Here is a 72,089-nt window from a genome sequence, read left to right as displayed (position 1 = left end):
GAAGGTCTCAAACGGATCCAAATATCTTCCTCCAAACTTAACAAACAGAGTGTTTCCAAACTGCTCTATGAAAAGAAAGGTAAAACTCTGTGAGTTGAATGCACACACCACAGAGTAGTTTCTGAGAATGATTCTGTCTAGTTTTTAAACGAAGATATCTCCTTTACTACAATTGGCCTCAAATCGCTTGAAATCTCCACTTGTAAAATCCACAAAAAGAGTGTTTCAAATCTGCTCTGTCTAAAGAAAGGTTCAACTCTGTGAGTTGAATACACACAACACAAAGAACTTACTGAGAATTCATCTGTCTAGCTTTATATGAACAAATCCCGTTTCCAACGAAGGCCTCAAATAGGTCTAAATATCCCTTTGCAGACTAAACAAACAGTGTTTCCAAACTGCTCTATGAAAAGAAAGGTTAAACTCTGTGAGTTGAACGCACACATCACAAAGTAGTTTCTGAGAATGATTCTGTCTAGTTTTTATACAAAGATGGTTCGATTTCTAAGATTGGCCCCAAATCGCTTGAAATCTCCACCTGCAAATTCCACAAAAAGAGTGTTTCCAAACTGCTGTGTCTAAAAGATGTTTCAACTCTGTGAGTTGAATACACACAACACAAAGAAGTTACTGGGAATTTATGTGTCTAGCAGTATACTGAGAAATCCCTTTTCCAACGAAGGTCTCAAAGGGATCCAAATAACCTCTTCCAAACTTAACAAACAGAGTGTTTCCAAACTGCTCTATGAAAAGAAAGGTGAAACTCTGTGAGTTGAATGCACACTCCACAGAGTAGTTTCTGAGAATGATTCTGTCTAATTTTTAAACGAAGATATCTCCTTTACTACAATTGGCCTCAAATCACTTGAAATCTCCACTTGTAAAATCCAGAAAAAGAGTGTTTCAAATCTGCTCTGTCTAAACAAAGGTTCAACTCTGTGAGTTGAATACACACAACACAAAGAAGTTACTGAGAATTCATCTGTCTAATTTATATGAAGAAATCCCGTTTCCAACGAAGGCCTCAAATAGGTCTAAATATCCCTTTGCAGACTTAACAAACAGAGTGTTTCCAAACTGCTCTATGAAAAGAAAGGTTAAACTCTGTGAGTTGAACGCACACATCACAAAGTAGTTTCTGAGAATGATTCTGTCTAGTTTTTATACAAAGATATTTCGATTTCTAAGATTGGCCTCAAATCGCTTGAAATCTCCACTTGCAAATTCCACAAAAAGAGTGTTTCCAAACTGCTGTGTCTAAAAGATGTTTCAACTCTGTGAGTTGAATACACACAACACAAAGAAGTTACTGGGAATTTATGTGTCTAGCAGTATACTGAGAAATCCCGTTTCCAACGAAGGTCTCAAAGGGATCCAAATATCCTCTTCCAAACTTAACAAACAGAGTGTTTCCAAACTGCTCTATGAAAAGAAAGGTGAAACTCTGTGAGTTGAATGCACACACCACAGAGTAGTTTCTGAGAATGATTCTGTCTAATTTTTAAACGAAGATATCTCCTTTACTACAATTGGCCTCAAATCGCTTGAAATCTCCACTTGTAAAATCCACAAAAAGAGTGTTTCAAATCTGCTCTGTCTAAAGAAAGGTTCAACTCTGTGAGTTGAATACACACAACACAAAGAAGTTACTGGGAATTTATGTGTCTAGCAGTATACTGAGAAATCCCGTTTCCAACGAAGGTCTCAAAGGGATCCAAATATCCTCTTCCAAACTTAACAAACAGAGTGTTTCCAAACTGCTCTGTGAAAAGAAAGGTGAAACTCTGTGAGTTGAATCCACACACCACAGAGTAGTTACTGAGAATGATTCTGTGTAGTTTTAAACGAAGATATCTCCTTTACTACAATTGGCCTCAAATCACTTGAAATCTCCACTTGTAAAATCCACAAAAAGAGTGTTTCAAATCTGCTCTGTCTTAAGAAAGGTTCAACTCTGTGAGTTGAATACACACAACACAAAGAAGTTACTGAGAATTCATCTGTCTAGCTTTATATGAAGAAATCCCGTTTCCAACGAAGGCCTCAAATAGGTCTAATATATCCCTTTGCAGACATAACAAACAGAGTGTTTCCAAACTGCTCTATGAAAAGAAAGGTTAAACTCTGTGAGTTGAACGCACACATCACAAAGTAGTTTCTGAGAATGATTCTGTCTAGTTTTTATACAAAGATATTTCAATTTCTAAGATTGGCCTCAAATCGCTTGAAATCTCCACTTGCAAATTCCACAAAAAGAGTGTTGCCAAACTGCTCTGTCTAAAGGAAGGTTCAACTCTGTGAGTTGAATACACACAACACAAAGAAGTTACTGGGAATTTATGTGTCTAGCAGTATACTGAGAAATCCCGTTTCCAACGAAGGTCTCAAAGAGGTCTAAATATCCCCTTGCAGACTTAACAAACAGAGTGTTTCCAAACTGCTCTATGAAAAGAAAGGTGAAACTTTGTGAGTTGAACGCACACACCACAGAGTAGTTTCTGAGAATGTTTCTGTCTACTTTTTAAACGAAGATATTTCCTTTACTACAATTGGCCTCAAATCGCCTGAAATCTCCACTTGTAAAATCCACAAAAAGAGTGTTTCAAATCTGCTCTGTCTAAAGAATGGTTCAACTCTGTGAGTTGAATACACACAACACAAAGAACTTACTGAGAATTCATCTGTCTAGCTTTATATGAAGAAATCCCGTTTCCAACGAAGGCCTCAAATAGGTCTAAATATCCCTTTGCAGACTAAACAAACAGTGTTTCCAAACTGCTCTATGAAAAGAAAGGTTAAACTCTGTGAGTTGAACGCACACATCACAAAGTAGTTTCTGAGAATGATTCTGTCTAGTTTTTATACAAAGATGGTTCGATTTCTAAGATTGGCCCCAAATCGCTTGAAATCTCCACTTGCAAATTCCACAAAAAGAGTGTTTCCAAACTGCTGTGTCTAAAAGATGTTTCAACTCTGTGAGTTGAATACACACAACACAAAGAAGTTACTGGGAATTTATGTGTCTAGCAGTATACTGAGAAATCCCTTTTCCAACGAAGGTCTCAAAGGGATCCAAATATCCTCTTCCAAACTTAACAAACAGAGTGTTTCCAAACTGCTCTATGAAAAGAAAGGTGAAACTCTGTGAGTTGAATGCACACACCACAGAGTAGTTTCTGAGAATGATTCTGTCTAATTTTTAAACGAAGATATCTCCTTTACTACAATTGGCCTCAAATCACTTGAAATCTCCACTTGTAAAATCCACAAAAAGAGTGTTTCAAATCTGCTCTGTCTAAAGAAAGGTTCAACTCTGTGAGTTGAATACACACAACACAAAGAAGTTACTGAGAATTCATCTGTCTAGCTTTATATGAAGAAATCCCGTTTCCAACGAAGGCCTCAAATAGGTCTAAATATCCCTTTGCAGACTTAACAAACAGAGTGTTTCCAAACTGCTCTATGAAAACCAAGGTTAAACTCTGTGAGTTGAACGCACACATCACAAAGTAGTTTCTGAGAATGATTCTGTCTAGTTTTTATACAAAGATATTTCGATTTCTAAGATTGGCCTCAAATCGCTTGAAATCTCCACTTGCAAATTCCACAAAAAGAGTGATGCCAAACTGCTCTGTCTAAAGGAAGGTTCAACTCTGTGAGTTGAATACACACAACACAAAGAAGTTACTGGGAATTCATCTCTCTATCTCTATATGAAGAAATCCCATTTCCAACGAAGGCCTCAAAGAGTTCTAAATATCCCCTTGCAGACTTAACAAACACAGTGTTTCCAAACTGCTCTATGAAAAGAAAGGTGAAACTCTGTGAGTTGAATGCACACACCACAGAGTAGTTTCTGAGAATGTTTCTGTCTACTTTTTAAACGAAGATATTTCCTTTACTACAATTGGCCTCAAATCGCCTGAAATCTCCACTTGTAAAATCCACAAAAAGAGTGTTTCAATTCTGCTCTGTCTAAAGAAAGGTTCAACTCTGTGAGTTGAATACACACAACACAAAGAACTTACTGAGAATTCATCTTTCTAGCTTTATATGAAGAAATCCTGTTTCCAACGAAGGCCTCAAATAGGTCTAAATATCCCTTTGCAGACTTCACAAACACAGTGTTTCCAAACTGCTCTATGAAAAGAAAGGTTAAACTCTGTGAGTTGAACGCACACATCACAAAGAAGTTTCTGAGAATGTTTCTGTCTAGTTTTTATACAAAGATATTTCGATTTCTAAGATTGGCCCCAAATCGCTTGAAATCTCCACTTGCAAATTCCACAAAAAGAGTGTTGGCAAACTGCTCTGTCTAAAGGAAGGTTCAACTCTGCGAGTTGAATACACACAACACAAAGAAGTTACTGGGAATTCATCTCTCTATCTCTATATGAAGAAATCCCGTTTCCAACGAAGGCCTCAAAGAGGTCTAAATATCCCCTTGCAGACTTAACAAACACAGTGTTTCCAAACTGCTCTATGAAAAGAAAGGTGAAACTCTGTGAGTTGAATGCACACACCACAGAGTAGTTTCTGAGAATGTTTCTGTCTAGTTTTTAAACGAAGATATTTCCTTTACTACAATTGGCCTCAAATCGCTTGAAATCTCCACTTGTAAAATCCACAAAAAGAGTGTTTCAAATCTGCTCTGTCTAAAGAAAGGTTCAACTCTGTGAGTTGAATACACACAACACAAAGAAGTTACTGGGAATTTATGTGTCTAGCAGTATACTGAGAAATCCCGTTTCCAACGAAGGCCTCAAATAGGTCTAATATATCCCTTTGCAGACTTAACAAACAGAGTGTTTCCAAACTGCTCTATGAAAAGAAAGGTTAAACTCTGTGAGTTGAACGCACACATCACAAAGTAGTTTCTGAGAATGATTCTGTCTAGTTTTTATACAAAGATATTTCAATTTCTAAGATTGGCCTCAAATCGCTTGAAATCTCCACTTGCAAATTCCACAAAAAGAGTGTTGCCAAACTGCTCTGTCTAAAGGAAGGTTCAACTCTATGAGTTGAATACACACAACACAAAGAAGTTACTGGGAATTTATGTGTCTAGCAGTATACTGAGAAATCCCGTTTCCAACGAAGGTCTCAAAGAGGTCTAAATATCCCCTTGCAGACTTAACAAACAGAGTGTTTCCAAACTGCTCTATGAAAAGAAAGGTGAAACTCTGTGAGTTGAACGCACACACCACAGAGTAGTTTCTGAGAATGTTTCTGTCTACTTTTTAAACGAAGATATTTCCTTTACTACAATTGGCCTCAAATCGCCTGAAATCTCCATTTGTAAAATCCACAAAAAGAGTGTTTCAAATCTGCTCTGTCTAAAGAATGGTTCAACTCTGTGAGTTGAATACACACAACACAAAGAACTTACTGAGAATTCATCTGTCTAGCTTTATATGAAGAAATCCCGTTTCCAACGAAGGCCTCAAATAGGTCTAAATATCCCTTTGCAGACTAAACAAACAGTGTTTCCAAACTGCTCTATGAAAAGAAAGGTTAAACTCTGTGAGTTGAACGCACACATCACAAAGTAGTTTCTGAGAATGATTCTGTCTAGTTTTTATACAAAGATGGTTCGATTTCTAAGATTGGCCCCAAATCGCTTGAAATCTCCACTTGCAACTTCCACAAAAAGAGTGTTTCCAAACTGCTGTGTCTAAAAGATGTTTCAACTCTGTGAGTTGAATACACACAACACAAAGAAGTTACTGGGAATTTATGTGTCTAGCAGTATACTGAGAAATCCCTTTTCCAACGAAGGTCTCAAAGGGATCCAAATATCCTCTTCCAAACTTAACAAACAGAGTGTTTCCAAACTGCTCTATGAAAAGAAAGGTGAAACTCTGTGAGTTGAATGCACACACCACAGAGTAGTTTCTGAGAATGATTCTGTCTAATTTTTAAACGAAGATAACTCCTTTACTACAATTGGCCTCAAATCACTTGAAATCTCCACTTGTAAAATCCACAAAAAGAGTGTTTCAAATCTGCTCTGTCTAAAGAAAGGTTCAACTCTGTGAGTTGAATACACACAACACAAAGAAGTTACTGAGAATTCATCTGTCTAGCTTTATATGAAGAAATCCCGTTTCCAACGAAGGCCTCAAATAGGTCTAAATATCCCTTTGCAGACTTAACAAACAGAGTGTTTCCAAACTGCTCTATGAAAACAAAGGTTAAACTCTGTGAGTTGAACGCACACATCACAAAGTAGTTTCTGAGAATGATTCTGTCTAGTTTTTATACAAAGATATTTCGATTTCTAAGATTGGCCTCAAATCGCTTGAAATCTCCACTTGCAAATTCCACAAAAAGAGTGTTGCCAAACTGCTCTGTCTAAAGGAAGGTTCAACTCTATGAGTTGAATACACACAACACAAAGAAGTTACTGGGAATTCATCTCTCTATCTCTATATGAAGAAATCCCATTTCCAACGAAGGCCTCAAAGAGGTCTAAATATCCCCTTGCAGACTTAACACACAGAGTGTTTCCAAACTGCTCTATGAAAAGAAAGGTGAAACTCTGTGAGTTGAATGCACACACCACAGAGTAGTTTCTGAGAATGTTTCTGTCTAGTTTTTAAACGAAGATATTTCCTTTACTACAATTGGCTTCAAATCGCCTGAAATCTCCACTTGTAAAATCCACAAAAAGAGTGTTTCAAATCTGCTCTCTCTAAAGGAAGGTTCAACTCTGTGAGTTGAATACACACAACACAAAGAACTTACTGAGAATTCATCTGTCTAGCTTTACATGAAGAAATCCCGTTTCCAACGAAGGCCTCAAATAGGTCTAAATATCCCTTTGCAGACTTAACAAACAGAGTGTTTCCAAACTGCTCTATGAAAAGAAAGGTTAAACTCTGTGAGTTGAACGCACACATCACAAAGTAGTTTCTGAGAATGATTCTGTCTAGTTTTTATACAAAGATATTTCGATTTCTAAGATTGGCCTCAAATCGCTTGAAATCTCCACTTGCAAATTCCACAAAAAGAGTGTTTCCAAACTGCTGTGTCTAAAAGATGTTTCAACTCTGTGAGTTGAATACACACAACACAAAGAAGTTACTGGGAATTTATGTGTCTAGCAGTATACTGAGAAATCCCGTTTCCAACGAAGGTCTCAAAGGGATCCAAATTTCCTCTTCCAAACTTAACAAACAGAGTGTTTCCAAACTGCTCTATGAAAAGAAAGGTGAAACTCTGTGAGTTGAATGCACACACCACAGAGTAGTTTCTGAGAATGATTCTGTCTAATTTTTAAACGAAGATATCTCCTTTACTACAATTGGCCTCAAATCGCTTGAAATCTCCACTTGTAAAATCCACAAAAAGAGTGTTTCAAATCTGCTCTGTCTAAAGAAAGGTTCAACTCTGTGAGTTGAATACACACAACACAAAGAAGTTACTGGGAATTTATGTGTCTAGCAGTATACTGAGAAATCCCGTTTCCAACGAAGGTCTCAAACGGATCCAAATATCCTCTTCCAAACTTAACAAACAGAGTGTTTCCAAACTGCTCTGTGAAAAGAAAGGTGAAACTCTGTGAGTTGAATCCACACACCACAGAGTAGTTACTGAGAATGATTCTGTGTAGTTTTATACGAAGATATCTCCTTTACTACAATTGGCCTCAAATCGCTTGAAATCTCCACTTGTAAAATCCACAAAAAGAGTGTTTCAAATCTGCTCTGTCTTAAGAAAGGTTCAACTCTGTGAGTTGAATACACACAACACAAAGAAGTTACTGAGAATTCATCTGTCTAGCTTTATATGAAGAAATCCCGTTTCCAACGAAGGCCTCAAATAGGTCTAATATATCCCTTTGCAGACTTAACAAACAGAGTGTTTCCAAACTGCTCTATGAAAAGAAAGGTTAAACTCTGTGAGTTGAACGCACACATCACAAAGTAGTTTCTGAGAATGATTCTGTCTAGTTTTTATACAAAGATATTTCAATTTCTAAGATTGGCCTCAAATCGCTTGAAATCTCCACTTGCAAATTCCACAAAAAGAGTGTTGCCAAACTGCTCTGTCTAAAGGAAGGTTCAACTCTGTGAGTTGAATACACACAACACAAAGAAGTTACTGGGAATTTATGTGTCTAGCAGTATACTGAGAAATCCCGTTTCCAACGAAGGTCTCAAAGAGGTCTAAATATCCCCTTGCAGACTTAACAAACAGAGTGTTTCCAAACTGCTCTATGAAAAGAAAGGTGAAACTTTGTGAGTTGAACGCACACACCACAGAGTAGTTTCTGAGAATGTTTCTGTCTACTTTTTAAACGAAGATATTTCCTTTACTACAATTGGCCTCAAATCGCCTGAAATCTCCACTTGTAAAATCCACAAAAAGAGTGTTTCAATTCTGCTCTGTCTAAAGAAAGGTTCAACTCTGTGAGTTGAATACACACAACACAAAGAACTTACTGAGAATTCATCTTTCTAGCTTTATATGAAGAAATCCCGTTTCCAACGAAGGCCTCAAATAGGTCTAAATATCCCTTTGCAGACTTAACAAACACAGTGTTTCCAAACTGCTCTATGAAAAGAAAGGTTAAACTCTGTGAGTTGAACGCACACATCACAAAGAAGTTTCTGAGAATGATTCTGTCTAGTTTTTATACAAAGATATTTCGATTTCTAAGATTGGCCCCAAATCGCTTGAAATCTCCACTTGCAAATTCCACAAAAAGAGTGTTGGCAAACTGCTCTGTCTAAAGGAAGGTTCAACTCTGCGAGTTGAATACACACAACACAAAGAAGTTACTGGGAATTCATCTCTCTATCTCTATATGAAGAAATCCCGTTTCCAACGAAGGCCTCAAAGAGGTCTAAATATCCCCTTGCAGACTTAACAAACACAGTGTTTCCAAACTGCTCTATGAAAAGAAAGGTGAAACTCTGTGAGTTGAATGCACACACCACAGAGTAGTTTCTGAGAATGTTTCTGTCTAGTTTTTAAACGAAGATATTTCCTTTACTACAATTGGCCTCAAATCGCTTGAAATCTCCACTTGTAAAATCCACAAAAAGAGTGTTTCAAATCTGCTCTGTCTAAAGAAAGGTTCAACTCTGTGAGTTGAATACACACAACACAAAGAAGTTACTGGGAATTTATGTGTCTAGCAGTATACTGAGAAATCCCGTTTCCAACGAAGGTCTCAAAGGGATCCAAATATCCTCTTCCAAACTTAACAAACAGAGTGTTTCCAAACTGCTCTATGAAAAGAAAGGTGAAACTCTGTGAGTTGAATGCACACACCACAGAGTAGTTTCTGAGAATGATTCTGTCTAATTTTTAAACGAAGTTATCTCCTTTACTACAATTGGACTCAAATCGCTTGAAATCTCCACTTGTAAAATCCACAAAAAGAGTGTTTCAAATCTGCTCTGTCTAAAGAAAGGTTCAACTCTGTGAGTTGAATACACACAACACAAAGAAGTTACTGAGAATTCATCTGTCTAGCTTTATATGAAGAAATCCCGTTTCCAACGAAGGCCTCAAATAGGTCTAAATATCCCTTTGCAGACTTAACAAACACAGTGTTTCCAAACTGCTCTATGAAAAGAAAGGTTAAACTCTGTGATTTGAACGCACGCATCACAAAGTAGTTTCTGAGAATGATTCTGTCTAGTTTTTATACAAAGATATTTCGATTTCTAAGATTGGCCTCAAATCGCTTGAAATCTCCACTTGCAAATTCCACAAAAAGAGTGTTTCCAAACTGCTGTGTCTAAAAGATGTTTCAACTCTGTGAGTTGAATACACACAACACAAAGAAGTTACTGGGAATTTATGTGTCTAGCAGTATACTGAGTAATCCCGTTTCCAACGAAGGTCCCAAAGGGATCCAAATATCCTCTTCCAAACTTAACAAACAGAGTGTTTCCAAACTGCTCTATGAAAAGAAAGGTGAAACTCTGTGAGTTGAATGCACACACCACAGAGTAGTTTCTGAGAATGATTCTGTCTAGTTTTTAAACGAAGATAACTCCTTTACTACAATTGGCCTCAAATCGCTTGAAATCTCCACTTGTAAAATCCACAAAAAGAGTGTTTCAAATCTGCTCTGTCTAAAGAAAGGTTCAACTCTGTGTGGTGAATACACACAACACAAAGAAGTTACAGAGAATTCATCTGTCTAGCTTTATATGAAGAAATCCCGTTTCCAACGAAGGCCTCAAATAGGTCTAAATATCCCTTTGCAGACTAAACAGTGTTTCCAAACTGCTCTATGAAAAGAAAGGTTAAACTCTGTGAGTTGAACGCACACATCACAAAGTAGTTTCTGAGAATGATTCTGTCTAGTTTTTATACAAAGATGGTTCGATTTCTAAGATTGGCCCCAAATCGCTTGAAATCTCCACTTGCAAATTCCACAAAAAGAGTGTTTCCAAACTGCTGTGTCTAAAAGATGTTTCAACTCTGTGAGTTGAATACACACAACACAAAGAAGTTACTGGGAATTTATGTGTCTAGCAGTATACTGAGAAATCCCTTGTCCAACGAAGGTCTCAAAGGGATCCAAATATCCTCTTCCAAACTTAACAAACAGAGTGTTTCCAAACTGCTCTATGAAAAGAAAGGTGAAACTCTGTGAGTTGAATGCACACACCACACAGTAGTTTCTGAGAATGATTCTGTCTAATTTTTAAACGAAGATATCTCCTTTACTACAATTGGCCTCAAATCACTTGAAATCTCCAGTTGTAAAATCCACAAAAAGAGTGTTTCAAATCTGCTCTGTCTAAAGAAAGGTTCAACTCTGTGAGTTGAATACACACAACACAAAGAAGTTACTGGGAATTTATGTGTCTAGCAGTATACTGAGAAATCCCGTTTCCAACGAAGGTCTCAAAGGGATCCAAATATCCTCTTCCAAACTTAACAAACAGAGTGTTTCCAAACTGCTCTATGAAAAGAAAGGTGAAACTCTGTGAGTTGAATCCACACACCACAGAGTAGTTACTGAGAATGATTCTGTCTAGTTTTTAAACGAAGATATCTCCTTTACTACAATTGGCCTCAAATCGCTTGAAATCTCCGCTTGTAAAATCCACAAAAAGAGTGTTTCAAATCTGCTCTGTCTAAAGAAAGGTTCAACTCTCTGAGTTGAATACACACAACACAAAGAAGTTACTGAGAATTCATCTGTCTAGCTTTATATGAAGAAATCCCGTTTCCAACGAAGGCCTCAAATAGGTCTAAATATCCCTTTGCAGACTAAACAAACAGTGTTTCCAAACTGCTCTATGAAAAGAAAGGTTAAACTCTGTGAGTTGAACGCACACATCACAAAGTAGTTTCTGAGAATGATTCTGTCTAGTTTTTATACAAAGATGGTTCGATTTCTAAGATTGGCCCCAAATCGCTTGAAATCTCCACTTGCAAATTCCACAAAAAGAGTGTTTCCAAACTGCTGTGTCTAAAAGATGTTTCAACTCTGTGAGTTGAATACACACAACACAAAGAAGTTACTGGGAATTTATGTGTCTAGCAGTATACTGAGAAATCCCTTTTCCAACGAAGGTCTCAAAGGGATCCAAATATCCTCTTCCAAACTTAACAAACAGAGTGTTTCCAAACTGCTCTATGAAAAGAAAGGTGAAACTCTGTGAGTTGAATGCACACACCACAGAGTAGTTTCTGAGAATGATTCTGTCTAATTTTTAAACGAACATATCTCCTTTACTACAATTGGCCTCAAATCACTTGAAATCTCCACTTGTAAAATCCACAAAAAGAGTGTTTCAAATCTGCTCTGTCTAAAGAAAGGTTCAACTCTGTGAGTTGAATACACACAACACAAAGAAGTTACTGAGAATTCATCTGTCTAGCTTTATATGAAGAAATCCCGTTTCCAACGAAGGCCTCAAATAGGTCTAAATATCCCTTTGCAGACTTAACAAACACAGTGTTTCCAAACTGCTCTATGAAAAGAAAGGTTAAACTCTGTGAGTTGAACGCACACATCACAAAGTAGTTTCTGAGAATGATTCTGTCTAGTTTTTCTACAAAGATATTTCAATTTCTAAGACTGGCCTCAAATCGCTTGAAATCTCCACTTGCAAATTCCACAAAAAGAGTGTTGCCAAACTGCTCTGTCTAAAGGAAGGTTCAACTCTGTGAGTTGAATACACACAACGCAAAGAAGTTACTGGGAATTCATCTCTCTATCTCTATATGAAGAAATCCCGTTTCCAACGAAGGCCTCAAAGAGGTCTAAATATCCCCTTGCAGACTTAACAAACAGAGTGTTTCCAAACTGCTCTATGAAAAGAAAGGTGAAACTCTGTGAGTTGAATGCACACACCACAGAGTAGTTTCTGAGAATGTTTCTGTCTACTTTTTAAACGAAGATATTTCCTTTACTACAATTGGCCTCAAATCGCCTGAAATCTCCACTTGGAAAATCCACAAAAAGAGTGTTTCAAATCTGCTCTGTCTAAAGAATGGTTCAACTCTGTGAGTTGAATACACACAACACAAAGAACTTACTGAGAATTCATCTGTCTAGCTTTATATGAAGAAATCCCGTTTCCAACGAAGGCCTCAAATAGGTCTAATATATCCCTTTGCAGACTTAACAAACAGAGTGTTTCCAAACTGCTCTATGAAAAGAAAGGTTAAACTCTGTGAGTTGAACGCACACATCACAAAGTAGTTTCTGAGAATGATTCTGTCTAGTTTTTATACAAAGATATTTCGATTTCTAAGATTGGCCTCAAATCGCTTGAAATCTCCACTTGCAAATTCCACAAAAAGAGTGTTTCCAAACTGCTGTGTCTAAAAGATGTTTCAACTCTGTGAGTTGAATACACACAACACAAAGAAGTTACTGGGAATTTATGTGTCTAGCAGTATACTGAGAAATCCCGTTTCCAACGAAGGTCTCAAAGGGATCCAAATATCCTCTTCCAAACTTAACAAACAGAGTGTTTCCAAACTGCTCTATGAAAAGAAAGGTGAAACTCTGTGAGTTGAATGCACACACCACAGAGTAGTTTCTGAGAATGATTCTGTCTAATTTTTAAACGAAGTTATCTCCTTTACTACAATTGGACTCAAATCGCTTGAAATCTCCACTTGTAAAATCCACAAAAAGAGTGTTTCAAATCTGCTCTGTCTAAAGAAAGGTTCAACTCTGTGAGTTGAATACACACAACACAAAGAAGTTACTGAGAATTCATCTGTCTAGCTTTATATGAAGAAATCCCGTTTCCAACGAAGGCCTCAAATAGGTCTAAATATCCCTTTGCAGACTTAACAAACACAGTGTTTCCAAACTGCTCTATGAAAAGAAAGGTTAAACTCTGTGATTTGAACGCACGCATCACAAAGTAGTTTCTGAGAATGATTCTGTCTAGTTTTTATACAAAGATATTTCGATTTCTAAGATTGGCCTCAAATCGCTTGAAATCTCCACTTGCAAATTCCACAAAAAGAGTGTTTCCAAACTGCTGTGTCTAAAAGATGTTTCAACTCTGTGAGTTGAATACACACAACACAAAGAAGTTACTGGGAATTTATGTGTCTAGCAGTATACTGAGAAATCCCGTTTCCAACGAAGGTCTCAAAGGGATCCAAATATCCTCTTCCAAACTTAACAAACAGAGTGTTTCCAAACTGCTCTATGAAAAGAAAGGTGAAACTCTGTGAGTTGAATGCACACACCACAGATTAGTTTCTGAGAATGATTCTGTCTAATTTTTAAACGAAGTTATCTCCTTTACTACAATTGGACTCAAATCGCTTGAAATCTCCACTTGTAAAATCCACAAAAAGAGTGTTTCAAATCTGCTCTGTCTAAAGAAAGGTTCAACTCTGTGAGTTGAATACACACAACACAAAGAAGTTACTGAGAATTCATCTGTCTAGCTTTATATGAAGAAATCCCGTTTCCAACGAAGGCCTCAAATAGGTCTAAATATCCCTTTGCAGACTTAACAAACACAGTGTTTCCAAACTGCTCTATGAAAAGAAAGGTTAAACTCTGTGATTTGAACGCACGCATCACAAAGTAGTTTCTGAGAATGATTCTGTCTAGTTTTTATACAAAGATATTTCGATTTCTAAGATTGGCCTCAAATCGCTTGAAATCTCCACTTGCAAATTCCACAAAAAGAGTGTTTCCAAACTGCTGTGTCTAAAAGATGTTTCAACTCTGTGAGTTGAATACACACAACACAAAGAAGTTACTGGGAATTTATGTGTCTAGCAGTATACTGAGTAATCCCGTTTCCAACGAAGGTCCCAAAGGGATCCAAATATCCTCTTCCAAACTTAACAAACAGAGTGTTTCCAAACTGCTCTATGAAAAGAAAGGTGAAACTCTGTGAGTTGAATGCACACACCACAGAGTAGTTTCTGAGAATGATTCTGTCTAGTTTTTAAACGAAGATAACTCCTTTACTACAATTGGCCTCAAATCGCTTGAAATCTCCACTTGTAAAATCCACAAAAAGAGTGTTTCAAATCTGCTCTGTCTAAAGAAAGGTTCAACTCTGTGTGGTGAATACACACAACACAAAGAAGTTACAGAGAATTCATCTGTCTAGCTTTATATGAAGAAATCCCGTTTCCAACGAAGGCCTCAAATAGGTCTAAATATCCCTTTGCAGACTAAACAGTGTTTCCAAACTGCTCTATGAAAAGAAAGGTTAAACTCTGTGAGTTGAACGCACACATCACAAAGTAGTTTCTGAGAATGATTCTGTCTAGTTTTTATATAAAGATGGTTCGATTTCTAAGATTGGCCCCAAATCGCTTGAAATCTCCACTTGCAAATTCCACAAAAAGAGTGTTTCCAAACTGCTGTGTCTAAAAGATGTTTCAACTCTGTGAGTTGAATACACACAACACAAAGAAGTTACTGGGAATTTATGTGTCTAGCAGTATACTGAGAAATCCCTTGTCCAACGAAGGTCTCAAAGGGATCCAAATATCCTCTTCCAAACTTAACAAACAGAGTGTTTCCAAACTGCTCTATGAAAAGAAAGGTGAAACTCTGTGAGTTGAATGCACACACCACACAGTAGTTTCTGAGAATGATTCTGTCTAATTTTTAAACGAAGATATCTCCTTTACTACAATTGGCCTCAAATCACTTGAAATCTCCAGTTGTAAAATCCACAAAAAGAGTGTTTCAAATCTGCTCTGTCTAAAGAAAGGTTCAACTCTGTGAGTTGAATACACACAACACAAAGAAGTTACTGGGAATTTATGTGTCTAGCAGTATACTGAGAAATCCCGTTTCCAACGAAGGTCTCAAAGGGATCCAAATATCCTCTTCCAAACTTAACAAACAGAGTGTTTCCAAACTGCTCTATGAAAAGAAAGGTGAAACTCTGTGAGTTGAATCCACACACCACAGAGTAGTTACTGAGAATGATTCTGTCTAGTTTTTAAACGAAGATATCTCCTTTACTACAATTGGCCTCAAATCGCTTGAAATCTCCGCTTGTAAAATCCACAAAAAGAGTGTTTCAAATCTGCTCTGTCTAAAGAAAGGTTCAACTCTCTGAGTTGAATACACACAACACAAAGAAGTTACTGAGAATTCCTCTGTCTAGCTTTATATGAAGAAATCCCGTTTCCAACGAAGGCCTCAAATAGGTCTAAATATCCCTTTGCAGACTAAACAAACAGTGTTTCCAAACTGCTCTATGAAAAGAAAGGTTAAACTCTGTGAGTTGAACGCACACATCACAAAGTAGTTTCTGAGAATGATTCTGTCTAGTTTTTATACAAAGATGGTTCGATTTCTAAGATTGGCCCCAAATCGCTTGAAATCTCCACTTGCAACTTCCACAAAAAGAGTGTTTCCAAACTGCTGTGTCTAAAAGATGTTTCAACTCTGTGAGTTGAATACACACAACACAAAGAAGTTACTGGGAATTTATGTGTCTAGCAGTATACTGAGAAATCCCTTTTCCAACGAAGGTCTCAAAGGGATCCAAATATCCTCTTCCAAACTTAACAAACAGAGTGTTTCCAAACTGCTCTATGAAAAGAAAGGTGAAACTCTGTGAGTTGAATGCACACACCACAGAGTAGTTTCTGAGAATGATTCTGTCTAATTTTTAAACGAAGATAACTCCTTTACTACAATTGGCCTCAAATCACTTGAAATCTCCACTTGTAAAATCCACAAAAAGAGTGTTTCAAATCTGCTCTGTCTAAAGAAAGGTTCAACTCTGTGAGTTGAATACACACAACACAAAGAAGTTACTGAGAATTCATCTGTCTAGCTTTATATGAAGAAATCCCGTTTCCAACGAAGGCCTCAAATAGGTCTAAATATCCCTTTGCAGACTTAACAAACAGAGTGTTTCCAAACTGCTCTATGAAAACAAAGGTTAAACTCTGTGAGTTGAACGCACACATCACAAAGTAGTTTCTGAGAATGATTCTGTCTAGTTTTTATACAAAGATATTTCGATTTCTAAGATTGGCCTCAAATCGCTTGAAATCTCCACTGGCAAATTCCACAAAAAGAGTGTTGCCAAACTGCTCTGTCTAAAGGAAGGTTCAACTCTGTGAGTTGAATACACACAACACAAAGAAATTACTGGGAATTCATCTCTCTATCTCTATATGAAGAAATCCCATTTCCAACGAAGGCCTCAAAGAGGTCTAAATATCCCCTTGCAGACTTAACACACAGAGTGTTTCCAAACTGCTCTATGAAAAGAAAGGTGAAACTCTGTGAGTTGAATGCACACACCACAGAGTAGTTTCTGAGAATGTTTCTGTCTAGTTTTTAAACGAAGATATTTCCTTTACTACAATTGGCTTCAAATCGCCTGAAATCTCCACTTGTAAAATCCACAAAAAGAGTGTTTCAAATCTGCTCTCTCTAAAGGAAGGTTCAACTCTGTGAGTTGAATACACACAACACAAAGAACTTACTGAGAATTCATCTGTCTAGCTTTACATGAAGAAATCCCGTTTCCAACGAAGGCCTCAAATAGGTCTAAATATCCCTTTGCAGACTTAACAAACAGAGTGTTTCCAAACTGCTCTATGAAAAGAAAGGTTAAACTCTGTGAGTTGAACGCACACATCACAAAGTAGTTTCTGAGAATGATTCTGTCTAGTTTTTATACAAAGATATTTCGATTTCTAAGATTGGCCTCAAATCGCTTGAAATCTCCACTTGCAAATTCCACAAAAAGAGTGTTTCCAAACTGCTGTGTCTAAAAGATGTTTCAACTCTGTGAGTTGAATACACACAACACAAAGAAGTTACTGGGAATTTATGTGTCTAGCAGTATACTGAGAAATCCCGTTTCCAACGAAGGTCTCAAAGGGATCCAAATTTCCTCTTCCAAACTTAACAAACAGAGTGTTTCCAAACTGCTCTATGAAAAGAAAGGTGAAACTCTGTGAGTTGAATGCACACACCACAGAGTAGTTTCTGAGAATGATTCTGTCTAATTTTTAAACTTAGATATCTCCTTTACTACAATTGGCCTCAAATCGCTTGAAATCTCCACTTGTAAAATCCACAAAAAGAGTGTTTCAAATCTGCTCTGTCTAAAGAAAGGTTCAACTCTGTGAGTTGAATACACACAACACAAAGAAGTTACTGGGAATTTATGTGTCTAGCAGTATACTGAGAAATCCCGTTTCCAACGAAGGTCTCAAACGGATCCAAATATCCTCTTCCAAACTTAACAAACAGAGTGTTTCCAAACTGCTCTGTGAAAAGAAAGGTGAAACTCTGTGAGTTGAATCCACACACCACAGAGTAGTTACTGAGAATGATTCTGTGTAGTTTTATACGAAGATATCTCCTTTACTACAATTGGCCTCAAATCGCTTGAAATCTCCACTTGTAAAATCCACAAAAAGAGTGTTTCAAATCTGCTCTGTCTTAAGAAAGGTTCAACTCTGTGAGTTGAATACACACAACACAAAGAAGTTACTGAGAATTCATCTGTCTAGCTTTATATGAAGAAATCCCGTTTCCAACGAAGGCCTCAAATAGGTCTAATATATCCCTTTGCAGACTTAACAAACAGAGTGTTTCCAAACTGCTCTATGAAAAGAAAGGTTAAACTCTGTGAGTTGAACGCACACATCACAAAGTAGTTTCTGAGAATGATTCTGTCTAGTTTTTATACAAAGATATTTCAATTTCTAAGATTGGCCTCAAATCGCTTGAAATCTCCACTTGCAAATTCCACAAAAAGAGTGTTGCCAAACTGCTCTGTCTAAAGGAAGGTTCAACTCTGTGAGTTGAATACACACAACACAAAGAAGTTACTGGGAATTTATGTGTCTAGCAGTATACTGAGAAATCCCGTTTCCAACGAAGGTCTCAAAGAGGTCTAAATATCCCCTTGCAGACTTAACAAACAGAGTGTTTCCAAACTGCTCTATGAAAAGAAAGGTGAAACTTTGTGAGTTGAACGCACACACCACAGAGTAGTTTCTGAGAATGTTTCTGTCTACTTTTTAAACGAAGATATTTCCTTTACTACAATTGGCCTCAAATCGCCTGAAATCTCCACTTTTAAAATCCACAAAAAGAGTGTTTCAAATCTGCTCTGTCTAAAGAATGGTTCAACTCTGTGAGTTGAATACACACAACACAAAGAACTTACTGAGAATTCATCTGTCTAGCTTTATATGAAGAAATCCCGTTTCCAACGAAGGCCTCAAATAGGTCTAAATATCCCTTTGCAGACTTAACAAACAGAGTGTTTCCAAACTGCTCTATGAAAACCAAGGTTAAACTCTGTGAGTTGAACGGACACATCACAAAGTAGTTTCTGAGAATGATTCTGTCTAGTTTTTATACAAAGATATTTCGATTTCTAAGATTGGCCTCAAATCGCTTGAAATCTCCACTTGCAAATTCCACAAAAAGAGTGTTGCCAAACTGCTCTGTCTAAAGGAAGGTTCAACTCTGTGAGTTGAATACACACAACACAAAGAAGTTACTGGGAATTCATCTCTCTATCTCTATATGAAGAAATCCCATTTCCAACGAAGGCCTCAAAGAGTTCTAAATATCCCCTTGCAGACTTAACAAACACAGTGTTTCCAAACTGCTCTATGAAAAGAAAGGTGAAACTCTGTGAGTTGAATGCACACACCACAGAGTAGTTTCTGAGAATGTTTCTGTCCACTTTTTAAACGAAGATATTTCCTTTACTACAATTGGCCTCAAATCGCTTGAAATCTCCACTTGTAAAATCCACAAAAAGAGTGTTTCAATTCTGCTCTGTCTAAAGAAAGGTTCAACTCTGTGAGTTGAATACACACAACACAAAGAACTTACTGAGAATTCATCTGTCTAGCTTTATATGAAGAAATCCCGTTTCCAACGAAGGCCTCAAATAGGTCTAAATATCCCTTTGCAGACTTAACAAACACAGTGTTTCCAAACTGCTCTATGAAAAGAAAGGTTAAACTCTGTGATTTGAACGCACGCATCACAAAGTAGTTTCTGAGAATGATTCTGTCTAGTTTTTATACAAAGATATTTCGATTTCTAAGATTGGCCTCAAATCGCTTGAAATCTCCACTTGCAAATTCCACAAAAAGAGTGTTTCCAAACTGCTGTGTCTAAAAGATGTTTCAACTCTGTGAGTTGAATACACACAACACAAAGAAGTTACTGGGAATTTATGTGTCTAGCAGTATACTGAGAAATCCCGTTTGCAACGAAGGTCCCAAAGGGATCCAAATATCCTCTTCCAAACTTAACAAACAGAGTGTTTCCAAACTGCTCTATGAAAAGAAAGGTGACACTCTGTGAGTTGAATGCACACACCACAGCGTAGTTTCTGAGAATGATTCTGTCTAGTTTTTAAACGAAGATAACTCCTTTACTACAATTGGCCTCAAATCGCTTGAAATCTCCACTTGTAAAATCCACAAAAAGAGTGTTTCAAATCTGCTCTGTCTAAAGAAAGGTTCAACTCTGTGTGGTGAATACACACAACACAAAGAAGTTACAGAGAATTCATCTGTCTAGCTTTATATGAAGAAATCCCGTTTCCAACGAAGGCCTCAAATAGGTCTAAATATCCCTTTGCAGACTAAACAGTGTTTCCAAACTGCTCTATGAAAAGAAAGGTTAAACTCTGTGAGTTGAACGCACACATCACAAAGTAGTTTCTGAGAATGATTCTGTCTAGTTTTTATACAAAGATGGTTCGATTTCTAAGATTGGCCCCAAATCGCTTGAAATCTCCACTTGCAAATTCCACAAAAAGAGTGTTTCCAAACTGCTGTGTCTAAAAGATGTTTCAACTCTGTGAGTTGAATACACACAACACAAAGAAGTTACTGGGAATTTATGTGTCTAGCAGTATACTGAGAAATCCCTTTTCCAACGAAGGTCTCAAAGGGATCCAAATATCCTCTTCCAAACTTAACAAACAGAGTGTTTCCAAACTGCTCTATGAAAAGAAAGGTGAAACTCTGTGAGTTGAATGCACACACCACAGAGTAGTTTCTGAGAATGATTCTGTCTAATTTTTAAACGAAGATAACTCCTTTACTACAATTGGCCTCAAATCACTTGAAATCTCCACTTGTAAAATCCACAAAAAGAGTGTTTCAAATCTGCTCTGTCTAAAGAAAGGTTCAACTCTGTGAGTTGAATACACACAACACAAAGAAGTTACTGAGAATTCATCTGTCTAGCTTTATATGAAGAAATCCCGTTTCCAACGAAGGCCTCAAATAGGTCTAAATATCCCTTTGCAGACTTAACAAACAGAGTGTTTCCAAACTGCTCTATGAAAACAAAGGTTAAACTCTGTGAGTTGAACGCACACATCACAAAGTAGTTTCTGAGAATGATTCTGTCTAGTTTTTATACAAAGATATTTCGATTTCTAAGATTGGCCTCAAATCGCTTGAAATCTCCACTTGCAAATTCCACAAAAAGAGTGTTGCCAAACTGCTCTGTCTAAAGGAAGGTTCAACTCTGTGAGTTGAATACACACAACACAAAGAAGTTACTGGGAATTCATCTCTCTATCTCTATATGAAGAAATCCCATTTCCAACGAAGGCCTCAAAGAGTTCTAAATATCCCCTTGCAGACTTAACAAACAGAGTGTTTCCAAACTGCTCTATGAAAAGAAAGGTGAAACTCTGTGAGTTGAATGCACACACCACAGAGTAGTTTCTGAGAATGTTTCTGTCTACTTTTTAAACGAAGATATTTCCTTTACTACAATTGGCCTCAAATCGCCTGAAATCTCCACTTGTAAAATCCACAAAAAGAGTGTTTCAATTCTGCTCTGTCTAAAGAAAGGTTCAACTCTGTGAGTTGAATACACACAACACAAAGAACTTACTGAGAATTCATCTTTCTAGCTTTATATGAAGAAATCCCGTTTCCAACGAAGGCCTCAAATAGGTCTAAATATCCCTTTGCAGACTTAACAAACACAGTGTTTCCAAACTGCTCTATGAAAAGAAAGGTTAAACTCTGTGAGTTGAACGCACACATCACAAAGAAGTTTCTGAGAATGATTCTGTCTAGTTTTTATACAAAGATATTTCGATTTCTAAGATTGGCCCCAAATCGCTTGAAATCTCCACTTGCAAATTCCACAAAAAGAGTGTTGGCAAACTGCTCTGTCTAAAGGAAGGTTCAACTCTGCGAGTTGAATACACACAACACAAAGAAGTTACTGGGAATTCATCTCTCTATCTCTATATGAAGAAATCCCGTTTCCAACGAAGGCCTCAAAGAGGTCTAAATATCCCCTTGCAGACTTAACAAACAGAGTGTTTCCAAACTGCTCTATGAAAAGAAAGGTGAAACTCTGTGAGTTGAATGCACACACCACAGAGTAGTTTCTGAGAATGTTTCTGTCTAGTTTTTAAACGAAGATATTTCCTTTACTACAATTGGCCTCAAATCGCTTGAAATCTCCACTTGTAAAATCCACAAAAAGAGTGTTTCAAATCTGCTCTGTCTAAAGAAAGGTTCAACTCTGTGAGTTGAATACACACAACACAAAGAAGTTACTGGGAATTTATGTGTCTAGCAGTATACTGAGAAATCCCGTTTCCAACGAAGGTCTCAAAGGGATCCAAATATCCTCTTCCAAACTTAACAAACAGAGTGTTTCCAAACTGCTCTATGAAAAGAAAGGTGAAACTCTGTGAGTTGAATGCACACACCACAGAGTAGTTTCTGAGAATGATTCTGTCTAATTTTTAAACGAAGTTATCTCCTTTACTACAATTGGACTCAAATCGCTTGAAATCTCCACTTGTAAAATCCACAAAAAGAGTGTTTCAAATCTGCTCTGTCTAAAGAAAGGTTCAACTCTGTGAGTTGAATACACACAACACAAAGAAGTTACTGAGAATTCATCTGTCTAGCTTTATATGAAGAAATCCCGTTTCCAACGAAGGCCTCAAATAGGTCTAAATATCCCTTTGCAGACTTAACAAACACAGTGTTTCCAAACTGCTCTATGAAAAGAAAGGTTAAACTCTGTGATTTGAACGCACGCATCACAAAGTAGTTTCTGAGAATGATTCTGTCTAGTTTTTATACAAAGATATTTCGATTTCTAAGATTGGCCTCAAATCGCTTGAAATCTCCACTTGCAAATTCCACAAAAAGAGTGTTTCCAAACTGCTGTGTCTAAAAGATGTTTCAACTCTGTGAGTTGAATACACACAACACAAAGAATTTACTGGGAATTTATGTGTCTAGCAGTATACTGAGTAATCCCGTTTCCAACGAAGGTCCCAAAGGGATCCAAATATCCTCTTCCAAACTTAACAAACAGAGTGTTTCCAAACTGCTCTATGAAAAGAAAGGTGAAACTCTGTGAGTTGAATGCACACACCACAGAGTAGTTTCTGAGAATGATTCTGTCTAGTTTTTAAACGAAGATAACTCCTTTACTACAATTGGCCTCAAATCGCTTGAAATCTCCACTTGTAAAATCCACAAAAAGAGTGTTTCAAATCTGCTCTGTCTAAAGAAAGGTTCAACTCTGTGTGGTGAATACACACAACACAAAGAAGTTACAGAGAATTCATCTGTCTAGCTTTATATGAAGAAATCCCGTTTCCAACGAAGGCCTCAAATAGGTCTAAATATCCCTTTGCAGACTAAACAGTGTTTCCAAACTGCTCTATGAAAAGAAAGGTTAAACTCTGTGAGTTGAACGCACACATCACAAAGTAGTTTCTGAGAATGATTCTGTCTAGTTTTTATACAAAGATGGTTCGATTTCTAAGATTGGCCCCAAATCGCTTGAAATCTCCACTTGCAAATTCCACAAAAAGAGTGTTTCCAAACTGCTGTGTCTAAAAGATGTTTCAACTCTGTGAGTTGAATACACACAACACAAAGAAGTTACTGGGAATTTATGTGTCTAGCAGTATACTGAGAAATCCCTTTTCCAACGAAGGTCTCAAAGGGATCCAAATATCCTCTTCCAAACTTAACAAACAGAGTGTTTCCAAACTGCTCTATGAAAAGAAAGGTGAAACTCTGTGAGTTGAATGCACACACCACACAGTAGTTTCTGAGAATGATTCTGTCTAATTTTTAAACGAAGATATCTCCTTTACTACAATTGGCCTCAAATCACTTGAAATCTCCAGTTGTAAAATCCACAAAAAGAGTGTTTCAAATCTGCTCTGTCTAAAGAAAGGTTCAACTCTGTGAGTTGAATACACACAACACAAAGAAGTTACTGGGAATTTATGTGTCTAGCAGTATACTGAGAAATCCCGTTTCCAACGAAGGTCTCAAAGGGATCCAAATATCCTCTTCCAAACTTAACAAACAGAGTGTTTCCAAACTGCTCTATGAAAAGAAAGGTGAAACTCTGTGAGTTGAATCCACACACCACAGAGTAGTTACTGAGAATGATTCTGTCTAGTTTTTAAACGAAGATATCTCCTTTACTACAATTGGCCTCAAATCGCTTGAAATCTCCGCTTGTAAAATCCACAAAAAGAGTGTTTCAAATCTGCTCTGTCTAAAGAAAGGTTCAACTCTCTGAGTTGAATACACACAACACAAAGAAGTTACTGAGAATTCATCTGTCTAGCTTTATATGAAGAAATCCCGTTTCCAACGAAGGCCTCAAATAGGTCTAAATATCCCTTTGCAGACTAAACAAACAGTGTTTCCAAACTGCTCTATGAAAAGAAAGGTTAAACTCTGTGAGTTGAACGCACACATCACAAAGTAGTTTCTGAGAATGATTCTGTCTAGTTTTTATACAAAGATGGTTCGATTTCTAAGATTGGCCCCAAATCGCTTGAAATCTCCACTTGCAAATTCCACAAAAAGAGTGTTTCCAAACTGCTGTGTCTAAAAGATGTTTCAACTCTGTGAGTTGAATACACACAACACAAAGAAGTTACTGGGAATTTATGTGTCTAGCAGTATACTGAGAAATCCCTTTTCCAACGAAGGTCTCAAAGGGATCCAAATATCCTCTTCCAAACTTAACAAACAGAGTGTTTCCAAACTGCTCTATGAAAAGAAAGGTGAAACTCTGTGAGTTGAATGCACACACCACAGAGTAGTTTCTGAGAATGATTCTGTCTAATTTTTAAACGAACATATCTCCTTTACTACAATTGGCCTCAAATCACTTGAAATCTCCACTTGTAAAATCCACAAAAAGAGTGTTTCAAATCTGCTCTGTCTAAAGAAAGGTTCAACTCTGTGAGTTGAATACACACAACACAAAGAAGTTACTGAGAATTCATCTGTCTAGCTTTATATGAAGAAATCCCGTTTCCAACGAAGGCCGCAAATAGGTCTAAATATCCCTTTGCAGACTTAGCAAACACAGTGTTTCCAAACTGCTCTATGAAAAGAAAGGTTAAACTCTGTGAGTTGAACGCACACATCACAAAGTAGTTTCTGAGAATGATTCTGTCTAGTTTTTCTACAAAGATATTTCAATTTCTAAGACTGGCCTCAAATCGCTTGAAATCTCCACTTGCAAATTCCACAAAAAGAGTGTTGCCAAACTGCTCTGTCTAAAGGAAGGTTCAACTCTGTGAGTTGAATACACACAACGCAAAGAAGTTACTGGGAATTCATCTCTCTATCTCTATATGAAGAAATCCCGTTTCCAACGAAGGCCTCAAAGAGGTCTAAATATCCCCTTGCAGACTTAACAAACAGAGTGTTTCCAAACTGCTCTATGAAAAGAAAGGTGAAACTCTGTGAGTTGAATGCACACACCACAGAGTAGTTTCTGAGAATGTTTCTGTCTACTTTTTAAACGAAGATATTTCCTTTACTACAATTGGCCTCAAATCGCCTGAAATCTCCACTTGGAAAATCCACAAAAAGAGTGTTTCAAATCTGCTCTGTCTAAAGAATGGTTCAACTCTGTGAGTTGAATACACACAACACAAAGAACTTACTGAGAATTCATCTGTCTAGCTTTATATGAAGAAATCCCGTTTCCAACGAAGGCCTCAAATAGGTCTAATATATCCCTTTGCAGACTTAACAAACAGAGTGTTTCCAAACTGCTCTATGAAAAGAAAGGTTAAACTCTGTGAGTTGAACGCACACATCACAAAGTAGTTTCTGAGAATGATTCTGTCTAGTTTTTATACAAAGATATTTCGATTTCTAAGATTGGCCTCAAATCGCTTGAAATCTCCACTTGCAAATTCCACAAAAAGAGTGTTTCCAAACTGCTGTGTCTAAAAGATGTTTCAACTCTGTGAGTTGAATACACACAACACAAAGAAGTTACTGGGAATTTATGTGTCTAGCAGTATACTGAGAAATCCCGTTTCCAACGAAGGTCTCAAAGGGATCCAAATATCCTCTTCCAAACTTAACAAACAGAGTGTTTCCAAACTGCTCTATGAAAAGAAAGGTGAAACTCTGTGAGTTGAATGCACACACCACAGAGTAGTTTCTGAGAATGATTCTGTCTAATTTTTAAACGAAGTTATCTCCTTTACTACAATTGGACTCAAATCGCTTGAAATCTCCACTTGTAAAATCCACAAAAAGAGTGTTTCAAATCTGCTCTGTCTAAAGAAAGGTTCAACTCTGTGAGTTGAATACACACAACACAAAGAAGTTACTGAGAATTCATCTGTCTAGCTTTATATGAAGAAATCCCGTTTCCAACGAAGGCCTCAAATAGGTCTAAATATCCCTTTGCAGACTTAACAAACACAGTGTTTCCAAACTGCTCTATGAAAAGAAAGGTTAAACTCTGTGATTTGAACGCACGCATCACAAAGTAGTTTCTGAGAATGATTCTGTCTAGTTTTTATACAAAGATATTTCGATTTCTAAGATTGGCCTCAAATCGCTTGAAATCTCCACTTGCAAATTCCACAAAAAGAGTGTTTCCAAACTGCTGTGTCTAAAAGATGTTTCAACTCTGTGAGTTGAATACACACAACACAAAGAAGTTACTGGGAATTTATGTGTCTAGCAGTATACTGAGAAATCCCGTTTCCAACGAAGGTCTCAAAGGGATCCAAATATCCTCTTCCAAACTTAACAAACAGAGTGTTTCCAAACTGCTCTATGAAAAGAAAGGTGAAACTCTGTGAGTTGAATGCACACACCACAGAGTAGTTTCTGAGAATGATTCTGTCTAATTTTTAAACGAAGTTATCTCCTTTACTACAATTGGACTCAAATCGCTTGAAATCTCCACTTGTAAAATCCACAAAAAGAGTGTTTCAAATCTGCTCTGTCTAAAGAAAGGTTCAACTCTGTGAGTTGAATACACACAACACAAAGAAGTTACTGAGAATTCATCTGTCTAGCTTTATATGAAGAAATCCCGTTTCCAACGAAGGCCTCAAATAGGTCTAAATATCCCTTTGCAGACTTAACAAACACAGTGTTTCCAAACTGCTCTATGAAAAGAAAGGTTAAACTCTGTGATTTGAACGCACGCATCACAAAGTAGTTTCTGAGAATGATTCTGTCTAGTTTTTATACAAAGATATTTCGATTTCTAAGATTGGCCTCAAATCGCTTGAAATCTCCACTTGCAAATTCCACAAAAAGAGTGTTTCCAAACTGCTGTGTCTAAAAGATGTTTCAACTCTGTGAGTTGAATACACACAACACAAAGAAGTTACTGGGAATTTATGTGTCTAGCAGTATACTGAGTAATCCCGTTTCCAACGAAGGTCCCAAAGGGATCCAAATATCCTCTTCCAAACTTAACAAACAGAGTGTTTCCAAACTGCTCTATGAAAAGAAAGGTGAAACTCTGTGAGTTGAATGCACACACCACAGAGTAGTTTCTGAGAATGATTCTGTCTAGTTTTTAAACGAAGATAACTCCTTTACTACAATTGGCCTCAAATCGCTTGAAATCTCCACTTGTAAAATCCACAAAAAGAGTGTTTCAAATCTGCTCTGTCTAAAGAAAGGTTCAACTCTGTGTGGTGAATACACACAACACAAAGAAGTTACAGAGAATTCATCTGTCTAGCTTTATATGAAGAAATCCCGTTTCCAACGAAGGCCTCAAATAGGTCTAAATATCCCTTTGCAGACTAAACAGTGTTTCCAAACTGCTCTATGAAAAGAAAGGTTAAACTCTGTGAGTTGAACGCACACATCACAAAGTAGTTTCTGAGAATGATTCTGTCTAGTTTTTATACAAAGATGGTTCGATTTCTAAGATTGGCCCCAAATCGCTTGAAATCTCCACTTGCAAATTCCACAAAAAGAGTGTTTCCAAACTGCTGTGTCTAAAAGATGTTTCAACTCTGTGAGTTGAATACACACAACACAAAGAAGTTACTGGGAATTTATGTGTCTAGCAGTATACTGAGAAATCCCTTGTCCAACGAAGGTCTCAAAGGGATCCAAATATCCTCTTCCAAACTTAACAAACAGAGTGTTTCCAAACTGCTCTATGAAAAGAAAGGTGAAACTCTGTGAGTTGAATGCACACACCACACAGTAGTTTCTGAGAATGATTCTGTCTAATTTTTAAACGAAGATATCTCCTTTACTACAATTGGCCTCAAATCACTTGAAATCTCCAGTTGTAAAATCCACAAAAAGAGTGTTTCAAATCTGCTCTGTCTAAAGAAAGGTTCAACTCTGTGAGTTGAATACACACAACACAAAGAAGTTACTGGGAATTTATGTGTCTAGCAGTATACTGAGAAATCCCGTTTCCAACGAAGGTCTCAAAGGGATCCAAATATCCTCTTCCAAACTTAACAAACAGAGTGTTTCCAAACTGCTCTATGAAAAGAAAGGTGAAACTCTGTGAGTTGAATCCACACACCACAGAGTAGTTACTGAGAATGATTCTGTCTAGTTTTTAAACGAAGATATCTCCTTTACTACAATTGGCCTCAAATCGCTTGAAATCTCCGCTTGTAAAATCCACAAAAAGAGTGTTTCAAATCTGCTCTGTCTAAAGAAAGGTTCAACTCTCTGAGTTGAATACACACAACACAAAGAAGTTACTGAGAATTCATCTGTCTAGCTTTATATGAAGAAATCCCGTTTCCAACGAAGGCCTCAAATAGGTCTAAATATCCCTTTGCAGACTAAACAAACAGTGTTTCCAAACTGCTCTATGAAAAGAAAGGTTAAACTCTGTGAGTTGAACGCACACATCACAAAGTAGTTTCTGAGAATGATTCTGTCTAGTTTTTATACAAAGATGGTTCGATTTCTAAGATTGGCCCCAAATCGCTTGAAATCTCCACTTGCAAATTCCACAAAAAGAGTGTTTCCAAACTGCTGTGTCTAAAAGATGTTTCAACTCTGTGAGTTGAATACACACAACACAAAGAAGTTACTGGGAATTTATGTGTCTAGCAGTATACTGAGAAATCCCTTTTCCAACGAAGGTCTCAAAGGGATCCAAATATCCTCTTCCAAACTTAACAAACAGAGTGTTTCCAAACTGCTCTATGAAAAGAAAGGTGAAACTCTGTGAGTTGAATGCACACACCACAGAGTAGTTTCTGAGAATGATTCTGTCTAATTTTTAAACGAACATATCTCCTTTACTACAATTGGCCTCAAATCACTTGAAATCTCCACTTGTAAAATCCACAAAAAGAGTGTTTCAAATCTGCTCTGTCTAAAGAAAGGTTCAACTCTGTGAGTTGAATACACACAACACAAAGAAGTTACTGAGAATTCATCTGTCTAGCTTTATATGAAGAAATCCCGTTTCCAACGAAGGCCTCAAATAGGTCTAAATATCCCTTTGCAGACTTAACAAACAGATTGTTTCCAAACTGCTCTATGAAAAGAAAGGTTAAACTCTGTGAGTTGAACGCACACATCACAAAGTAGTTTCTGAGAATGATTCTGTCTAGTTTTTCTACAAAGATATTTCAATTTCTAAGACTGGCCTCAAATCGCTTGAAATCTCCACTTGCAAATTCCACAAAAAGAGTGTTGCCAAACTGCTCTGTCTAAAGGAAGGTTCAACTCTGTGAGTTGAATACACACAACGCAAAGAAGTTACTGGGAATTCATCTCTCTATCTCTATATGAAGAAATCCCGTTTCCAACGAAGGCCTCAAAGAGGTCTAAATATCCCCTTGCAGACTTAACAAACAGAGTGTTTCCAAACTGCTCTATGAAAAGAAAGGTGAAACTCTGTGAGTTGAATGCACACACCACAGAGTAGTTTCTGAGAATGTTTCTGTCTACTTTTTAAACGAAGATATTTCCTTTACTACAATTGGCCTCAAATCGCCTGAAATCTCCACTTGGAAAATCCACAAAAAGAGTGTTTCAAATCTGCTCTGTCTAAAGAATGGTTCAACTCTGTGAGTTGAATACACACAACACAAAGAACTTACTGAGAATTCATCTGTCTAGCTTTATATGAAGAAATCCCGTTTCCAACGAAGGCCTCAAATAGGTCTAATATATCCCTTTGCAGACTTAACAAACAGAGTGTTTCCAAACTGCTCTATGAAAAGAAAGGTTAAACTCTGTGAGTTGAACGCACACATCACAAAGTAGTTTCTGAGAATGATTCTGTCTAGTTTTTATACAAAGATATTTCGATTTCTAAGATTGGCCTCAAATCGCTTGAAATCTCCACTTGCAAATTCCACAAAAAGAGTGTTTCCAAACTGCTGTGTCTAAAAGATGTTTCAACTCTGTGAGTTGAATACACACAACACAAAGAAGTTACTGGGAATTTATGTGTCTAGCAGTATACTGAGAAATCCCGTTTCCAACGAAGGTCTCAAAGGGATCCAAATATCCTCTTCCAAACTTAACAAACAGAGTGTTTCCAAACTGCTCTATGAAAAGAAAGGTGAAACTCTGTGAGTTGAATGCACACACCACAGAGTAGTTTCTGAGAATGATTCTGTCTAATTTTTAAAAGAAGTTATCTCCTTTACTACAATTGGACTCAAATCGCTTGAAATCTCCACTTGTAAAATCCACAAAAAGAGTGTTTCAAATCTGCTCTGTCTAAAGAAAGGTTCAACTCTGTGAGTTGAATACACACAACACAAAGAAGTTACTGAGAATTCATCTGTCTAGCTTTATATGAAGAAATCCCGTTTCCAACGAAGGCCTCAAATAGGTCTAAATATCCCTTTGCAGACTTAACAAACACAGTGTTTCCAAACTGCTCTATGAAAAGAAAGGTTAAACTCTGTGATTTGAACGCACGCATCACAAAGTAGTTTCTGAGAATGATTCTGTCTAGTTTTTATACAAAGATATTTCGATTTCTAAGATTGGCCTCAAATCGCTTGAAATCTCCACTTGCAAATTCCACAAAAAGAGTGTTTCCAAACTGCTGTGTCTAAAAGATGTTTCAACTCTGTGAGTTGAATACACACAACACAAAGAAGTTACTGGGAATTTATGTGTCTAGCAGTATACTGAGAAATCCCGTTTCCAACGAAGGTCCCAAAGGGATCCAAATATCCTCTTCCAAACTTAACAAACAGAGTGTTTCCAAACTGCTCTATGAAAAGAAAGGTGAAACTCTGTGAGTTGAATGCACACACCACAAAGTAGTTTCTGAGAATGATTCTGTCTAGTTTTTAAACGAAGATAACTCCTTTACTACAATTGGCCTCAAATCGCTTGAAATCTCCACTTGTAAAATCCACAAAAAGAGTGTTTCAAATCTGCTCTGTCTAAAGAAAGGTTCAACTCTGTGTGGTGAATACACACAACACAAAGAAGTTACAGAGAATTCATCTGTCTAGCTTTATATGAAGAAATCCCGTTTCCAACGAAGGCCTCAAATAGGTCTAAATATCCCTTTGCAGACTAAACAGTGTTTCCAAACTGCTCTATGAAAAGAAAGGTTAAACTCTGTGAGTTGAACGCACACATCACAAAGTAGTTTCTGAGAATGATTCTGTCTAGTTTTTATACAAAGATGGTTCGATTTCTAAGATTGGCCCCAAATCGCTTGAAATCTCCACTTGCAAATTCCACAAAAAGAGTGTTTCCAAACTGCTGTGTCTAAAAGATGTTTCAACTCTGTGAGTTGAATACACACAACACAAAGAAGTTACTGGGAATTTATGTGTCTAGCAGTATACTGAGAAATCCCTTTTCCAACGAAGGTCTCAAAGGGATCCAAATATCCTCTTCCAAACTTAACAAACAGAGTGTTTCCAAACTGCTCTATGAAAAGAAAGGTGAAACTCTGTGAGTTGAATGCACACACCACAGAGTAGTTTCTGAGAATGATTCTGTCTAATTTTTAAACGAACATATCTCCTTTACTACAATTGGCCTCAAATCACTTGAAATCTCCACTTGTAAAATCCACAAAAAGAGTGTTTCAAATCTGCTCTGTCTAAAGAAAGGTTCAACTCTGTGAGTTGAATACACACAACACAAAGAAGTTACTGAGAATTCATCTGTCTAGCTTTATATGAAGAAATCCCGTTTCCAACGAAGGCCTCAAATAGGTCTAAATATCCCTTTGCAGACTTAACAAACAGAGTGTTTCCAAACTGCTCTATGAAAAGAAAGGTTAAACTCTGTGAGTTGAACGCACACATCACAAAGTAGTTTCTGAGAATGATTCTGTCTAGTTTTTCTACAAAGATATTTCAATTTCTAAGACTGGCCTCAAATCGCTTGAAATCTCCACTTGCAAATTCCACAAAAAGAGTGTTGCCAAACTGCTCTGTCTAAAGGAAGGTTCAACTCTGTGAGTTGAATACACACAACGCAAAGAAGTTACTGGGAATTCATCTCTCTATCTCTATATGAAGAAATCCCGTTTCCAACGAAGGCCTCAAAGAGGTCTAAATATCCCCTTGCAGACTTAACAAACAGAGTGTTTCCAAACTGCTCTATGAAAAGAAAGGTGAAACTCTGTGAGTTGAATGCACACACCACAGAGTAGTTTCTGAGAATGTTTCTGTCTACTTTTTAAACGAAGATATTTCCTTTACTACAATTGGCCTCAAATCGCCTGAAATCTCCACTTGGAAAATCCACAAAAAGAGTGTTTCAAATCTGCTCTGTCTAAAGAATGGTTCAACTCTGTGAGTTGAATACACACAACACAAAGAACTTACTGAGAATTCATCTGTCTAGCTTTATATGAAGAAATCCCGTTTCCAACGAAGGCCTCAAATAGGTCTAATATATCCCTTTGCAGACTTAACAAACAGAGTGTTTCCAAACTGCTCTATGAAAAGAAAGGTTAAACTCTGTGAGTTGAACGCACACATCACAAAGTAGTTTCTGAGAATGATTCTGTCTAGTTTTTATACAAAGATATTTCGATTTCTAAGATTGGCCTCAAATCGCTTGAAATCTCCACTTGCAAATTCCACAAAAAGAGTGTTTCCAAACTGCTGTGTCTAAAAGATGTTTCAACTCTGTGAGTTGAATACACACAACACAAAGAAGTTACTGGGAATTTATGTGTCTAGCAGTATACTGAGAAATCCCGTTTCCAACGAAGGTCTCAAAGGGATCCAAATATCCTCTTCCAAACTTAACAAACAGAGTGTTTCCAAACTGCTCTATGAAAAGAAAGGTGAAACTCTGTGAGTTGAATGCACACACCACAGAGTAGTTTCTGAGAATGATTCTGTCTAATTTTTAAACGAAGTTATCTCCTTTACTACAATTGGACTCAAATCGCTTGAAATCTCCACTTGTAAAATCCACAAAAAGAGTGTTTCAAATCTGCTCTGTCTAAAGAAAGGTTCAACTCTGTGAGTTGAATACACACAACACAAAGAAGTTACTGAGAATTCATCTGTCTAGCTTTATATGAAGAAATCCCGTTTCCAACGAAGGCCTCAAATAGGTCTAAATATCCCTTTGCAGACTTAACAAACACAGTGTTTCCAAACTGCTCTATGAAAAGAAAGGTTAAACTCTGTGATTTGAACGCACGCATCACAAAGTAGTTTCTGAGAATGATTCTGTCTAGTTTTTATACAAAGATATTTCGATTTCTAAGATTGGCCTCAAATCGCTTGAAATCTCCACTTGCAAATTCCACAAAAAGAGTGTTTCCAAACTGCTGTGTCTAAAAGATGTTTCAACTCTGTGAGTTGAATACACACAACACAAAGAAGTTACTGGGAATTTATGTGTCTAGCAGTATACTGAGTAATCCCGTTTCCAACGAAGGTCCCAAAGGGATCCAAATATCCTCTTCCAAACTTAACAAACAGAGTGTTTCCAAACTGCTCTATGAAAAGAAAGGTGAAACTCTGTGAGTTGAATGCACACACCACAGAGTAGTTTCTGAGAATGATTCTGTCTAGTTTTTAAACGAAGATAACTCCTTTACTACAATTGGCCTCAAATCGCTTGAAATCTCCACTTGTAAAATCCACAAAAAGAGTGTTTCAAATCTGCTCTGTCTAAAGAAAGGTTCAACTCTGTGTGGTGAATACACACAACACAAAGAAGTTACAGAGAATTCATCTGTCTAGCTTTATATGAAGAAATCCCGTTTCCAACGAAGGCCTCAAATAGGTCTAAATATCCCTTTGCAGACTAAACAGTGTTTCCAAACTGCTCTATGAAAAGAAAGGTTAAACTCTGTGAGTTGAACGCACACATCACAAAGTAGTTTCTGAGAATGATTCTGTCTAGTTTTTATACAAAGATGGTTCGATTTCTAAGATTGGCCCCAAATCGCTTGAAATCTCCACTTGCAAATTCCACAAAAAGAGTGTTTCCAAACTGCTGTGTCTAAAAGATGTTTCAACTCTGTGAGTTGAATACACACAACACAAAGAAGTTACTGGGAATTTATGTGTCTAGCAGTATACTGAGAAATCCCTTTTCCAACGAAGGTCTCAAAGGGATCCAAATATCCTCTTCCAAACTTAACAAACAGAGTGTTTCCAAACTGCTCTATGAAAAGAAAGGTGAAACTCTGTGAGTTGAATGCACACACCACACAGTAGTTTCTGAGAATGATTCTGTCTAATTTTTAAACGAAGATATCTCCTTTACTACAATTGGCCTCAAATCACTTGAAATCTCCACTTGTAAAATCCACAAAAAGAGTGTTTCAAATCTGCTCTGTCTAAAGAAAGGTTCAACTCTGTGAGTTGAATACACACAACACAAAGAAGTTACTGGGAATTTATGTGTCTAGCAGTATACTGAGAAATCCCGTTTCCAACGAAGGTCTCAAAGGGATCCAAATATCCTCTTCCAAACTTAACAAACAGAGTGTTTCCAAACTGCTCTATGAAAAGAAAGGTGAAACTCTGTGAGTTGAATCCACACACCACAGAGTAGTTACTGAGAATGATTCTGTCTAGTTTTTAAACGAAGATATCTCCTTTACTACAATTGGCCTCAAATCGCTTGAAATCTCCGCTTGTAAAATCCACAAAAAGAGTGTTTCAAATCTGCTCTGTCTAAAGAAAGGTTCAACTCTCTGAGTTGAATACACACAACACAAAGAAGTTACTGAGAATTCATCTGTCTAGCTTTATATGAAGAAATCCCGTTTCCAACGAAGGCCTCAAATAGGTCTAAATATCCCTTTGCAGACTAAACAAACAGTGTTTCCAAACTGCTCTATGAAAAGAAAGGTTAAACTCTGTGAGTTGAACGCACACATCACAAAGTAGTTTCTGAGAATGATTCTGTCTAGTTTTTATACAAAGATGGTTCGATTTCTAAGATTGGCCCCAAATCGCTTGAAATCTCCACTTGCAAATTCCACAAAAAGAGTGTTTCCAAACTGCTGTGTCTAAAAGATGTTTCAACTCTGTGAGTTGAATACACACAACACAAAGAAGTTACTGGGAATTTATGTGTCTAGCAGTATACTGAGAAATCCCTTTTCCAACGAAGGTCTCAAAGGGATCCAAATATCCTCTTCCAAACTTAACAAACAGAGTGTTTCCAAACTGCTCTATGAAAAGAAAGGTGAAACTCTGTGAGTTGAATGCACACACCACAGAGTAGTTTCTGAGAATGATTCTGTCTAATTTTTAAACGAACATATCTCCTTTACTACAATTGGCCTCAAATCACTTGAAATCTCCACTTGTAAAATCCACAAAAAGAGTGTTTCAAATCTGCTCTGTCTAAAGAAAGGTTCAACTCTGTGAGTTGAATACACACAACACAAAGAAGTTACTGAGAATTCATCTGTCTAGCTTTATATGAAGAAATCCCGTTTCCAACGAAGGCCTCAAATAGGTCTAAATATCCCTTTGCAGACTTAACAAACAGAGTGTTTCCAAACTGCTCTATGAAAAGAAAGGTTAAACTCTGTGAGTTGAACGCACACATCACAAAGTAGTTTCTGAGAATGATTCTGTCTAGTTTTTCTACAAAGATATTTCAATTTCTAAGACTGGCCTCAAATCGCTTGAAATCTCCACTTGCAAATTCCACAAAAAGAGTGTTGCCAAACTGCTCTGTCTAAAGGAAGGTTCAACTCTGTGAGTTGAATACACACAACGCAAAGAAGTTACTGGGAATTCATCTCTCTATCTCTATATGAAGAAATCCCGTTTCCAACGAAGGCCTCAAAGAGGTCTAAATATCCCCTTGCAGACTTAACAAACAGAGTGTTTCCAAACTGCTCTATGAAAAGAAAGGTGAAACTCTGTGAGTTGAATGCACACACCACAGAGTAGTTTCTGAGAATGTTTCTGTCTACTTTTTAAACGAAGATATTTCCTTTACTACAATTGGCCTCAAATCGCCTGAAATCTCCACTTGGAAAATCCACAAAAAGAGTGTTTCAAATCTGCTCTGTCTAAAGAATGGTTCAACTCTGTGAGTTGAATACACACAACACAAAGAACTTACTGAGAATTCATCTGTCTAGCTTTATATGAAGAAATCCCGTTTCCAACGAAGGCCTCAAATAGGTCTAATATATCCCTTTGCAGACTTAACAAACAGAGTGTTTCCAAACTGCTCTATGAAAAGAAAGGTTAAACTCTGTGAGTTGAACGCACACATCACAAAGTAGTTTCTGAGAATGATTCTGTCTAGTTTTTATACAAAGATATTTCGATTTCTAAGATTGGCCTCAAATCGCTTGAAATCTCCACTTGCAAATTCCACAAAAAGAGTGTTTCCAAACTGCTGTGTCTAAAAGATGTTTCAACTCTGTGAGTTGAATACACACAACACAAAGAAGTTACTGGGAATTTATGTGTCTAGCAGTATACTGAGAAATCCCGTTTCCAACGAAGGTCTCAAAGGGATCCAAATATCCTCTTCCAAACTTAACAAACAGAGTGTTTCCAAACTGCTCTATGAAAAGAAAGGTGAAACTCTGTGAGTTGAATGCACACACCACAGAGTAGTTTCTGAGAATGATTCTGTCTAGTTTTTAAACGAAGATAACTCCTTTACTACAATTGGCCTCAAATCGCTTGAAATCTCCACTTGTAAAATCCACAAAAAGAGTGTTTCAAATCTGCTCTGTCTAAAGAAAGGTTCAACTCTGTGTGGTGAATACACACAACACAAAGAAGTTACAGAGAATTCATCTGTCTAGCTTTATATGAAGAAATCCCGTTTCCAACGAAGGCCTCAAATAGGTCTAAATATCCCTTTGCAGACTAAACAGTGTTTCCAAACTGCTCTATGAAAAGAAAGGTTAAACTCTGTGAGTTGAACGCACACATCACAAAGTAGTTTCTGAGAATGATTCTGTCTAGTTTTTATACAAAGATGGGTCGATTTCTAAGATTGGCCCCAAATCGCTTGAAATCTCCACTTGCAAATTCCACAAAAAGAGTGTTTCCAAACTGCTGTGTCTAAAAGATGTTTCAACTCTGTGAGTTGAATACACACAACACAAAGAAGTTACTGGGAATTTATGTGTCTAGCAGTATACTGAGAAATCCCTTTTCCAACGAAGGTCTCAAAGGGATCCAAATATCCTCTTCCAAACTTAACAAACAGAGTGTTTCCAAACTGCTCTATGAAAAGAAAGGTGAAACTCTGTGAGTTGAATGCACACACCACACAGTAGTTTCTGAGAATGATTCTGTCTAATTTTTAAACGAAGATATCTCCTTTACTACAATTGGCCTCAAATCACTTGAAATCTCCACTTGTAAAATCCACAAAAAGAGTGTTTCAAATCTGCTCTGTCTAAAGAAAGGTTCAACTCTGTGAGTTGAATACACACAACACAAAGAAGTTACTGGGAATTTATGTGTCTAGCAGTATACTGAGAAATCCCGTTTCCAACGAAGGTCTCAAAGGGATCCAAATATCCTCTTCCAAACTTAACAAACAGAGTGTTTCCAAACTGCTCTATGAAAAGAAAGGTGAAACTCTGTGAGTTGAATCCACACACCACAGAGTAGTTACTGAGAATGATTCTGTCTGGTTTTTAAACGAAGATATCTCCTTTACTACAATTGGCCTCAAATCGCTTGAAATCTCCGCTTGTAAAATCCACAAAAAGAGTGTTTCAAATCTGCTCTGTCTAAAGAAAGGTTCAACTCTCTGAGTTGAATACACACAACACAAAGAAGTTACTGAGAATTCATCTGTCTAGCTTTATATGAAGAAATCCCGTTTCCAACGAAGGCCTCAAATAGGTCTAAATATCCCTTTGCAGACTAAACAAACAGTGTTTCCAAACTGCTCTATGAAAAGAAAGGTTAAACTCTGTGAGTTGAACGCACACATCACAAAGTAGTTTCTGAGAATGATTCTGTCTAGTTTTTATACAAAGATGGTTCGATTTCTAAGATTGGCCCCAAATCGCTTGAAATCTCCACTTGCAAATTCCACAAAAAGAGTGTTTCCAAACTGCTGTGTCTAAAAGATGTTTCAACTCTGTGAGTTGAATACACACAACACAAAGAAGTTACTGGGAATTTATGTGTCTAGCAGTATACTGAGAAATCCCTTTTCCAACGAAGGTCTCAAAGGGATCCAAATATCCTCTTCCAAACTTAACAAACAGAGTGTTTCCAAACTGCTCTATGAAAAGAAAGGTGAAACTCTGTGAGTTGAATGCACACACCACAGAGTAGTTTCTGAGAATGATTCTGTCTAATTTTTAAACGAACATATCTCCTTTACTACAATTGGCCTCAAATCACTTGAAATCTCCACTTGTAAAATCCACAAAAAGAGTGTTTCAAATCTGCTCTGTCTAAAGAAAGGTTCAACTCTGTGAGTTGAATACACACAACACAAAGAAGTTACTGAGAATTCATCTGTCTAGCTTTATATGAAGAAATCCCGTTTCCAACGAAGGCCTCAAATAGGTCTAAATATCCCTTTGCAGACTTAACAAACAGAGTGTTTCCAAACTGCTCTATGAAAACAAAGGTTAAACTCTGTGAGTTGAACGCACACATCACAAAGTAGTTTCTGAGAATGATTCTGTCTAGTTTTTCTACAAAGATATTTCAATTTCTAAGACTGGCCTCAAATCGCTTGAACTCTCCACTTGCAAATTCCACAAAAAGAGTGTTGCCAAACTGCTCTGTCTAAAGGAAGGTTCAACTCTGTGAGTTGAATACACACAACGCAAAGAAGTTACTGGGAATTCATCTCTCTATCTCTATATGAAGAAATCCCGTTTCCAACGAAGGCCTCAAAGAGGTCTAAATATCCCCTTGCAGACTTAACAAACAGAGTGTTTCCAAACTGCTCTATGAAAAGAAAGGTGAAACTCTGTGAGTTGAATGCACACACCACAGAGTAGTTTCTGAGAATGTTTCTGTCTACTTTTTAAACGAAGATATTTCCTTTACTACAATTGGCCTCAAATCGCCTGAAATCTCCACTTGTAAAATCCACAAAAAGAGTGTTTCAATTCTGCTCTGTCTAAAGAAAGGTTCAACTCTGTGAGTTGAATACACACAACACAAAGAACTTACTGAGAATTCATCTTTCTAGCTTTATATGAAGAAATCCCGTTTCCAACGAACGCCTCAAATAGGTCTAAATATCCCTTTGCAGACTTAACAAACACAGTGTTTCCAAACTGCTCTATGAAAAGAAAGGTTAAACTCTGTGAGTTGAACGCACACATCACAAAGAAGTTTCTGAGAATGATTCTGTCTAGTTTTTATACAAAGATATTTCGATTTCTAAGATTGGCCCCAAATCGCTTGAAATCTCCACTTGCAAATTCCACAAAAAGAGTGTTGGCAAACTGCTCTGTCTAAAGGAAGGTTCAACTCTGCGAGTTGAATACACACAACACAAAGAAGTTACTGGGAATTCATCTCTCTATCTCTATATGAAGAAATCCCGTTTCCAACGAAGGCCTCAAAGAGGTCTAAATATCCCCTTGCAGACTTAACAAACAGAGTGTTTCCAAACTGCTCTATGAAAAGAAAGGTGAAACTCTGTGAGTTGAATGCACACACCACAGAGTAGTTTCTGAGAATGTTTCTGTCTAGTTTTTAAACGAAGATATTTCCTTTACTACAATTGGCCTCAAATCGCTTGAAATCTCCACTTGTAAAATCCACAAAAAGAGTGTTTCAAATCTGCTCTGTCTAAAGAAAGGTTCAACTCTGTGAGTTGAATACACACAACACAAAGAAGTTACTGAGAATTCATCTGTCTAGCTTTATATGAAGAAATCCCGTTTCCAACGAAGGCCTCAAATAGGTCTAAATATCCCTTTGCAGACTTAACAAACACAGTGTTTCCAAACTGCTCTATGAAAAGAAAGGTTAAACTCTGTGATTTGAACGCACGCATCACAAAGTAGTTTCTGAGAATGATTCTGTCTAGTTTTTATACAAAGATATTTCGATTTCTAAGATTGGCCTCAAATCGCTTGAAATCTCCACTTGCAAATTCCACAAAAAGAGTGTTTCCAAACTGCTGTGTCTAAAAGATGTTTCAACTCTGTGAGTTGAATACACACAACACAAAGAAGTTACTGGGAATTTATGTGTCTAGCAGTATACTGAGAAATCCCGTTTCCAACGAAGGTCCCAAAGGGATCCAAATATCCTCTTCCAAACTTAACAAACAGAGTGTTTCCAAACTGCTCTATGAAAAGAAAGGTGAAACTCTGTGAGTTGAATGCACACACCACAGAGTAGTTTCTGAGAATGATTCTGTCTAGTTTTTAAACGAAGATAACTCCTTTACTACAATTGGCCTCAAATCGCTTGAAATCTCCACTTGTAAAATCCACAAAAAGAGTGTTTCAAATCTGCTCTGTCTAAAGAAAGGTTCAACTCTGTGTGGTGAATACACACAACACAAAGAAGTTACAGAGAATTCATCTGTCTAGCTTTATATGAAGAAATCCCTTTTCCAATGAAGGCCTCAAATAGGTCTAAATATCCCTTTGCAGACTAAACAGTGTTTCCAAACTGCTCTATGAAAAGAAAGGTTAAACTCTGTGAGTTGAACGCACACATCACAAAGTAGTTTCTGAGAATGATTCTGTCTAGTTTTTATACAAAGATGGTTCGATTTCTAAGATTGGCCCCAAATCGCTTGAAATCTCCACTTGCAAATTCCACAAAAAGAGTGTTTCCAAACTGCTGTGTCTAAAAGATGTTTCAACTCTGTGAGTTGAATACACACAACACAAAGAAGTTACTGGGAATTTATGTGTCTAGCAGTATACTGAGAAATCCCTTTTCCAACGAAGGTCTCAAAGGGATCCAAATATCCTCTTCCAAACTTAACAAACAGAGTGTTTCCAAACTGCTCTATGAAAAGAAAGGTGAAACTCTGTGAGTTGAATGCACACACCACAGAGTAGTTTCTGAGAATGATTCTGTCTAATTTTTAAACGAAGATAACTCCTTTACTACAATTGGCCTCAAATCACTTGAAATCTCCACTTGTAAAATCCACAAAAAGAGTGTTTCAAATCTGCTCTGTCTAAAGAAAGGTTCAACTCTGTGAGTTGAATACACACAACACAAAGAAGTTACTGAGAATTCATCTGTCTAGCTTTATATGAAGAAATCCCGTTTCCAACGAAGGCCTCAAATAGGTCTAAATATCCCTTTGCAGACTTAACAAACAGAGTGTTTCCAAACTGCTCTATGAAAACAAAGGTTAAACTCTGTGAGTTGAACGCACACATCACAAAGTAGTTTCTGAGAATGATTCTGTCTAGTTTTTATACAAAGATATTTCGATTTCTAAGATTGGCCTCAAATCGCTTGAAATCTCCACTTGCAAATTCCACAAAAAGAGTGTTGCCAAACTGCTCTGTCTAAAGGAAGGTTCAACTCTGTGAGTTGAATACACACAACGCAAAGAAGTTACTGGGAATTCATCTCTCTATCTCTATATGAAGAAATCCCGTTTCCAACGAAGGCCTCAAAGAGGTCTAAATATCCCCTTGCAGACTTAACAAACAGAGTGTTTCCAAACTGCTCTATGAAAAGAAAGGTGAAACTCTGTGAGTTGAATGCACACACCACAGAGTAGTTTCTGAGAATGTTTCTGTCTACTTTTTAAACGAAGATATTTCCTTTACTACAATTGGCCTCAAATCGCCTGAAATCTCCACTTGGAAAATCCACAAAAAGAGTGTTTCAATTCTGCTCTGTCTAAAGAAAGGTTCAACTCTGTGAGTTGAATACACACAACACAAAGAACTTACTGAGAATTCATCTTTCTAGCTTTATATGAAGAAATCCCGTTTCCAACGAAGGCCTCAAATAGGTCTAAATATCCCTTTGCAGACTTAACAAACACAGTGTTTCCAAACTGCTCTATGAAAAGAAAGGTTAAACTCTGTGAGTTGAACGCACACATCACAAAGAAGTTTCTGAGAATGATTCTGTCTAGTTTTTATACAAAGATATTTCGATTTCTAAGATTGGCCCCAAATCGCTTGAAATCTCCACTTGCAAATTCCACAAAAAGAGTGTTTCCAAACTGCTGTGTCTAAAAGATGTTTCAACTCTGTGAGTTGAATACACACAACACAAAGAAGTTACTGGGAATTTATGTGTCTAGCAGTATACTGAGTAATCCCGTTTCCAACGAAGGTCCCAAAGGGATCCAAATATCCTCTTCCAAACTTAACAAACAGAGTGTTTCCAAACTGCTCTATGAAAAGAAAGGTGAAACTCTGTGAGTTGAATGCACACACCACAGAGTAGTTTCTGAGAATGATTCTGTCTAGTTTTTAAACGAAGATAACTCCTTTACTACAATTGGCCTCAAATCGCTTGAAATCTCCACTTGTAAAATCCACAAAAAGAGTGTTTCAAATCTGCTCTGTCTAAAGAAAGGTTCAACTCTGTGTGGTGAATACACACAACACAAAGAAGTTACAGAGAATTCATCTGTCTAGCTTTATATGAAGAAATCCCGTTTCCAACGAAGGCCTCAAATAGGTCTAAATATCCCTTTGCAGACTAAACAGTGTTTCCAAACTGCTCTATGAAAAGAAAGGTTAAACTCTGTGAGTTGAACGCACACATCACAAAGTAGTTTCTGAGAATGATTCTGTCTAGTTTTTATACAAAGATGGTTCGATTTCTAAGATTGGCCCCAAATCGCTTGAAATCTCCACTTGCAAATTCCACAAAAAGAGTGTTTCCAAACTGCTGTGTCTAAAAGATGTTTCAACTCTGTGAGTTGAATACACACAACACAAAGAAGTTACTGGGAATTTATGTGTCTAGCAGTATACTGAGAAATCCCTTTTCCAACGAAGGTCTCAAAGGGATCCAAATATCCTCTTCCAAACTTAACAAACAGAGTGTTTCCAAACTGCTCTATGAAAAGAAAGGTGAAACTCTGTGAGTTGAATGCACACACCACACAGTAGTTTCTGAGAATGATTCTGTCTAATTTTTAAACGAAGATATCTCCTTTACTACAATTGGCCTCAAATCACTTGAAATCTCCACTTGTAAAATCCACAAAAAGAGTGTTTCAAATCTGCTCTGTCTAAAGAAAGGTTCAACTCTGTGAGTTGAATACACACAACACAAAGAAGTTACTGGGAATTTATGTGTCTAGCAGTATACTGAGAAATCCCGTTTCCAACGAAGGTCTCAAAGGGATCCAAATATCCTCTTCCAAACTTAACAAACAGAGTGTTTCCAAACTGCTCTATGAAAAGAAAGGTGAAACTCTGTGAGTTGAATCCACACACCACAGAGTAGTTTCTGAGAATGATTCTGTCTAATTTTTAAACGAAGATAACTCCTTTACTACAATTGGCCTCAAATCACTTGAAATCTCCACTTGTAAAATCCACAAAAAGAGTGTTTCAAATCTGCTCTGTCTAAAGAAAGGTTCAACTCTGTGAGTTGAATACACACAACACAAAGAAGTTACTGAGAATTCATCTGTCTAGCTTTATATGAAGAAATCCCGTTTCCAACGAAGGCCTCAAATAGGTGTAAATATCCCTTTGCAGACTTAACAAACAGAGTGTTTCCAAACTGCTCTATGAAAACAAAGGTTAAACTCTGTGAGTTGAACGCACACATCACAAAGTAGTTTCTGAGAATGATTCTGTCTAGTTTTTATACAAAGATATTTCGATTTCTAAGATTGGCCTCAAATCGCTTGAAATCTCCACTTGCAAATTCCACAAAAAGAGTGTTGCCAAACTGCTCTGTCTAAAGGAAGGTTCAACTCTGTGAGTTGAATACACACAACACAAAGAAGTTACTGGGAATTCATCTCTCTATCTCTATATGAAGAAATCCCATTTCCAACGAAGGCCTCAAAGAGTTCTAAATATCCCCTTGCAGACTTAACAAACAGAGTGTTTCCAAACTGCTCTATGAAAAGAAAGGTGAAACTCTGTGAGTTGAATGCACACACCACAGAGTAGTTTCTGAGAATGTTTCTGTCTACTTTTTAAACGAAGATATTTCCTTTACTACAATTGGCCTCAAATCGCCTGAAATCTCCACTTGTAAAATCCACAAAAAGAGTGTTTCAATTCTGCTCTGTCTAAAGAAAGGTTCAACTCTGTGAGTTGAATACACACAACACAAAGAACTTACTGAGAATTCATCTTTCTAGCTTTATATGAAGAAATCCCGTTTCCAACGAAGGCCTCAAATAGGTCTAAATATCCCTTTGCAGACTTAACAAACACAGTGTTTCCAAACTGCTCTATGAAAAGAAAGGTTAAACTCTGTGAGTTGAACGCACACATCACAAAGAAGTTTCTGAGAATGATTCTGTCTAGTTTTTATACAAAGATATTTCGATTTCTAAGATTGGCCCCAAATCGCTTGAAATCTCCACTTGCAAATTCCACAAAAAGAGTGTTTCCAAACTGCTGTGTCTAAAAGATGTTTCAACTCTGTGAGTTGAATACACACAACACAAAGAAGTTACTGGGAATTTATGTGTCTAGCAGTATACTGAGTAATCCCGTTTCCAACGAAGGTCCCAAAGGGATCCAAATATCCTCTTCCAAACTTAACAAACAGAGTGTTTCCAAACTGCTCTATGAAAAGAAAGGTGAAACTCTGTGAGTTGAATGCACACACCACAGAGTAGTTTCTGAGAATGATTCTGTCTAGTTTTTAAACGAAGATAACTCCTTTACTACAATTGGCCTCAAATCGCTTGAAATCTCCACTTGTAAAATCCACAAAAAGAGTGTTTCAAATCTGCTCTGTCTAAAGAAAGGTTCAACTCTGTGTGGTGAATACACACAACACAAAGAAGTTACAGAGAATTCATCTGTCTAGCTTTATATGAAGAAATCCCGTTTCCAACGAAGGCCTCAAATAGGTCTAAATATCCCTTTGCAGACTTAACAAACAGAGTGTTTCCAAACTGCTCTATGAAAACAAAGGTTAAACTCTGTGAGTTGAACGCACACATCACAAAGTAGTTTCTGAGAATGATTCTGTCTAGTTTTTATACAAAGATATTTCGATTTCTAAGATTGGCCTCAAATCGCTTGAAATCTCCACTTGCAAATTCCACAAAAAGAGTGTTGCCAAACTGCTCTGTCTAAAGGAAGGTTCAACTCTGTGAGTTGAATACACACAACACAAAGAAGTTACTGGGAATTCATCTCTCTATCTCTATATGAAGAAATCCCATTTCCAACGAAGGCCTCAAAGAGTTCTAAATATCCCCTTGCAGACTTAACAAACAGAGTGTTTCCAAACTGCTCTATGAAAAGAAAGGTGAAACTCTGTGAGTTGAATGCACACACCACAGAGTAGTTTCTGAGAATGTTTCTGTCTACTTTTTAAACGAAGATATTTCCTTTACTACAATTGGCCTCAAATCGCCTGAAATCTCCACTTGTAAAATCCACAAAAAGAGTGTTTCAATTCTGCTCTGTCTAAAGAAAGGTTCAACTCTGTGAGTTGAATACACACAACACAAAGAACTTACTGAGAATTCATCTTTCTAGCTTTATATGAAGAAATCCCGTTTCCAACGAAGGCCTCAAATAGGTCTAAATATCCCTTTGCAGACTTAACAAACACAGTGTTTCCAAACTGCTCTATGAAAAGAAAGGTTAAACTCTGTGAGTTGAACGCACACATCACAAAGAAGTTTCTGAGAATGATTCTGTCTAGTTTTTATACAAAGATATTTCGATTTCTAAGATTGGCCCCAAATCGCTTGAAATCTCCACTTGCAAATTCCACAAAAAGAGTGTTTCCAAACTGCTGTGTCTAAAAGATGTTTCAACTCTGTGAGTTGAATACACACAACACAAAGAAGTTACTGGGAATTTATGTGTCTAGCAGTATACTGAGTAATCCCGTTTCCAACGAAGGTCCCAAAGGGATCCAAATATCCTCTTCCAAACTTAACAAACAGAGTGTTTCCAAACTGCTCTATGAAAAGAAAGGTGAAACTCTGTGAGTTGAATGCACACACCACAGAGTAGTTTCTGAGAATGATTCTGTCTAGTTTTTAAACGAAGATAACTCCTTTACTACAATTGGCCTCAAATCGCTTGAAATCTCCACTTGTAAAATCCACAAAAAGAGTGTTTCAAATCTGCTCTGTCTAAAGAAAGGTTCAACTCTGTGTGGTGAATACACACAACACAAAGAAGTTACAGAGAATTCATCTGTCTAGCTTTATATGAAGAAATCCCGTTTCCAACGAAGGCCTCAAATAGGTCTAAATATCCCTTTGCAGACTAAACAGTGTTTCCAAACTGCTCTATGAAAAGAAAGGTTAAACTCTGTGAGTTGAACGCACACATCACAAAGTAGTTTCTGAGAATGATTCTGTCTAGTTTTTATACAAAGATGGTTCGATTTCTAAGATTGGCCCCAAATCGCTTGAAATCTCCACTTGCAAATTCCACAAAAAGAGTGTTTCCAAACTGCTGTGTCTAAAAGATGTTTCAACTCTGTGAGTTGAATACACACAACACAAAGAAGTTACTGGGAATTTATGTGTCTAGCAGTATACTGAGAAATCCCTTTTCCAACGAAGGTCTCAAAGGGATCCAAATATCCTCTTCCAAACTTAACAAACAGAGTGTTTCCAAACTGCTCTATGAAAAGAAAGGTGAAACTCTGTGAGTTGAATGCACACACCACACAGTAGTTTCTGAGAATGATTCTGTCTAATTTTTAAACGAAGATATCTCCTTTACTACAATTGGCCTCAAATCACTTGAAATCTCCACTTGTAAAATCCACAAAAAGAGTGTTTCAAATCTGCTCTGTCTAAAGAAAGGTTCAACTCTGTGAGTTGAATACACACAACACAAAGAAGTTACTGGGAATTTATGTGTCTAGCAGTATACTGAGAAATCCCGTTTCCAACGAAGGTCTCAAAGGGATCCAAATATCCTCTTCCAAACTTAACAAACAGAGTGTTTCCAAACTGCTCTATGAAAAGAAAGGTGAAACTCTGTGAGTTGAATCCACACACCACAGAGTAGTTACTGAGAATGATTCTGTCTGGTTTTTAAACGAAGATATCTCCTTTACTACAATTGGCCTCAAATCGCTTGAAATCTCCGCTTGTAAAATCCACAAAAAGAGTGTTTCAAATCTGCTCTGTCTAAAGAAAGGTTCAACTCTCTGAGTTGAATACACACAACACAAAGAAGTTACTGAGAATTCATCTGTCTAGCTTTATATGAAGAAATCCCGTTTCCAACGAAGGCCTCAAATAGGTCTAAATATCCCTTTGCAGACTAAACAAACAGTGTTTCCAAACTGCTCTATGAAAAGAAAGGTTAAACTCTGTGAGTTGAACGCACACATCACAAAGTAGTTTCTGAGAATGATTCTGTCTAGTTTTTATACAAAGATGGTTCGATTTCTAAGATTGGCCCCAAATCGCTTGAAATCTCCACTTGCAAATTCCACAAAAAGAGTGTTTCCAAACTGCTGTGTCTAAAAGATGTTTCAACTCTGTGAGTTGAATACACACAACACAAAGAAGTTACTGGGAATTTATGTGTCTAGCAGTATACTGAGAAATCCCTTTTCCAACGAAGGTCTCAAAGGGATCCAAATATCCTCTTCCAAACTTAACAAACAGAGTGTTTCCAAACTGCTCTATGAAAAGAAAGGTGAAACTCTGTGAGTTGAATGCACACACCACAGAGTAGTTTCTGAGAATGATTCTGTCTAATTTTTAAACGAACATATCTCCTTTACTACAATTGGCCTCAAATCACTTGAAATCTCCACTTGTAAAATCCACAAAAAGAGTGTTTCAAATCTGCTCTGTCTAAAGAAAGGTTCAACTCTGTGAGTTGAATACACACAACACAAAGAAGTTACTGAGAATTCATCTGTCTAGCTTTATATGAAGAAATCCCGTTTCCAACGAAGGCCTCAAATAGGTCTAAATATCCCTTTGCAGACTTAACAAACAGAGTGTTTCCAAACTGCTCTATGAAAAGAAAGGTTAAACTCTGTGAGTTGAACGCACACATCACAAAGAAGTTTCTGAGAATGATTCTGTCTAGTTTTTATACAAAGATATTTCGATTTCTAAGATTGGCCCCAAATCGCTTGAAATCTCCACTTGCAAATTCCACAAAAAGAGTGTTGGCAAACTGCTCTGTCTAAAGGAAGGTTCAACTCTGCGAGTTGAATACACACAACACAAAGAAGTTACTGGGAATTCATCTCTCTATCTCTATATGAAGAAATCCCGTTTCCAACGAAGGCCTCAAAGAGGTCTAAATATCCCCTTGCAGACTTAACAAACAGAGTGTTTCCAAACTGCTCTATGAAAAGAAAGGTGAAACTCTGTGAGTTGAATGCACACACCACAGAGTAGTTTCTGAGAATGTTTCTGTCTAGTTTTTAAACGAAGATATTTCCTTTACTACAATTGGCCTCAAATCGCTTGAAATCTCCACTTGTAAAATCCACAAAAAGAGTGTTTCAAATCTGCTCTGTCTAAAGAAAGGTTCAACTCTGTGAGTTGAATACACACAACACAAAGAAGTTACTGAGAATTCATCTGTCTAGCTTTATATGAAGAAATCCCGTTTCCAACGAAGGCCTCAAATAGGTCTAAATATCCCTTTGCAGACTTAACAAACACAGTGTTTCCAAACTGCTCTATGAAAAGAAAGGTTAAACTCTGTGATTTGAACGCACGCATCACAAAGTAGTTTCTGAGAATGATTCTGTCTAGTTTTTATACAAAGATATTTCGATTTCTAAGATTGGCCTCAAATCGCTTGAAATCTCCACTTGCAAATTCCACAAAAAGAGTGTTTCCAAACTGCTGTGTCTAAAAGATGTTTCAACTCTGTGAGTTGAATACACACAACACAAAGAAGTTACTGGGAATTTATGTGTCTAGCAGTATACTGAGAAATCCCGTTTCCAACGAAGGTCCCAAAGGGATCCAAATATCCTCTTCCAAACTTAACAAACAGAGTGTTTCCAAACTGCTCTATGAAAAGAAAGGTGACACTCTGTGAGTTGAATGCACACACCACAGAGTAGTTTCTGAGAATGATTCTGTCTAGTTTTTAAACGAAGATAACTCCTTTACTACAATTGGCCTCAAATCGCTTGAAATCTCCACTTGTAAAATCCACAAAAAGAGTGTTTCAAATCTGCTCTGTCTAAAGAAAGGTTCAACTCTGTGTGGTGAATACACACAACACAAAGAAGTTACAGAGAATTCATCTGTCTAGCTTTATATGAAGAAATCCCGTTTCCAACGAAGGCCTCAAATAGGTCTAAATATCCCTTTGCAGACTAAACAGTGTTTCCAAACTGCTCTATGAAAAGAAAGGTTAAACTCTGTGAGTTGAACGCACACATCACAAAGTAGTTTCTGAGAATGATTCTGTCTAGTTTTTATACAAAGATGGTTCGATTTCTAAGATTGGCCCCAAATCGCTTGAAATCTCCACTTGCAAATTCCACAAAAAGAGTGTTTCCAAACTGCTGTGTCTAAAAGATGTTTCAACTCTGTGAGTTGAATACACACAACACAAAGAAGTTACTGGGAATTTATGTGTCTAGCAGTATACTGAGAAATCCCTTTTCCAACGAAGGTCTCAAAGGGATCCAAATATCCTCTTCCAAACTTAACAAACAGAGTGTTTCCAAACTGCTCTATGAAAAGAAAGGTGAAACTCTGTGAGTTGAATGCACACACCACAGAGTAGTTTCTGAGAATGATTCTAATTTTTAAACGACGATAACTCCTTTACTACAATTGGCCTCAAATCACTTGAAATCTCCACTTGTAAAATCCACAAAAAGAGTGTTTCAAATCTGCTCTGTCTAAAGAAAGGTTCAACTCTGTGAGTTGAATACACACAACACAAAGAAGTTACTGAGAATTCATCTGTCTAGCTTTATATGAAGAAATCCCGTTTCCAACGAAGGCCTCAAATAGGTCTAAATATCCCTTTGCAGACTTAACAAACAGAGTGTTTCCAAACTGCTCTATGAAAACAAAGGTTAAACTCTGTGAGTTGAACGCACACATCACAAAGTAGTTTCTGAGAATGATTCTGTCTAGTTTTTATACAAAGATATTTCGATTTCTAAGATTGGCCTCAAATCGCTTGAAATCTCCACTTGCAAATTCCACAAAAAGAGTGTTGCCAAACTGCTCTGTCTAAAGGAAGGTTCAACTCTGTGAGTTGAATACACACAACACAAAGAAGTTACTGGGAATTCATCTCTCTATCTCTATATGAAGAAATCCCATTTCCAACGAAGGCCTCAAATAGTTCTAAATATCCCCTTGCAGACTTAACAAACAGAGTGTTTCCAAACTGCTCTATGAAAAGAAAGGTGAAACTCTGTGAGTTGAATGCACACACCACAGAGTAGTTTCTGAGAATGTTTCTGTCTACTTTTTAAACGAAGATATTTCCTTTACTACAATTGGCCTCAAATCGCCTGAAATCTCCACTTGTAAAATCCACAAAAAGAGTGTTTCAATTCTGCTCTGTCTAAAGAAAGGTTCAACTCTGTGAGTTGAATACACACAACACAAAGAACTTACTGAGAATTCATCTTTCTAGTTTTATATGAAGAAATCCCGTTTCCAACGAAGGCCTCAAATAGGTCTAAATATCCCTTTGCAGACTTAACAAACACAGTGTTTCCAAACTGCTCTATGAAAAGAAAGGTTAAACTCTGTGAGTTGAACGCACACATCACAAAGAAGTTTCTGAGAATGATTCTGTCTAGTTTTTATACAAAGATATTTCGATTTCTAAGATTGGCCCCAAATCGCTTGAAATCTCCACTTGCAAATTCCACAAAAAGAGTGTTTCCAAACTGCTGTGTCTAAAAGATGTTTCAACTCTGTGAGTTGAATACACACAACACAAAGAAGTTACTGGGAATTTATGTGTCTAGCAGTATACTGAGTAATCCCGTTTCCAACGAAGGTCCCAAAGGGATCCAAATATCCTCTTCCAAACTTAACAAACAGAGTGTTTCCAAACTGCTCTATGAAAAGAAAGGTGAAACTCTGTGAGTTGAATGCACACACCACAGAGTAGTTTCTGAGAATGATTCTGTCTAGTTTTTAAACGAAGATAACTCCTTTACTACAATTGGCCTCAAATCGCTTGAAATCTCCACTTGTAAAATCCACAAAAAGAGTGTTTCAAATCTGCTCTGTCTAAAGAAAGGTTCAACTCTGTGTGGTGAATACACACAACACAAAGAAGTTACAGAGAATTCATCTGTCTAGCTTTATATGAAGAAATCCCGTTTCCAACGAAGGCCTCAAATAGGTCTAAATATCCCTTTGCAGACTAAACAGTGTTTCCAAACTGCTCTATGAAAAGAAAGGTTAAACTCTGTGAGTTGAACGCACACATCACAAAGTAGTTTCTGAGAATGATTCTGTCTAGTTTTTATACAAAGATGGTTCGATTTCTAAGATTGGCCCCAAATCGCTTGAAATCTCCACTTGCAAATTCCACAAAAAGAGTGTTTCCAAACTGCTGTGTCTAAAAGATGTTTCAACTCTGTGAGTTGAATACACACAACACAAAGAAGTTACTGGGAATTTATGTGTCTAGCAGTATACTGAGAAATCCCTTTTCCAACGAAGGTCTCAAAGGGATCCAAATATCCTCTTCCAAACTTAACAAACAGAGTGTTTCCAAACTGCTCTATGAAAAGAAAGGTGAAACTCTGTGAGTTGAATGCACACACCACACAGTAGTTTCTGAGAATGATTCTGTCTAATTTTTAAACGAAGATATCTCCTTTACTACAATTGGCCTCAAATCACTTGAAATCTCCACTTGTAAAATCCACAAAAAGAGTGTTTCAAATCTGCTCTGTCTAAAGAAAGGTTCAACTCTGTGAGTTGAATACACACAACACAAAGAAGTTACTGGGAATTTATGTGTCTAGCAGTATACTGAGAAATCCCGTTTCCAACGAAGGTCTCAAAGGGATCCAAATATCCTCTTCCAAACTTAACAAACAGAGTGTTTCCAAACTGCTCTATGAAAAGAAAGGTGAAACTCTGTGAGTTGAATCCACACACCACAGAGTAGTTACTGAGAATGATTCTGTCTAGTTTTTAAACGAAGATATCTCCTTTACTACAATTGGCCTCAAATCGCTTGAAATCTCCGCTTGTAAAATCCACAAAAAGAGTGTTTCAAATCTGCTCTGTCTAAAGAAAGGTTCAACTCTCTGAGTTGAATACACACAACACAAAGAAGTTACTGAGAATTCATCTGTCTAGCTTTATATGAAGAAATCCCGTTTCCAACGAAGGCCTCAAATAGGTCTAAATATCCCTTTGCAGACTAAACAAACAGTGTTTCCAAACTGCTCTATGAAAAGAAAGGTTAAACTCTGTGAGTTGAACGCACACATAACAAAGTAGTTTCTGAGAATGATTCTGTCTAGTTTTTATACAAAGATGGTTCGATTTCTAAGATTGGCCCCAAATCGCTTGAAATCTCCACTTGCAAATTCCACAAAAAGAGTGTTTCCAAACTGCTGTGTCTAAAAGATGTTTCAACTCTGTGAGTTGAATACACACAACACAAAGAAGTTACTGGGAATTTATGTGTCTAGCAGTATACTGAGAAATCCCTTTTCCAACGAAGGTCTCAAAGGGATCCAAATATCCTCTTCCAAACTTAACAAACAGAGTGTTTCCAAACTGCTCTATGAAAAGAAAGGTGAAACTCTGTGAGTTGAATGCACACACCACAGAGTAGTTTCTGAGAATGATTCTGTCTAATTTTTAAACGAACATATCTCCTTTACTACAATTGGCCTCAAATCACTTGAAATCTCCACTTGTAAAATCCACAAAAAGAGTGTTTCAAATCTGCTCTGTCTAAAGAAAGGTTCAACTCTGTGAGTTGAATACACACAACACAAAGAAGTTACTGAGAATTCATCTGTCTAGCTTTATATGAAGAAATCCCGTTTCCAACGAAGGCCTCAAATAGGTCTAAATATCCCTTTGCGAACTTAACAAACAGATTGTTTCCAAACTGCTCTATGAAAAGAAAGGTTAAACTCTGTGAGTTGAACGCACACATCACAAAGTAGTTTCTGAGAATGATTCTGTCTAGTTTTTCTACAAAGATATTTCAATTTCTAAGACTGGCCTCAAATCGCTTGAAATCTCCACTTGCAAATTCCACAAAAAGAGTGTTGCCAAACTGCTCTGTCTAAAGGAAGGTTCAACTCTGTGAGTTGAATACACACAACGCAAAGAAGTTACTGGGAATTCATCTCTCTATCTCTATATGAAGAAATCCCGTTTCCAACGAAGGCCTCAAAGAGGTCTAAATATCCCCTTGCAGACTTAACAAACAGAGTGTTTCCAAACTGCTCTATGAAAAGAAAGGTGAAACTCTGTGAGTTGAATGCACACACCACAGAGTAGTTTCTGAGAATGTTTCTGTCTACTTTTTAAACGAAGATATTTCCTTTACTACAATTGGCCTCAAATCGCCTGAAATCTCCACTTGGAAAATCCACAAAAAGAGTGTTTCAAATCTGCTCTGTCTAAAGAATGGTTCAACTCTGTGAGTTGAATACACACAACACAAAGAACTTACGGAGAATTCATCTGTCTAGCTTTATATGAAGAAATCCCGTTTCCAACGAAGGCCTCAAATAGGTCTAATATATCCCTTTGCAGACTTAACAAACAGAGTGTTTCCAAACTGCTCTATGAAAAGAAAGGTTAAACTCTGTGAGTTGAACGCACACATCACAAAGTAGTTTCTGAGAATGATTCTGTCTAGTTTTTATACAAAGATATTTCGATTTCTAAGATTGGCCTCAAATCGCTTGAAATCTCCACTTGCAAATTCCACAAAAAGAGTGTTTCCAAACTGCTGTGTCTAAAAGATGTTTCAACTCTGTGAGTTGAATACACACAACACAAAGAAGTTACTGGGAATTTATGTGTCTAGCAGTATACTGAGAAATCCCGTTTCCAACGAAGGTCTCAAAGGGATCCAAATATCCTCTTCCAAACTTAACAAACAGAGTGTTTCCAAACTGCTCTATGAAAAGAAAGGTGAAACTCTGTGAGTTGAATGCACACACCACAGAGTAGTTTCTGAGAATGATTCTGTCTAATTTTTAAACGAAGTTATCTCCTTTACTACAATTGGACTCAAATCGCTTGAAATCTCCACTTGTAAAATCCACAAAAAGAGTGTTTCAAATCTGCTCTGTCTAAAGAAAGGTTCAACTCTGTGAGTTGAATACACACAACACAAAGAAGTTACTGAGAATTCATCTGTCTAGCTTTATATGAAGAAATCCCGTTTCCAACGAAGGCCTCAAATAGGTCTATATATCCCTTTGCAGACTTAACAAACACAGTGTTTCCAAACTGCTCTATGAAAAGAAAGGTTAAACTCTGTGATTTGAACGCACGCATCACAAAGTAGTTTCTGAGAATGATTCTGTCTAGTTTTTATACAAAGATATTTCGATTTCTAAGATTGGCCTCAAATCGCTTGAAATCTCCACTTGCAAATTCCACAAAAAGAGTGTTTCCAAACTGCTGTGTCTAAAAGATGTTTCAACTCTGTGAGTTGAATACACACAACACAAAGAAGTTACTGGGAATTTATGTGTCTAGCAGTATACTGAGTAATCCCGTTTCCAACGAAGGTCCCAAAGGGATCCAAATATCCTCTTCCAAACTTAACAAACAGAGTGTTTCCAAACTGCTCTATGAAAAGAAAGGTGAAACTCTGTGAGTTGAATGCACACACCACAGAGTAGTTTCTGAGAATGATTCTGTCTAGTTTTTAAACGAAGATAACTCCTTTACTACAATTGGCCTCAAATCGCTTGAAATCTCCACTTGTAAAATCCACAAAAAGAGTGTTTCAAATCTGCTCTGTCTAAAGAAAGGTTCAACTCTGTGTGGTGAATACACACAACACAAAGAAGTTACAGAGAATTCATCTGTCTAGCTTTATATGAAGAAATCCCGTTTCCAACGAAGGCCTCAAATAGGTCTAAATATCCCTTTGCAGACTAAACAGTGTTTCCAAACTGCTCTATGAAAAGAAAGGTTAAACTCTGTGAGTTGAACGCACACATCACAAAGTAGTTTCTGAGAATGATTCTGTCTAGTTTTTATACAAAGATGGTTCGATTTCTAAGATTGGCCCCAAATCGCTTGAAATCTCCACTTGCAAATTCCACAAAAAGAGTGTTTCCAAACTGCTGTGTCTAAAAGATGTTTCAACTCTGTGAGTTGAATACACACAACACAAAGAAGTTACTGGGAATTTATGTGTCTAGCAGTATACTGAGAAATCCCTTTTCCAACGAAGGTCTCAAAGGGATCCAAATATCCTCTTCCAAACTTAACAAACAGAGTGTTTCCAAACTGCTCTATGAAAAGAAAGGTGAAACTCTGTGAGTTGAATGCACACACCACACAGTAGTTTCTGAGAATGATTCTGTCTAATTTTTAAACGAAGATATCTCCTTTACTACAATTGGCCTCAAATCACTTGAAATCTCCACTTGTAAAATCCACAAAAAGAGTGTTTCAAATCTGCTCTGTCTAAAGAAAGGTTCAACTCTGTGAGTTGAATACACACAACACAAAGAAGTTACTGGGAATTTATGTGTCTAGCAGTATACTGAGAAATCCCGTTTCCAACGAAGGTCTCAAAGGGATCCAAATATCCTCTTCCAAACTTAACAAACAGAGTGTTTCCAAACTGCTCTATGAAAAGAAAGGTGAAACTCTGTGAGTTGAATCCACACACCACAGAGTAGTTACTGAGAATGATTCTGTCTGGTTTTTAAACGAAGATATCTCCTTTACTACAATTGGCCTCAAATCGCTTGAAATCTCCGCTTGTAAAATCCACAAAAAGAGTGTTTCAAATCTGCTCTGTCTAAAGAAAGGTTCAACTCTCTGAGTTGAATACACACAACACAAAGAAGTTACTGAGAATTCATCTGTCTAGCTTTATATGAAGAAATCCCGTTTCCAACGAAGGCCTCAAATAGGTCTAAATATCCCTTTGCAGACTAAACAAACAGTGTTTCCAAACTGCTCTATGAAAAGAAAGGTTAAACTCTGTGAGTTGAACGCACACATCACAAAGTAGTTTCTGAGAATGATTCTGTCTAGTTTTTATACAAAGATGGTTCGATTTCTAAGATTGGCCCCAAATCGCTTGAAATCTCCACTTGCAAATTCCACAAAAAGAGTGTTTCCAAACTGCTGTGTCTAAAAGATGTTTCAACTCTGTGAGTTGAATACACACAACACAAAGAAGTTACTGGGAATTTATGTGTCTAGCAGTATACTGAGAAATCCCTTTTCCAACGAAGGTCTCAAAGGGATCCAAATATCCTCTTCCAAACTTAACAAACAGAGTGTTTCCAAACTGCTCTATGAAAAGAAAGGTGAAACTCTGTGAGTTGAATGCACACACCACAGAGTAGTTTCTGAGAATGATTCTGTCTAATTTTTAAACGAACATATCTCCTTTACTACAATTGGCCTCAAATCACTTGAAATTTCCACTTGTAAAATCCACAAAAAGAGTGTTTCAAATCTGCTCTGTCTAAAGAAAGGTTCAACTCTGTGAGTTGAATACACACAACACAAAGAAGTTACTGAGAATTCATCTGTCTAGCTTTATATGAAGAAATCCCGTTTCCAACGAAGGCCTCAAATAGGTCTAAATATCCCTTTGCAGACTTAACAAACAGAGTGTTTCCAAACTGCTCTATGAAAAGAAAGGTTAAACTCTGTGAGTTGAACGCACACATCACAAAGAAGTTTCTGAGAATGATTCTGTCTAGTTTTTATACAAAGATATTTCGATTTCTAAGATTGGCCCCAAATCGCTTGAAATCTCCACTTGCAAATTCCACAAAAAGAGTGTTGGCAAACTGCTCTGTCTAAAGGAAGGTTCAACTCTGCGAGTTGAATACACACAACACAAAGAAGTTACTGGGAATTCATCTCTCTATCTCTATATGAAGAAATCCCGTTTCCAACGAAGGCCTCAAAGAGGTCTAAATATCCCCTTGCAGACTTAACAAACAGAGTGTTTCCAAACTGCTCTATGAAAAGAAAGGTGAAACTCTGTGAGTTGAATGCACACACCACAGAGTAGTTTCTGAGAATGTTTCTGTCTAGTTTTTAAACGAAGATATTTCCTTTACTACAATTGGCCTCAAATCGCTTGAAATCTCCACTTGTAAAATCCACAAAAAGAGTGTTTCAAATCTGCTCTGTCTAAAGAAAGGTTCAACTCTGTGAGTTGAATACACACAACACAAAGAAGTTACTGAGAATTCATCTGTCTAGCTTTATATGAAGAAATCCCGTTTCCAACGAAGGCCTCAAATAGGTCTAAATATCCCTTTGCAGACTTAACAAACACAGTGTTTCCAAACTGCTCTATGAAAAGAAAGGTTAAACTCTGTGATTTGAACGCACGCATCACAAAGTAGTTTCTGAGAATGATTCTGTCTAGTTTTTATACAAAGATATTTCGATTTCTAAGATTGGCCTCAAATCGCTTGAAATCTCCACTTGCAAATTCCACAAAAAGAGTGTTTCCAAACTGCTGTGTCTAAAAGATGTTTCAACTCTGTGAGTTGAATACACACAACACAAAGAAGTTACTGGGAATTTATGTGTCTAGCAGTATACTGAGAAATCCCGTTTCCAACGAAGGTCCCAAAGGGATCCAAATATCCTCTTCCAAACTTAACAAACAGAGTGTTTCCAAACTGCTCTATGAAAAGAAAGGTGACACTCTGTGAGTTGAATGCACACACCACAGAGTAGTTTCTGAGAATGATTCTGTCTAGTTTTTAAACGAAGATAACTCCTTTACTACAATTGGCCTCAAATCGCTTGAAATCTCCACTTGTAAAATCCACAAAAAGAGTGTTTCAAATCTGCTCTGTCTAAAGAAAGGTTCAACTCTGTGTGGTGAATACACACAACACAAAGAAGTTACAGAGAATTCATCTGTCTAGCTTTATATGAAGAAATCCCGTTTCCAACGAAGGCCTCAAATAGGTCTAAATATCCCTTTGCAGACTAAACAGTGTTTCCAAACTGCTCTATGAAAAGAAAGGTTAAACTCTGTGAGTTGAACGCACACATCACAAAGTAGTTTCTGAGAATGATTCTGTCTAGTTTTTATACAAAGATGGTTCGATTTCTAAGATTGGCCCCAAATCGCTTGAAATCTCCACTTGCAAATTCCACAAAAAGAGTGTTTCCAAACTGCTGTGTCTAAAAGATGTTTCAACTCTGTGAGTTGAATACACACAACACAAAGAAGTTACTGGGAATTTATGTGTCTAGCAGTATACTGAGAAATCCCTTTTCCAACGAAGGTCTCAAAGGGATCCAAATATCCTCTTCCAAACTTAACAAACAGAGTGTTTCCAAACTGCTCTATGAAAAGAAAGGTGAAACTCTGTGAGTTGAATGCACACACCACAGAGTAGTTTCTGAGAATGATTCTGTCTAATTTTTAAACGAAGATAACTCCTTTACTACAATTGGCCTCAAATCACTTGAAATCTCCACTTGTAAAATCCACAAAAAGAGTGTTTCAAATCTGCTCTGTCTAAAGAAAGGTTCAACTCTGTGAGTTGAATACACACAACACAAAGAAGTTACTGAGAATTCATCTGTCTAGCTTTATATGAAGAAATCCCGTTTCCAACGAAGGCCTCAAATAGGTCTAAATATCCCTTTGCAGACTTAACAAACAGAGTGTTTCCAAACTGCTCTATGAAAACAAAGGTTAAACTCTGTGAGTTGAACGCACACATCACAAAGTAGTTTCTGAGAATGATTCTGTCTAGTTTTTATACAAAGATATTTCGATTTCTAAGATTGGCCTCAAATCGCTTGAAATCTCCACTTGCAAATTCCACAAAAAGAGTGTTGCCAAACTGCTCTGTCTAAAGGAAGGTTCAACTCTGTGAGTTGAATACACACAACACAAAGAAGTTACTGGGAATTCATCTCTCTATCTCTATATGAAGAAATCCCATTTCCAACGAAGGCCTCAAAGAGTTCTAAATATCCCCTTGCAGACTTAACAAACAGAGTGTTTCCAAACTGCTCTATGAAAAGAAAGGTGAAACTCTGTGAGTTGAATGCACACACCACAGAGTAGTTTCTGAGAATGTTTCTGTCTACTTTTTAAACGAAGATATTTCCTTTACTACAATTGGCCTCAAATCGCCTGAAATCTCCACTTGTAAAATCCACAAAAAGAGTGTTTCAATTCTGCTCTGTCTAAAGAAAGGTTCAACTCTGTGAGTTGAATACACACAACACAAAGAACTTACTGAGAATTCATCTTTCTAGTTTTATATGAAGAAATCCCGTTTCCAACGAAGGCCTCAAATAGGTCTAAATATCCCTTTGCAGACTTAACAAACACAGTGTTTCCAAACTGCTCTATGAAAAGAAAGGTTAAACTCTGTGAGTTGAACGCACACATCACAAAGAAGTTTCTGAGAATGATTCTGTCTAGTTTTTATACAAAGATATTTCGATTTCTAAGATTGGCCCCAAATCGCTTGAAATCTCCACTTGCAAATTCCACAAAAAGAGTGTTTCCAAACTGCTGTGTCTAAAAGATGTTTCAACTCTGTGAGTTGAATACACACAACACAAAGAAGTTACTGGGAATTTATGTGTCTAGCAGTATACTGAGTAATCCCGTTTCCAACGAAGGTCCCAAAGGGATCCAAATATCCTCTTCCAAACTTAACAAACAGAGTGTTTCCAAACTGCTCTATGAAAAGAAAGGTGAAACTCTGTGAGTTGAATGCACACACCACAGAGTAGTTTCTGAGAATGATTCTGTCTAGTTTTTAAACGAAGATAACTCCTTTACTACAATTGGCCTCAAATCGCTTGAAATCTCCACTTGTAAAATCCACAAAAAGAGTGTTTCAAATCTGCTCTGTCTAAAGAAAGGTTCAACTCTGTGTGGTGAATACACACAACACAAAGAAGTTACAGAGAATTCATCTGTCTAGCTTTATATGAAGAAATCCCGTTTCCAACGAAGGCCTCAAATAGGTCTAAATATCCCTTTGCAGACTAAACAGTGTTTCCAAACTGCTCTATGAAAAGAAAGGTTAAACTCTGTGAGTTGAACGCACACATCACAAAGTAGTTTCTGAGAATGATTCTGTCTAGTTTTTATACAAAGATGGTTCGATTTCTAAGATTGGCCCCAAATCGCTTGAAATCTCCACTTGCAAATTCCACAAAAAGAGTGTTTCCAAACTGCTGTGTCTAAAAGATGTTTCAACTCTGTGAGTTGAATACACACAACACAAAGAAGTTACTGGGAATTTATGTGTCTAGCAGTATACTGAGAAATCCCTTTTCCAACGAAGGTCTCAAAGGGATCCAAATATCCTCTTCCAAACTTAACAAACAGAGTGTTTCCAAACTGCTCTATGAAAAGAAAGGTGAAACTCTGTGAGTTGAATGCACACACCACACAGTAGTTTCTGAGAATGATTCTGTCTAATTTTTAAACGAAGATATCTCCTTTACTACAATTGGCCTCAAATCACTTGAAATCTCCACTTGTAAAATCCACAAAAAGAGTGTTTCAAATCTGCTCTGTCTAAAGAAAGGTTCAACTCTGTGAGTTGAATACACACAACACAAAGAAGTTACTGGGAATTTATGTGTCTAGCAGTATACTGAGAAATCCCGTTTCCAACGAAGGTCTCAAAGGGATCCAAATATCCTCTTCCAAACTTAACAAACAGAGTGTTTCCAAACTGCTCTATGAAAAGAAAGGTGAAACTCTGTGAGTTGAATCCACACACCACAGAGTAGTTACTGAGAATGATTCTGTCTGGTTTTTAAACGAAGATATCTCCTTTACTACAATTGGCCTCAAATCGCTTGAAATCTCCGCTTGTAAAATCCACAAAAAGAGTGTTTCAAATCTGCTCTGTCTAAAGAAAGGTTCAACTCTCTGAGTTGAATACACACAACACAAAGAAGTTACTGAGAATTCATCTGTCTAGCTTTATATGAAGAAATCCCGTTTCCAACGAAGGCCTCAAATAGGTCTAAATATCCCTTTGCAGACTAAACAAACAGTGTTTCCAAACTGCTCTATGAAAAGAAAGGTTAAACTCTGTGAGTTGAACGCACACATCACAAAGTAGTTTCTGAGAATGATTCTGTCTAGTTTTTATACAAAGATGGTTCGATTTCTAAGATTGGCCCCAAATCGCTTGAAATCTCCACTTGCAAATTCCACAAAAAGAGTGTTTCCAAACTGCTGTGTCTAAAAGATGTTTCAACTCTGTGAGTTGAATACACACAACACAAAGAAGTTACTGGGAATTTATGTGTCTAGCAGTATACTGAGAAATCCCTTTTCCAACGAAGGTCTCAAAGGGATCCAAATATCCTCTTCCAAACTTAACAAACAGAGTGTTTCCAAACTGCTCTATGAAAAGAAAGGTGAAACTCTGTGAGTTGAATGCACACACCACAGAGTAGTTTCTGAGAATGATTCTGTCTAATTTTTAAACGAACATATCTCCTTTACTACAATTGGCCTCAAATCACTTGAAATCTCCACTTGTAAAATCCACAAAAAGAGTGTTTCAAATCTGCTCTGTCTAAAGAAAGGTTCAACTCTGTGAGTTGAATACACACAACACAAAGAAGTTACTGAGAATTCATCTGTCTAGCTTTATATGAAGAAATCCCGTTTCCAACGAAGGCCTCAAATAGGTCTAAATATCCCTTTGCAGACTTAACAAACAGAGTGTTTCCAAACTGCTCTATGAAAAGAAAGGTTAAACTCTGTGAGTTGAACGCACACATCACAAAGAAGTTTCTGAGAATGATTCTGTCTAGTTTTTATACAAAGATATTTCGATTTCTAAGATTGGCCCCAAATCGCTTGAAATCTCCACTTGCAAATTCCACAAAAAGAGTGTTGGCAAACTGCTCTGTCTAAAGGAAGGTTCAACTCTGCGAGTTGAATACACACAACACAAAGAAGTTACTGGGAATTCATCTCTCTATCTCTATATGAAGAAATCCCGTTTCCAACGAAGGCCTCAAAGAGGTCTAAATATCCCCTTGCAGACTTAACAAACAGAGTGTTTCCAAACTGCTCTATGAAAAGAAAGGTGAAACTCTGTGAGTTGAATGCACACACCACAGAGTAGTTTCTGAGAATGTTTCTGTCTAGTTTTTAAACGAAGATATTTCCTTTACTACAATTGGCCTCAAATCGCTTGAAATCTCCACTTGTAAAATCCACAAAAAGAGTGTTTCAAATCTGCTCTGTCTAAAGAAAGGTTCAACTCTGTGAGTTGAATACACACAACACAAAGAAGTTACTGAGAATTCATCTGTCTAGCTTTATAAGAAGAAATCCCGTTTCCAACGAAGGCCTCAAATAGGTCTAAATATCCCTTTGCAGACTTAACAAACACAGTGTTTCCAAACTGCTCTATGAAAAGAAAGGTTAAACTCTGTGATTTGAACGCATGCATCACAAAGTAGTTTCTGAGAATGATTCTGTCTAGTTTTTATACAAAGATATTTCGATTTCTAAGATTGGCCTCAAATCGCTTGAAATCTCCACTTGCAAATTCCACAAAAAGAGTGTTTCCAAACTGCTGTGTCTAAAAGATGTTTCAACTCTGTGAGTTGAATACACACAACACAAAGAAGTTACTGGGAATTTATGTGTCTAGCAGTATACTGAGAAATCCCGTTTCCAACGAAGGTCCCAAAGGGATCCAAATATCCTCTTCCAAACTTAACAAACAGAGTGTTTCCAAACTGCTCTATGAAAAGAAAGGTGACACTCTGTGAGTTGAATGCACACACCACAGAGTAGTTTCTGAGAATGATTCTGTCTAGTTTTTAAACGAAGATAACTCCTTTACTACAATTGGCCTCAAATCGCTTGAAATCTCCACTTGTAAAATCCACAAAAAGAGTGTTTCAAATCTGCTCTGTCTAAAGAAAGGTTCAACTCTGTGTGGTGAATACACACAACACAAAGAAGTTACAGAGAATTCATCTGTCTAGCTTTATATGAAGAAATCCCGTTTCCAACGAAGGCCTCAAATAGGTCTAAATATCCCTTTGCAGACTAAACAGTGTTTCCAAACTGCTCTATGAAAAGAAAGGTTAAACTCTGTGAGTTGAACGCACACATCACAAAGTAGTTTCTGAGAATGATTCTGTCTAGTTTTTATACAAAGATGGTTCGATTTCTAAGATTGGCCCCAAATCGCTTGAAATCTCCACTTGCAAATTCCACAAAAAGAGTGTTTCCAAACTGCTGTGTCTAAAAGATGTTTCAACTCTGTGAGTTGAATACACACAACACAAAGAAGTTACTGGGAATTTATGTGTCTAGCAGTATACTGAGAAATCCCTTTTCCAACGAAGGTCTCAAAGGGATCCAAATATCCTCTTCCAAACTTAACAAACAGAGTGTTTCCAAACTGCTCTATGAAAAGAAAGGTGAAACTCTGTGAGTTGAATGCACACACCACAGAGTAGTTTCTGAGAATGATTCTAATTTTTAAACGAAGATAACTCCTTTACTACAATTGGCCTCAAATCACTTGAAATCTCCACTTGTAAAATCCACAAAAAGAGTGTTTCAAATCTGCTCTGTCTAAAGAATGGTTCAACTCTGTGAGTTGAATACACACAACACAAAGAACTTACGGAGAATTCATCTGTCTAGCTTTATATGAAGAAATCCCGTTTCCAACGAAGGCCTCAAATAGGTCTAATATATCCCTTTGCAGACTTAACAAACAGAGTGTTTCCAAACTGCTCTATGAAAAGAAAGGTTAAACTCTGTGAGTTGAACGCACACATCACAAAGTAGTTTCTGAGAATGATTCTGTCTAGTTTTTATACAAAGATATTTCGATTTCTAAGATTGGCCTCAAATCGCTTGAAATCTCCACTTGCAAATTCCACAAAAAGAGTGTTTCCAAACTGCTGTGTCTAAAAGATGTTTCAACTCTGTGAGTTGAATACACACAACACAAAGAAGTTACTGGGAATTTATGTGTCTAGCAGTATACTGAGAAATCCCGTTTCCAACGAAGGTCTCAAAGGGATCCAAATATCCTCTTCCAAACTTAACAAACAGAGTGTTTCCAAACTGCTCTATGAAAAGAAAGGTGAAACTCTGTGAGTTGAATGCACACACCACAGAGTAGTTTCTGAGAATGATTCTGTCTAATTTTTAAACGAAGTTATCTCCTTTACTACAATTGGACTCAAATCGCTTGAAATCTCCACTTGTAAAATCCACAAAAAGAGTGTTTCAAATCTGCTCTGTCTAAAGAAAGGTTCAACTCTGTGAGTTGAATACACACAACACAAAGAAGTTACTGAGAATTCATCTGTCTAGCTTTATATGAAGAAATCCCGTTTCCAACGAAGGCCTCAAATAGGTCTAAATATCCCTTTGCAGACTTAACAAACACAGTGTTTCCAAACTGCTCTATGAAAAGAAAGGTTAAACTCTGTGATTTGAACGCACGCATCACAAAGTAGTTTCTGAGAATGATTCTGTCTAGTTTTTATACAAAGATATTTCGATTTCTAAGATTGGCCTCAAATCGCTTGAAATCTCCACTTGCAAATTCCACAAAAAGAGTGTTTCCAAACTGCTGTGTCTAAAAGATGTTTCAACTCTGTGAGTTGAATACACACAACACAAAGAAGTTACTGGGAATTTATGTGTCTAGCAGTATACTGAGTAATCCCGTTTCCAACGAAGGTCCCAAAGGGATCCAAATATCCTCTTCCAAACTTAACAAACAGAGTGTTTCCAAACTGCTCTATGAAAAGAAAGGTGAAACTCTGTGAGTTGAATGCACACACCACAGAGTAGTTTCTGAGAATGATTCTGTCTAGTTTTTAAACGAAGATAACTCCTTTACTACAATTGGCCTCAAATCGCTTGAAATCTCCACTTGTAAAATCCACAAAAAGAGTGTTTCAAATCTGCTCTGTCTAAAGAAAGGTTCAACTCTGTGTGGTGAATACACACAACACAAAGAAGTTACAGAGAATTCATCTGTCTAGCTTTATATGAAGAAATCCCGTTTCCAACGAAGGCCTCAAATAGGTCTAAATATCCCTTTGCAGACTAAACAGTGTTTCCAAACTGCTCTATGAAAAGAAAGGTTAAACTCTGTGAGTTGAACGCACACATCACAAAGTAGTTTCTGAGAATGATTCTGTCTAGTTTTTATACAAAGATGGTTCGATTTCTAAGATTGGCCCCAAATCGCTTGAAATCTCCACTTGCAAATTCCACAAAAAGAGTGTTTCCAAACTGCTGTGTCTAAAAGATGTTTCAACTCTGTGAGTTGAATACACACAACACAAAGAAGTTACTGGGAATTTATGTGTCTAGCAGTATACTGAGAAATCCCTTTTCCAACGAAGGTCTCAAAGGGATCCAAATATCCTCTTCCAAACTTAACAAACAGAGTGTTTCCAAACTGCTCTATGAAAAGAAAGGTGAAACTCTGTGAGTTGAATGCACACACCACACAGTAGTTTCTGAGAATGATTCTGTCTAATTTTTAAACGAAGATATCTCCTTTACTACAATTGGCCTCAAATCACTTGAAATCTCCACTTGTAAAATCCACAAAAAGAGTGTTTCAAATCTGCTCTGTCTAAAGAAAGGTTCAACTCTGTGAGTTGAATACACACAACACAAAGAAGTTACTGGGAATTTATGTGTCTAGCAGTATACTGAGAAATCCCGTTTCCAACGAAGGTCTCAAAGGGATCCAAATATCCTCTTCCAAACTTAACAAACAGAGTGTTTCCAAACTGCTCTATGAAAAGAAAGGTGAAACTCTGTGAGTTGAATCCACACACCACAGAGTAGTTACTGAGAATGATTCTGTCTGGTTTTTAAACGAAGATATCTCCTTTACTACAATTGGCCTCAAATCGCTTGAAATCTCCGCTTGTAAAATCCACAAAAAGAGTGTTTCAAATCTGCTCTGTCTAAAGAAAGGTTCAACTCTCTGAGTTGAATACACACAACACAAAGAAGTTACTGAGAATTCATCTGTCTAGCTTTATATGAAGAAATCCCGTTTCCAACGAAGGCCTCAAATAGGTCTAAATATCCCTTTGCAGACTAAACAAACAGTGTTTCCAAACTGCTCTATGAAAAGAAAGGTTAAACTCTGTGAGTTGAACGCACACATCACAAAGTAGTTTCTGAGAATGATTCTGTCTAGTTTTTATACAAAGATGGTTCGATTTCTAAGATTGGCCCCAAATCGCTTGAAATCTCCACTTGCAAATTCCACAAAAAGAGTGTTTCCAAACTGCTGTGTCTAAAAGATGTTTCAACTCTGTGAGTTGAATACACACAACACAAAGAAGTTACTGGGAATTTATGTGTCTAGCAGTATACTGAGAAATCCCTTTTCCAACGAAGGTCTCAAAGGGATCCAAATATCCTCTTCCAAACTTAACAAACAGAGTGTTTCCAAACTGCTCTATGAAAAGAAAGGTGAAACTCTGTGAGTTGAATGCACACACCACAGAGTAGTTTCTGAGAATGATTCTGTCTAATTTTTAAACGAACATATCTCCTTTACTACAATTGGCCTCAAATCACTTGAAATTTCCACTTGTAAAATCCACAAAAAGAGTGTTTCAAATCTGCTCTGTCTAAAGAAAGGTTCAACTCTGTGAGTTGAATACACACAACACAAAGAAGTTACTGAGAATTCATCTGTCTAGCTTTATATGAAGAAATCCCGTTTCCAACGAAGGCCTCAAATAGGTCTAAATATCCCTTTGCAGACTTAACAAACAGAGTGTTTCCAAACTGCTCTATGAAAAGAAAGGTTAAACTCTGTGAGTTGAACGCACACATCACAAAGAAGTTTCTGAGAATGATTCTGTCTAGTTTTTATACAAAGATATTTCGATTTCTAAGATTGGCCCCAAATCGCTTGAAATCTCCACTTGCAAATTCCACAAAAAGAGTGTTGGCAAACTGCTCTGTCTAAAGGAAGGTTCAACTCTGCGAGTTGAATACACACAACACAAAGAAGTTACTGGGAATTCATCTCTCTATCTCTATATGAAGAAATCCCGTTTCCAACGAAGGCCTCAAAGAGGTCTAAATATCCCCTTGCAGACTTAACAAACAGAGTGTTTCCAAACTGCTCTATGAAAAGAAAGGTGAAACTCTGTGAGTTGAATGCACACACCACAGAGTAGTTTCTGAGAATGTTTCTGTCTAGTTTTTAAACGAAGATATTTCCTTTACTACAATTGGCCTCAAATCGCTTGAAATCTCCACTTGTAAAATCCACAAAAAGAGTGTTTCAAATCTGCTCTGTCTAAAGAAAGGTTCAACTCTGTGAGTTGAATACACACAACACAAAGAAGTTACTGAGAATTCATCTGTCTAGCTTTATATGAAGAAATCCCGTTTCCAACGAAGGCCTCAAATAGGTCTAAATATCCCTTTGCAGACTTAACAAACACAGTGTTTCCAAACTGCTCTATGAAAAGAAAGGTTAAACTCTGTGATTTGAACGCACGCATCACAAAGTAGTTTCTGAGAATGATTCTGTCTAGTTTTTATACAAAGATATTTCGATTTCTAAGATTGGCCTCAAATCGCTTGAAATCTCCACTTGCAAATTCCACAAAAAGAGTGTTTCCAAACTGCTGTGTCTAAAAGATGTTTCAACTCTGTGAGTTGAATACACACAACACAAAGAAGTTACTGGGAATTTATGTGTCTAGCAGTATACTGAGAAATCCCGTTTCCAACGAAGGTCCCAAAGGGATCCAAATATCCTCTTCCAAACTTAACAAACAGAGTGTTTCCAAACTGCTCTATGAAAAGAAAGGTGACACTCTGTGAGTTGAATGCACACACCACAGAGTAGTTTCTGAGAATGATTCTGTCTAGTTTTTAAACGAAGATAACTCCTTTACTACAATTGGCCTCAAATCGCTTGAAATCTCCACTTGTAAAATCCACAAAAAGAGTGTTTCAAATCTGCTCTGTCTAAAGAAAGGTTCAACTCTGTGTGGTGAATACACACAACACAAAGAAGTTACAGAGAATTCATCTGTCTAGCTTTATATGAAGAAATCCCGTTTCCAACGAAGGCCTCAAATAGGTCTAAATATCCCTTTGCAGACTAAACAGTGTTTCCAAACTGCTCTATGAAAAGAAAGGTTAAACTCTGTGAGTTGAACGCACACATCACAAAGTAGTTTCTGAGAATGATTCTGTCTAGTTTTTATACAAAGATGGTTCGATTTCTAAGATTGGCCCCAAATCGCTTGAAATCTCCACTTGCAAATTCCACAAAAAGAGTGTTTCCAAACTGCTGTGTCTAAAAGATGTTTCAACTCTGTGAGTTGAATACACACAACACAAAGAAGTTACTGGGAATTTATGTGTCTAGCAGTATACTGAGAAATCCCTTTTCCAACGAAGGTCTCAAAGGGATCCAAATATCCTCTTCCAAACTTAACAAACAGAGTGTTTCCAAACTGCTCTATGAAAAGAAAGGTGAAACTCTGTGAGTTGAATGCACACACCACAGAGTAGTTTCTGAGAATGATTCTGTCTAATTTTTAAACGAAGATAACTCCTTTACTACAATTGGCCTCAAATCACTTGAAATCTCCACTTGTAAAATCCACAAAAAGAGTGTTTCAAATCTGCTCTGTCTAAAGAAAGGTTCAACTCTGTGAGTTGAATACACACAACACAAAGAAGTTACTGAGAATTCATCTGTCTAGCTTTATATGAAGAAATCCCGTTTCCAACGAAGGCCTCAAATAGGTCTAAATATCCCTTTGCAGACTTAACAAACAGAGTGTTTCCAAACTGCTCTATGAAAACAAAGGTTAAACTCTGTGAGTTGAACGCACACATCACAAAGTAGTTTCTGAGAATGATTCTGTCTAGTTTTTATACAAAGATATTTCGATTTCTAAGATTGGCCTCAAATCGCTTGAAATCTCCACTTGCAAATTCCACAAAAAGAGTGTTGCCAAACTGCTCTGTCTAAAGGAAGGTTCAACTCTGTGAGTTGAATACACACAACACAAAGAAGTTACTGGGAATTCATCTCTCTATCTCTATATGAAGAAATCCCATTTCCAACGAAGGCCTCAAAGAGTTCTAAATATCCCCTTGCAGACTTAACAAACAGAGTGTTTCCAAACTGCTCTATGAAAAGAAAGGTGAAACTCTGTGAGTTGAATGCACACACCACAGAGTAGTTTCTGAGAATGTTTCTGTCTACTTTTTAAACGAAGATATTTCCTTTACTACAATTGGCCTCAAATCGCCTGAAATCTCCACTTGTAAAATCCACAAAAAGAGTGTTTCAATTCTGCTCTGTCTAAAGAAAGGTTCAACTCTGTGAGTTGAATACACACAACACAAAGAACTTACTGAGAATTCATCTTTCTAGCTTTATATGAAGAAATCCCGTTTCCAACGAAGGCCTCAAATAGGTCTAAATATCCCTTTGCAGACTTAACAAACACAGTGTTTCCAAACTGCTCTATGAAAAGAAAGGTTAAACTCTGTGAGTTGAACGCACACATCACAAAGAAGTTTCTGAGAATGATTCTGTCTAGTTTTTATACAAAGATATTTCGATTTCTAAGATTGGCCCCAAATCGCTTGAAATCTCCACTTGCAAATTCCACAAAAAGAGTGTTTCCAAACTGCTGTGTCTAAAAGATGTTTCAACTCTGTGAGTTGAATACACACAACACAAAGAAGTTACTGGGAATTTATGTGTCTAGCAGTATACTGAGTAATCCCGTTTCCAACGAAGGTCCCAAAGGGATCCAAATATCCTCTTCCAAACTTAACAAACAGAGTGTTTCCAAACTGCTCTATGAAAAGAAAGGTGAAACTCTGTGAGTTGAATGCACACACCACAGAGTAGTTTCTGAGAATGATTCTGTCTAGTTTTTAAACGAAGATAACTCCTTTACTACAATTGGCCTCAAATCGCTTGAAATCTCCACTTGTAAAATCCACAAAAAGAGTGTTTCAAATCTGCTCTGTCTAAAGAAAGGTTCAACTCTGTGTGGTGAATACACACAACACAAAGAAGTTACAGAGAATTCATCTGTCTAGCTTTATATGAAGAAATCCCGTTTCCAACGAAGGCCTCAAATAGGTCTAAATATCCCTTTGCAGACTAAACAGTGTTTCCAAACTGCTCTATGAAAAGAAAGGTTAAACTCTGTGAGTTGAACGCACACATCACAAAGTAGTTTCTGAGAATGATTCTGTCTAGTTTTTATACAAAGATGGTTCGATTTCTAAGATTGGCCCCAAATCGCTTGAAATCTCCACTTGCAAATTCCACAAAAAGAGTGTTTCCAAACTGCTGTGTCTAAAAGATGTTTCAACTCTGTGAGTTGAATACACACAACACAAAGAAGTTACTGGGAATTTATGTGTCTAGCAGTATACTGAGAAATCCCTTTTCCAACGAAGGTCTCAAAGGGATCCAAATATCCTCTTCCAAACTTAACAAACAGAGTGTTTCCAAACTGCTCTATGAAAAGAAAGGTGAAACTCTGTGAGTTGAATGCACACACCACACAGTAGTTTCTGAGAATGATTCTGTCTAATTTTTAAACGAAGATATCTCCTTTACTACAATTGGCCTCAAATCACTTGAAATCTCCACTTGTAAAATCCACAAAAAGAGTGTTTCAAATCTGCTCTGTCTAAAGAAAGGTTCAACTCTGTGAGTTGAATACACACAACACAAAGAAGTTACTGGGAATTTATGTGTCTAGCAGTATACTGAGAAATCCCGTTTCCAACGAAGGTCTCAAAGGGATCCAAATATCCTCTTCCAAACTTAACAAACAGAGTGTTTCCAAACTGCTCTATGAAAAGAAAGGTGAAACTCTGTGAGTTGAATCCACACACCACAGAGTAGTTACTGAGAATGATTCTGTCTGGTTTTTAAACGAAGATATCTCCTTTACTACAATTGGCCTCAAATCGCTTGAAATCTCCGCTTGTAAAATCCACAAAAAGAGTGTTTCAAATCTGCTCTGTCTAAAGAAAGGTTCAACTCTCTGAGTTGAATACACACAACACAAAGAAGTTACTGAGAATTCATCTGTCTAGCTTTATATGAAGAAATCCCGTTTCCAACGAAGGCCTCAAATAGGTCTAAATATCCCTTTGCAGACTAAACAAACAGTGTTTCCAAACTGCTCTATGAAAAGAAAGGTTAAACTCTGTGAGTTGAACGCACACATCACAAAGTAGTTTCTGAGAATGATTCTGTCTAGTTTTTATACAAAGATGGTTCGATTTCTAAGATTGGCCCCAAATCGCTTGAAATCTCCACTTGCAAATTCCACAAAAAGAGTGTTTCCAAACTGCTGTGTCTAAAAGATGTTTCAACTCTGTGAGTTGAATACACACAACACAAAGAAGTTACTGGGAATTTATGTGTCTAGCAGTATACTGAGAAATCCCTTTTCCAACGAAGGTCTCAAAGGGATCCAAATATCCTCTTCCAAACTTAACAAACAGAGTGTTTCCAAACTGCTCTATGAAAAGAAAGGTGAAACTCTGTGAGTTGAATGCACACACCACAGAGTAGTTTCTGAGAATGATTCTGTCTAATTTTTAAACGAACATATCT

This window comes from Pan troglodytes, chromosome 18 (assembly GCF_028858775.2).
Source record: "Pan troglodytes isolate AG18354 chromosome 18, NHGRI_mPanTro3-v2.0_pri, whole genome shotgun sequence".
Classification (NCBI taxonomy): domain Eukaryota; kingdom Metazoa; phylum Chordata; class Mammalia; order Primates; family Hominidae; genus Pan; species Pan troglodytes.
This window is presented reverse-complemented; position numbering follows the sequence as displayed.